This window comes from Perca fluviatilis, chromosome 3 (genome assembly GCF_010015445.1).
Source record: "Perca fluviatilis chromosome 3, GENO_Pfluv_1.0, whole genome shotgun sequence".
Classification (NCBI taxonomy): domain Eukaryota; kingdom Metazoa; phylum Chordata; class Actinopteri; order Perciformes; family Percidae; genus Perca; species Perca fluviatilis.
Window position 1 is genome coordinate 9,321,487 of NC_053114.1, and position 72,089 is coordinate 9,393,575.

At 41.8% G+C, this 72,089-nt stretch overlaps 3 protein-coding genes and 1 long non-coding RNA gene across 5 annotated transcripts in view; 2 read left to right on the plus strand and 2 right to left on the minus strand.

The window, feature by feature from the left end:
* Nucleotides 1–3,802, minus strand: part of fah (fumarylacetoacetate hydrolase (fumarylacetoacetase)) — a 16,692-nt gene extending 12,890 nt beyond the window's left edge. Inside the window, exons 1-4 of the mRNA XM_039795797.1 lie at nucleotides 3,652–3,802; nucleotides 2,832–2,942; nucleotides 2,024–2,145; nucleotides 889–938 (exon numbers count right to left, since the gene is read on the minus strand). Coding sequence (XP_039651731.1) covers nucleotides 889–938; nucleotides 2,024–2,145; nucleotides 2,832–2,942; nucleotides 3,652–3,732 — 364 coding nt within the window. The 5' untranslated portion in view covers nucleotides 3,733–3,802. The remainder of the gene's footprint in view (nucleotides 1–888; nucleotides 939–2,023; nucleotides 2,146–2,831; nucleotides 2,943–3,651) is intronic.
* Nucleotides 3,803–11,742: 7,940 nt separating this feature from the next.
* cers3a (ceramide synthase 3a) lies at nucleotides 11,743–57,125 on the plus strand. Of its 2 annotated transcripts, XM_039795961.1 has the most exons (11): nucleotides 11,743–11,967; nucleotides 12,665–12,846; nucleotides 16,356–16,473; nucleotides 23,966–24,084; nucleotides 24,167–24,224; nucleotides 24,411–24,461; nucleotides 27,665–27,757; nucleotides 41,370–41,498; nucleotides 42,963–43,069; nucleotides 45,015–45,168; nucleotides 56,196–57,125. In XM_039795961.1, the coding sequence occupies exons 2-11, from the start codon at nucleotides 12,674–12,676 to the stop codon at nucleotides 56,382–56,384; spliced, it is 1,191 nt and encodes a 396-aa protein (XP_039651895.1). In that variant the 5' UTR covers nucleotides 11,743–11,967; nucleotides 12,665–12,673; the 3' UTR covers nucleotides 56,385–57,125. The 2 variants fall into 2 exon arrangements, with proteins under 2 accessions (XP_039651895.1, XP_039651896.1); XM_039795962.1 differs by lacking the exon at nucleotides 41,370–41,498.
* LOC120556388 lies at nucleotides 29,822–33,003 on the minus strand. The gene is made up of 3 exons (XR_005638849.1): nucleotides 32,744–33,003; nucleotides 31,752–31,793; nucleotides 29,822–30,676 (listed from the first exon to the last, which is right to left on the minus strand). It is a non-coding gene; the product is annotated as an uncharacterized LOC120556388 (long non-coding RNA).
* Nucleotides 57,126–69,621: 12,496 nt separating the features above from the next.
* Nucleotides 69,622–72,089, plus strand: part of adamts17 (ADAM metallopeptidase with thrombospondin type 1 motif, 17) — a 213,355-nt gene continuing 210,887 nt past the window's right edge. Inside the window, exons 1-2 of the mRNA XM_039795147.1 lie at nucleotides 69,622–69,847; nucleotides 70,224–70,588. Of these exons, the coding sequence (XP_039651081.1) occupies nucleotides 69,790–69,847; nucleotides 70,224–70,588 (423 nt within the window). The 5' untranslated portion in view covers nucleotides 69,622–69,789. The remainder of the gene's footprint in view (nucleotides 69,848–70,223; nucleotides 70,589–72,089) is intronic.

Consider the following 72,089-nt stretch of genomic DNA (forward strand, 5'->3'; position numbering starts at 1 on the left):
TGAATGCTATTTCCTGCATTTACAGTATACTGTATCTACTTAGCAAGTAAGCAAATTATCATAAAACGTTGTGCCTTCCATTATGACTATTATTGACATAACCCTTATAAAAAATTGCAATTGTTTAAAAAATAAAACACTCGAAATATCCACCATTCACCACCCACGCCGTTCGACGAAACTTCAAGCTTTTTTCCATAACTTTTCAGCGTTAAGGTCTTAAGATTCTACAGAATTGTTTTACGTCAGTCGGGTTAAATCTGTAACAGGGACTTGTATGACGCCTGGAAATGGCGAAACATGCACTGAAATTGCACAGTAAACTCAAAATGGCTGACTTCCTGTTAGTTTTTTTGTATATGTCTCCACATGATAGATATGCAAACCAAGTTTTGTTTTTAGCCGAAGACTAATATAAGATATTTATTGTCAGCATTTATGACAAGTGTTAAATTTTTCATGAGTTTAAGAATCCCAAGCACTTCAAAAATACATTTAAAAGGCCAAATAAAAATTATAATTCTTCAGTTTCAATAGGGTCCTTACACCCGTTGTTCAGGCCCTAACTTTTAAAGTGAGGATTGAAGTGGGAGTTTGAAAAACTAGAGGGGATTGTCCCCTGTCTCAGTTTAAAATAACGCCCTTGACTGTTGACATAAACAAAGACTGACATGTAAAACAGCCACACTAAACATCTTGGGATGTTAAAAAGTCTTTACAAAGAAAGGTCACACTGACTCGAACAACTACATTATTAAGAATGTGTGATGTGACATCAATTTTTGGAGAAGATTCCAAGGAGGTAGTCACATCTCTCAGTGGATGCAACTCTGTGGTCTGCTGGCCTTTTTATCAAACACCTCTGATATCCCTAAAGGAGAGGCTCACCAATGTCTGCAGGAAGGTGCATGATGGCTGTACTCTGGTGGACAAATGCTCTGCAGAGACGAGACAAAAAGACAAAGGACATGTCTCAACAAAGGACCAAGAATCAGCCAGCAAATAGAAAAGGACCCTTTGGAGATTTACAATATAAGGCTGGGTTCCCACTCTACAAGAAATTATTTTCATGAACATTTCAAAAGCATTTCTAATGACTTTGTCGAAAATATTATTTACTTTGTGTCGTTCAGAGGACATTATAAAATACAAAACTGCCTTTAAAAATAACGGACAGGAAATGAATAGAAACAGAGACATTTTCATAGATCAGTCAAGCATGGAAGAAATGTTTTTTGCACAACCATGTTTTTAAAATACAGTCTCTAAAATCCATTTGTATTTCAGTAACCTTGGCTATACTACTGCATGTAGTCCTTGGCACACTGTGTTAGCCTGCAGTAATTCTTAAATTTAACATTTTAGCCAGATAGACCGTGGAATTCTTTTTTCATTTATTCTTTCACACAGTTAGACTATCTGCAGTATTCCTGCAGCAGAAACAGCCTTTACTTTGAATGTTTTAAAGTGTTTGTTTGTTTATCATGAGACAAAAAGACGCAACCTCTTTATTCAATTCTATTATTTTCTATAGACTATACTAGAAAATATGATGGCAGGAATACTTATATTCTTATACTTATATATATATATAAATAATATAAATATAAAAGACCAAAGGGTCCCAAAGTGTTTGAATAGCAATCCCAAACCCTTTATGTTAACCACTTATCCTTTACGCAGGGGGGTGCAGCTGATACCAGCTGATATTGGGCGAGAAGCGGATTAAATTTTGAGCAGATATTAAGCATCTTTACACCAGAATATTTACAAACCAAAATATAATTAAACATACCCTGAATTATTAAACACACTTTATTCTTGTCAGAATTGGCAATGTTTCTGAAAAAACATTTAGACGACAGAAGTGAAACCTTCCATTGTAGCCTAGTATTACGATTTTAATATTTTTTGGATTGTATTTTCACAACATAACATAATCACACAAAGCAGTAGCCTGATGAGGACCATGTAAGCCTGTGTACCACGTTGAATTCTGCATCGACAGACTACACAGACTGACCTGCTCCGAAGGCTGACATCATCTCTCAGTGTGCTCTCATTGGCTGACAGCAAGCCCTGCAAGGTCCTCCTGGCCTCCCTCCAGGCCTCATAACCAAGAGCCATGAAATCATTCAACGTGGGCTTGTAGGGAGACACAAATAACAATTCAAATATGACTCATAAAGCACCCCTTCCTATAATCAGTTGGAATACAGTATTATATATATATATATATATATATATATATATATATATATATATATATTTATTTATATTATAATGTAAACACACAACATAAGTAAAAGGCTATACCACAAGCCATGTGTTGATAATATACAAACTAAATGACACTAGATGAAGTGTCCAAATATGGAAAAAAAATTCCTTACAATGAAAGCTGCTCACCCAGCATATGTATACTGAAAACGTTTCAATGACCTTGGGAGTTTTTAGGTTCAATCGGACTGACCTGCCCACATGAATAACACCAAGATAATTACGGTTCAAAAAACTAAACAAATTTTTTGTTATAGTGAGGATCCTCACACTAATGTTGTGTAAGTGCTTCTGAAGAAATATTAGGGTTAGGGTTATTTCTTCCATTTACCAGATTTTGAATTGGTATAGAACTGTTAACTTTAGGCCCCCCCCCCCCTTAAATGTAGTTAAAGTGGCAGGAACATAAAGATCACAAAAATTCCACTCACTGTTCCAATACTACTAGTTTGCTAATTTAATTTTGCATAGTATTTGTGATACCTTTCAGGTAAAACAGAAAATGTACTTAAGTTGCCTCTTCTCTGAATACCATTAGTGCTTACACTTACCTGGTCAAACACATCTTGATGTTTGGAAATCACAGGCCCTCGAAACAAAGACTTTATCACGCTGAGGTCCAGTATCTGGTCTCCAATGGCAACACCAATGCGACATTTGGGCTGGGGAAATCAAACACACTCTGACATAACTACAGATGATCCACAGTACAATTCAACTACGTATGTTTGTTCAAGTGTTCAATGTTTCATCCAACAAGCCACAAGCTAACCTGAATAATTTCAAGTAGAGCAGTTTCCCCTTTAACAACAGCTAATACTTTGACATTTTTTTAAAAATCGCATTTTTGCATTTGCAGTTATGCAATGTTATATTGGGGGTGCGGTCACGAAAGGCTTGTATCATGTGGACGCGCCGACAGTTTTGTTGTCATTACTTAGAATTCCTCATGGGGGCAGCAGAAACTACGTTTCTTAAATGCCCCAGAAAATAAAAAAAATAAGCATTCTAAGGTCTGGCTCCAGTGAGGGTTTAAAAATATTGGAGAAAATGCTGAATATTTTGGTCCAGAGACTTTCAATTTTGGGGCAAAGTGCAAAACTGGGTAAAGTCTGGCTGTGGTATTTCAGATGAGAGTAAAAAGGCTCTGGATCCTCTCACAGCTGCCAAACACACTTCAACATACTTCCTAGCCCTCAGTACACTTCAGCAAGCTATGATTTTGACTAGAGATCATCTTCTTACTCATAGGTCCCACATTTAGGTAAATATTTTATTTTGAAAAACCATGACAGGAAGTCCTCAATGTGTCTGACCTGACAACACTTTATCTGTTTGCAAACCCAGAAGAAATAACCAAACTGCACTTACATTATCAGGCGTGGAGAATATTCCATAAGGGAGGTTGTGGAAGGAGAAATCAGACAATGCATCTACTTTTATGAAGGACATCTTCTCTTTGGCAGTGTTATTCCACTCAACCTAACTGAGAGACTGAGTGACTGAGCAGCAGCAAGCACTTCCAGATGTGAAACTTTGGACAGGCCCGCCTCCCACTGTAGGGCCAATCACATGCTGCTTAGAGTATCCACCCTCATCCAGACCTCTGAAAGTTAATGCAAACCAGCCTGCTAAATGACTAAGCAAAAATTGTAGCCAAGGTACTGAGCCTCATCTGTTGTTGAAAGGAGTAGATTTTTTTTTTTTGTCAATTTATTGAAAATGTAAAAAAAAAGAAAAAGAAAACGCCAAGTAAAACTTATAAGCAATAAAAAAAAAAAAACGGGATATAAGCAACATATAAGCAACTCAAATATTTTCTTCCATGTTCAAAAGGGGTAGGAAGAAGTTTTTGTCTTACCTCCTATTCATTTTTAAACAGTGTTCATAGTTAATAGAAATGAAGGTCTCAGATTCTAAAATGTTTAATGAGCAGAAAAAAACATAATTAAAAACATTCCAACACAAACGGAAGATGGAGCCTAGCAATGGTTTAATGAAAACAGGAAGATAAGTATAATATGGTATAACAGGTATAATATTAAAGAAAATTAAGTATTGTAAAATGTTTTTAAATGAAATAAGAAGGGTTAAACATTAAATGTTTAGTTTAAGACATAAAATGATAAAAAAGAAATATATAAACCAGGCTCTGTTGAAAATAAATAGGAGTGAAAGCATTAAATGTGGCTTAATTAACCTAAATTAATTCAAAATGACATGTAGTTAATATCAACAGTACTCCATCTTAAGGCTGTATGATAGCTTGTGTAAGGAGTGACATGACATATTTAACAAAATATTTTTTGGGGAGGTCTAAGCATCAATATGTTTTTCCAAAGAGTATCTATTTCAATAGGGCAGTATTAGAATAACGGCATATATACAGTACAGGCCAAAAGTTTGGACACACCTTCTCATTCAATGTGTTTCTTTATTTTCATGACTATTTACATTGTAGATTCTCACTGAAGGCATCAAAACTATGAATGAACACATATGGAATTATGTACTTAACAAAAAAGTGTGAAATAACTGAAAACATGTCTTATATTTTAGATTCTTCAAAGTAGCCACCCTTTGCTTTTTTTGATAACTCTGCAAACCCTTGGTGTTCTCTCAATGAGCTTCATGAGGTAGTCACCTGAAATGGTTTTCACTTCACAGGTGTGCCTTGTCAGGGTTAATTAGTGGAATTTTTTTCCTTTATTAATAAAAAAGCAAAGGGTTGCAAGCTTTAAAAAAACTTTTCACATATGTGCATTTCATTTTATAGTTTTGTTGCCTTCAGTGAGAATCTATTATAAATAGTCATGAGGGTAAGAAATCTAATGTAGTGTCCAAACTTTTGGCCTGTATATATGTGCTGTATAATATATATATATATATATATATATATATATATATATAGTACAGGCCAAAAGTTTGGACACACCTTCTCATTCAATGCGTTTCCTTTTTATTTTCATGACTATTTACATTGGTTTAGTGAAATTGAACGTTTTCTTCTCATTCACCATTCATTTTTATAAACATGCTCTACTTTGATGCTTTTAAAAGGGCAAATCCAGCACAAAATGAACGTAGGAGTTAATAACACATGTGTTCACCGTTCTCTAGGATTTGTTTTCATGCTAATCGAATGTGACCAGTTTTATCGCAAACCGCTAATTACCTTATAACGCTAGTCGTCCGGGCATGGATAAAGTACAAAGAAATCGAAAAAAAAGATAGTTAATAAAGACAGTACCTTTCACGTATACAACCAGTCGAACGACGTGCAACGTGCATTCAGTTGCACGTCGTTCGACTGGTCGTATACGTGAAAGGTATTGTCTTTCTTAACTATCTTTTTAATAAACTGTGGTTTACATGTAGGGACCCTCATTATGCTACCATGGAAGTGTGGTGCTATTTTGAGCCTTGTTAGTGGTATAGAAATAACGATTTCTTTGAGGTGTTTGGGCATCTGGTAAGGATGCCCCCTGGGCGCCTCCCTAGGGAGGTGTTCCAGGCACGTCCAGCTGGGAGAAGGGCTCGGGGGAGACCCAGGACTAGGTGCAGGGATTATATCTCCAACCTTGCCTGGGAACGCGTCGGGATCGCCTCAGGAAAAAATTGACAAAGAATATTAGAAAATACCTGAAACTAAATTATATTTTCACCTTACCACAGGGTGTCAGCAAAGCACAGTTTACATTTATACTGTGTTCATTACCTTTCATGTTTGATTCATGTCTTTGTCTCTCGCCTGTTTTCAAAATTTTAACAAATATTGACGTTACAAATTTTTGCGTAGGGTAGAATGGAGTAGTTTTACACACTATGGTGTTTTAGTTTTTAATACAGGGAGACAGAGGCCGAGGACGAGGAAGAGGAGTGTATGATGTGAGAAGCAGAGGGAGTTAGAAGGCTCACGACCAGCCACATCCACCTCCACAGCACTTTATTTCCATGTAAACTTTTATAAAGACGACATGCCTTTATTACAGTTTTTCACAATCGCTATGACAATTTTTTCAATACTTTTAACAACTTTCCTAAACTCTTAAAGCACCAACACACCTACAACACACGATTGTCAAAACAGTTAATTTCATGCTCAAAATCACACATTGTAAACTAAACTCCAACACTGATTTTCAAAATACAATAATATACTAACACAATACACTATGTCCGCCAAAACAATGCAAACATGTCTCAAAATCAAATAATTCTTACAAAACACTAACAATTGTTTTCTCCCAACAGGAACATTTAGTCAATCACTGCACAATGTCATACAAAACACTAACATCACATGAAATTACAGAAACTGCATTATTTCATATGTGTCAGGTCTGCCCTTATACAACAGACAATAGTGATTGTATTGATCATGGATTGTGTTTTGCACTGCAGTTTCTCTTGAAGCCTCTCTACATTTTTGTTTTGTTTAGTAAATGCATGCATATTTTTTTTCAAGATTATTTTTTTTGGGCTTCTCCGCCTTTATTTGACAGGACAGCTAGTTGAGAAAGGGGAGAGAGAGAGAGAGGGAAGACATGCAGGAAATTGCCACAAGTCGGATTTGAACCCTGGACCTCAGCGTCAAGGCATAAACCTCCCAGTATGTTGGCACCTGCTCTACCCACTGATCCAACCCGACCACGTGGCCCCATAGATCAGTCTGCAGGGTTAGGCCATGTGGCCCCATAGATCAGTCTGCAGGGTTAGACCATGTGGCCCCATAGATCAGTGTGCAGGGTTAGGCCATGTGGCCCCATAGATCAGTCTGCAGGGTTAGATCATGTGGCCCCATAGATCAGTGTGCAGGGTTAGACCATGTGGCCCCATTGATCAGTGTGCAGGGTTAGGCCATGTGGCCCCATAGATCGGTCTGCAGGGTTAGACCATGTGGCCCCATCACCAAGACACAAGAGACAGAGTATCAATAGTGGCTATTTCTTATACTCTACAGTAATAGATGTTTATACTTTACTATAATAGATTTTATTTTTATTTTCTTAATTTCTTATACTCATTTACATGTATTATGTGTAATATTTACAGTATTTCAGTTTTCCGCCACAGTTTGAAAATAAGAATCAATGGAATCAATACATTTTGCATCAAAGGATTTCTGATTGTGGATCCAATTCTTTGCAAGAAGGCAAATTTGACAAAAAATTGCACTGGCATGAAAGCTACTTAAAGTAATAAGCTACAATGGCAAGCAATGGTGCACTGATTTGCACTGAGTGCTTTATTTTGTGTTTTGTTTACTGTGTAATGGTTGGTTGGAAGAGCTCATACACTTGTTTGCAAGATGTGTTCTTTGAAGGCAAAATTACCTTTTGTTGCATATTTTAAATGTTTTGGCACGGTTAGAGCCTTTTGCAATCAAAATGTGTCATTTAGACCATGAGTGCCACTGTTTCGGCCTGTGTGTTAACTGTTTTGAAAATGTGGAGTTTGAGTTGACTGCTGCATCAAAGCAATCAAGAAAAACTGTAATTGTATAGCCTTCACAGACAGATGTTGTGCTAAATGTGTTAAGAGTTTAGGAAAGTTGTTAAAAGTATTGAAAAAAGTGTCATAGCAAATATAAAAAACTGTAATCCCATAAGGGGAAATTACATTTTTTCACAATGTTGTTACAGTTACACACAGTCCTAAAATACACTCACATGACCTAAACAGGCACCTCTAGCAATCGGGGGGTTCAGTGCCTTGCTCAAGGGTACAAACCAAGAAATGAACTGGCACCTCTCCAGCTACCAGTCCACACACTGTACTTTGGGTAGAGGGACTTGAACCCGCACCCCTCCAGTTCCCAAGCCAAGTCCCTATAGACTGAGCTACTGCCACACTCAATGTGTCTTTATTTTAAAATATAGTTGACACACAAAGGAAACAACCTCCTCCTGTGCCCTACTTTATGTCATGAGATAGATATTTTGTCAGTATCAAGTATATATGATCATGTATCTTCAATTTACAAATGGTTTTATGTTTATCCTTTTATCTAAATTAAAATGTAAAATGCTATTGATGCATGTTTTTGTCTCAACGTGTAATCACGTAACCATTTAAAAAGCAGAAAGTGGGACACTTGCATGTAAAGAACAAAAAATACCAGATGGCAAAATTCCTCATTAGTTTTGCTCCCAGTTTAAAACTAATTTACAATTGTTATATCTTAAAAATCAAAGAAATGTTTACGTACAGTATGTATTTCTATTGGCATATAAAGCCAGCGCATCACAGGGGGTCTGCTTTTGTTGTTATGTTGTTGTAATGCAGTGTAGACAGGCCCAATGAAGCTGTATTACCTCAATTATATCATAAATAGAAATAAAAACAGACATAATGTTCTCTATGCCTAAGATATTAATTGATTACTCAACATGCACAAACAGGTATTTTAATTTGACACAGATATAAAATAACATTGCAGAAAGTTTTCTGAATAGAAATGTGTGGATGGCTCTTAAATGGTATATTCAGGTTTTTTCAACCTGGACTCTATTTTCCTATGTTTTTGTGTCTGTGACTGATGGGAACAACAATCTTTGAAATTGGGAAGCAAGAATGCAGCAGTCGGCAAAAGCAAAACAAGCTGCAATGTAAGTTATTGGGCAATTGTGCACCTTTAATTTACATTTGTTGCTCTATAAGCGTCTAACAACATTATGGTAAGGATCCCTACAGAGTTCGACCTTTTTGTTAAAGAGTAAAATCCTTTTTGTTTAACATGAAACAGCTCACACACTTCATTTAAAGTCGACAGAAACACAATAAAATCAAAAGCTAGTTTGTTTTTCTACTGTCAACAATCACCACTCAGGTTTGGTTGAAATAAACCTTTAATTTACCTATGTACATTTGAAAATATGCTGACTTTATACACACTGAAAGTATTGTATATTTTAAAATCCAATGCAATGCCGATTTCAAAGCTGTTTCTGGTTAAACAAAAAGGATTTTACAAAAAGGTCAACCTTTGTAGGGATCCTTTCCATAATGTTATGTGTGCTCAATGTTGCTTGTGTACTACACAGTGTATTGCCATGGGACGGTTCCCTCTGCACAGACGAAAGGAGTGAAGGTCTCCCTAACCCTGATGGCCTCTCTTGCTGAGTTGTTGGCAGCAAATCTTCCCAGACCTGGCAGTGGCTTCACTTCACCAACCCGGATGCTACCTCGTACTGCTGTCCTCCGCAGGAGGTTATGGAGAACATAGGTAGCCTTCACGCACTTCTCTGCAACTTCTGGATGGACCTCAATGGCACGCCTGTACATTAGAGCTGTCAATCTTCCTCTATAATACTATTCAAATTCCATTTGAGATTTTTTTTAATATTCAAATAATATTTGAATATTTAATGCTCAAAATGCAGCCTGTTAAATATGTTCTACACTACTCAGGCTTATGCATTGTCAATGCCACTACAAGCATGTGGTTGTTGTTACACGTTCCGTCCACTAGAGGGGCATCCAACATTAGCCTTGCCTTGAGGCGACCTGCACGCAACTTTGTTTACATTCATTTTCCACCATGAGCACACAGCGACAAACACAAATCAACAGAGTAATGAAACATGATCTAACAAGTGAAGCGGCTCTGTTGTAAAGGCTAACCATTGGTCATAAACTAGGTAAGTAACAAACGATGCTAACTGCATTAATAACCAAGCCAAACGGTGCTGCCGTTACTTAATTGTGTCATCTTACTCTGGGCCAAGGTGATGAATGGAGATATTAATTGAGAGACTGATTTAGCAACACCACCATCATAGAACCTACTGCAAGTGATGATAAAAACAAAGGTTTTTGGTGGAACAACATCATACTAATTCACTTTATGCTGGACTTTCCTTTTTTTTGTCACACGTCTGTATAGGTATATCCGGAATGTATTGAAGTATATTTGAGTATCAAATTAATAATAAATACAACAAAATGAAAGAGAACAATTGTAATTTTTTAACCCAAACTTTATGGCTGGAAGTGTTTTGTTTCATCCTGATAGGAACACTCCAGGTACTTTTCCATGATGCTGTCATGTTAATCATTAGTAAGGAGTGTCATCAAAGGCCTCTATTGGTTTAGCTTGACTTATAGTACCAGTACATTGTTTGCTCTGGTAGTGCACACACCCACTGTTTGAAACTGATGTCAGTCTATAAGAGCCTTCTGGAAATTACACGATCCTAAATCACATATTATAATCTACAAAAGCCAAATCTTCTAATGAAAACATGTTTGCCAAAGAAAAATATTGTATTTCATTGTTGGAGCTTTTGAAATGTCTCTGTATTGCAGTGAAAGCTGAATGTATTAAGGGAAGTTAAGTTGTACCTAGTCTTGGATTGCCAGACCTATCTCCACAGCACTGTGAAGTAAGGTCTGGCTACACAACATATACATTCCGGGATAGGAGAAAAAAACGATCTGTTTGCATTTATTTAAATTCTATGTAAATCTTTTCAATCATTTCCTGAAAGAACAAAGCACATTTGCCATTTTCAACGTGTAGCTTGCAAGCTCAAAGTTTGTTGTTGTTTTCCGAAGCGAATGGCATTTAAGAACGGCAACACAAAGAGAGCGGAAGGTGAGGAACATCCGGCGCAGGCAATAATCCTGGAAATGTTTACTTCTGTTGATCCAAACTAAAATTGTACCTAAAGTTGAAGCAAAGAAAAAAGATGGTGGTGGCTTATAGCTCACCTGGTAGAGCACGCATCCCACGTAGTGTCAGTCCTTGCCAGCAGCCTGGGGTTCAAATCTGTCCTGCGGCCATTTGCTGCATGTCATCCCCTCTTTCTCTCTCTCCCCTGTTTTGTGTCTTTCTTCAGCTGTTCTAAATAAATAAAAAAGAAGAAAAAAAGATGAAGTAAGAGTTAAAATGGAAGTGCTGACACAATTTGTCATTTTAGTTTAAATGTAAGGTCTGGATGAAGTTGAAGTGCCAGTTCAACTGTAAAAACTGTACAAAGATTATTTGAAGTGTAAGCAGTAACAGGAGTTGTAGTGTCAGCTAAAGTGGAAACGATGAAAGCAGAAGCATCACATGGTGAGTAAGTGATAAAAGAGTTTGGAAATGTCAAATGGACTGTAACAGCTAGGGAGTAAATATGAGTGTCAAATGTTGAGTCAGATGGTGTTAAAAGCAGTTGAACTGGTTTAAGGATCTGAATGGTCAGTTCATGTGTAAGTGCAGAAAACAGTCGAAATGTGATAAAAAGTATCATTAATTATAAATAAAACATGCTGTTTATAGGAGCCAAGCTAATCAATTGGCATTTTGTAAAAATCAGTACAATTTCCCAGTTGCCTCCTCTGTCCCTTGAAGGTTTGTTTTGTGGGAGAACCTGCTTTTGTTCTTTATCAGGAGCACAGTACAAACAAGGTTATTAGATCCCTTGAGGGCGTGGAAAAAAAGCTGTGTGTGTTGTGGCAATCTGTGAGCCTACCTCTGCTTTCCGGAGGGGAGAAAAAAAACCTTCCCAGGTGATTGTGGCTGGGCTGGGTGTGACCCTTAAGAATGTCAAACAAAGAGAGAGTGGCTGGCTGCTTGTCCTAACGGGGGAATAGAGGATTTTACCATCCGTGTTAATTTCCCACAGCAAGCACAGCAGTCAGCCGGCGTGGAAACAACGGCCCTCACCTGCTCTCTCTGACAGCACTGACAGTGGAACGGTAAGCTCCTGTTTTCCTGTGACCTTGGAGTGTAATTATTGTGTGAAAGTACCTTTCTATTCTGATGTAAATTTATTAGAGGTTTGTAAGAGGTTCAAGGCTGCCTGCGGGTACAGAGGGAGGGGGGGGCTCTGTGAGTTTTTTCATGGTTGAGTTGGGATGAATGTAATCCCTGTTCTCGGAAAGATCAACACAATTACCCTGTAAGATTCAAATTGTGTAGTCTGCCCATTTGAATTCAAAAGGTTTGGGTTAAGATTAGCTGTGGGAGGTAAAGATGTTAGAGAAACGCTTCCTTTCTCAGTTTGACAGTTTCACGGACCTGCATTGCTGGGTAACCTTTGTAAGGTTGAATGACAAGCAGTTTGACTAGAATCTCCTTTAATGTCACTTGAAGCACTAAACAAACAACAGCTAACGGACATGCCGGAGGTTATGAAACACCAGTTTTTTTTTAAGAGGGGATTCAGAGATTTTATTCTTCTTGGTACTTTACTGGAATATCTTCACTAGCACTAGTGTTAAACGGCTGATTCCTTGGATTTTGTATCAGTTAATCACCTCTATGTTTCTGGGCAATTTCTTGTGAATTGTCAATCATAACATGTCCTAGATATTAGCTGCAGACAGAGCTGCATGTATATTGGTAGTTACCACTAACATAACTTCTTGTGTTTGTGTGACCTGGCTCTGTTAGGGTGGAGGGATGTTTGACACACTGTATGAGTGGTTCTGGTGGGAAAGAATATGGCTGCCTGTGAACCTGACATGGGCTGACCTGGAGGACAGGGAGGGCTGGGTCTATGCCAAAGCCTCACACCTCTACGTCACTGTCCCCTACACCTTTGCTTTCTTACTCATCAGATACCTGTTTGAAAGGTTAGAGCCACACTCTCCCATATGGTTATACTGTACCAACAGCACATCACTCTCTGTTTAAGGATTAGACAGTATATTACAGTTTAAAGGTTCCATATGTATTTTTCAGAAAGTCAGCATGCTGTGGGGCACCTGGGCAGCTCACCTGGTTGAGCGTGCACCCCATGAACAGAGGCCTAGTCGCACCAGCCGCGGTTTCAGTTCCGACCTGTGGCCCTTCGCTGCATGTCACCTCCCTCTCAATCCTACTTAACTGCCAAAAAAAAATCAGAAAGTCAGCATGCTGTTGCTCGTGCACAAGCTTGTACTCTGTAGGCGCGAGTATCCTGGGCATCGACCAAAACAGTGGAACTTAACGTGACTATTTTTTTAATTTTAATTGATTTGGACCATTGGCTCACTGCTGTTTGCAAATTATTTTATCAGCTAACATAACAAAGCAACCAACGGCAGATCAATGGTAGCTAATGGTGCATTCTTTTTGTCCACCGATGTCGATCTACGAGTCGTTTTCCAGAGTTACGAACCGGAAGTTGCAAAAAGAACGCCACCAAGGTCGTATATACGACTCGTCAAGTCGTCTGAACACAGAGGACCCCGAGTTCACTTTCAAAGATGGCTACGTCGTGCATCACACGTAGTAAACATTGTGGTTTTCTACAATTTTAAGCACTTTTGTCGTTGTTGTAACCAAATGAAGAAGTCGTACACATAGCACTGTATACTGCTACCTATAGGCATGTTGCTACAGTCTTATTATGAGTTAAATACCGCCAAATTAGTTATTTTGTAGCTTGTGCAGCTGAAATTGGCTAGAGACGCTCGGTTGCTATATGACAACAATGGCTTTAAGACGAGTCTTGAGTAGAAAGCAGAGCAGTAGCCTAACGTCAACGTTAATCAAAACGTAATTTTGATGTATCAAACTGTCTAATATATTTGTGTAATATGTCAATAACTGGGTGAATAGAATCCTAAATGTTACTAAAAATGTTACAAAAATCCATCTTTTCTCCGACTTGTAGTATTGTGTGACAAAAAGAACGCTACAACTCACGGTTATTTGTTTTTCGACATGGATGTGACGTCACACTCAAGCTACTAGTCGTGATTACAAGACAAAAAGAACGCACCATAAGTTACAGCTAGCTGGTTAACCTTAGCTTAGGTTACAGTTAACTGTAGGGTGACCATACGTCCCGGTTTGACCTATGGGTTTGACCGGGACAGTCCCGATTTTGAATTGCTTGTCCCAAGTCCCGACAAAAGCCTGTCGGGACGCTAAAATGTCCCGGTTTACAGCAGGAGCGGCGACAGCCGGTTTTGCCGTGTCTTCAGCCCCGAATGTTTTGAGCGTAGCCCCGAATGTAACTTTGTCCAGTTTATTTTTCCGAGGCGAATCATGTGTCTTTTTAAAACAAGAATTTAATTTATACACAAAAAAATAATAATAAAGGAAACCAAAAAAATGAGGCAAGCTCTCACCTTTGACATTTCTTTTGAGACAATTATGTAGTTGAGATGCGAGTATAGGATTTATCCTGTTAATAACATGTAAAGTTCCCGGGGTCCGACCATGCTGTATTTGTTGCTATCACCTAGCAACTGTCTCTCCGTGAGAAAAGCTGTGAAAGGGTGAAGTTTTTGGAGGAATCATAGCCAAATCAGTCTAATACATTGATGCCATCAACACAAAGTTTAGGAGCACAATACTAATTGTCATATGCACATTAAGGAGGTTACTTCCCCAACAAAAGAAACATGAGTAAGAGTAAATTATGCCTATAGGCTACATGTGTGCTGTCTCAGATATAATTAGAAAAGTCCATCCAAAGGAGAATAAATAGTTGAAAGCAATACAGAATTCCTGACAGCCTTACTGCAATATATTCCATTATGTTTTTATATTTGGATTGTAGTCTGTTTCTCTTTAACTAAAGATATTTGCAGCATACATTGATTCAGAAAAAGGTGGAAGTAGGTGCATAAAAATTCACCAGAAAAGCAGAAAATTAAGTGTTTAATGCTCAAAATTTTCAATAAATCATTTTAATTACTTTGCTGTTATTGGAAGAAATAACACTTCAAAAAATCTTTTTTAGAAAAAAATCTCAACATAAATCTCACACTAAACTGAAAAAGGCTGTTACTGCAATTTTGTTAATTTCACAGGAAAAAACACTTATTATTAGACGAGGAGCCTAGGATCAAAATAATGAAGTTGCTGTCTGTGTCTGTGTCTGAGGTTGGGACATGTTTACGTTAAAAAGCGTGTGAGTGCACAAGCACTACGGTCACGCGCAAAGTGTCCCGGTTTTAGTTCCGGGAAATCTGGTCACCCTAAGTTAACTAGTTGACTGCCCCTGCCTTGCATCGCTCTTGGCTAGTAGAAAGCAATCATACACCTTTGCTTTGTATCATTACCTCATTTATTGTTGACTAAAATCAACACCATTTGTCATAATGCATAAGTTATTATCATGGATCAAGTTAACTGGTGAAGTAATTTGGCAAGCTAGCCAACTAACAAATCCACTCAGATAGAATTTTGCTAGCGATAACGTTAGCGAGTAAGCAACCTAAGGTTAGCCAGCTATGGATATAGCATTGGTTGCTTTGTTATCTGATTAAGTAATTTGCAAATGGCAAGCTAGCCAATTTACCAGCCAGATCAGTCCCAGGAGTCTGGATGAATTTGCTGACGTTATCTACTCAAGACAGTATTTTGCTATGTTAGCTAGCTAGCAATTCATCTGTGTTAGCAAGCAAGCTAAAGTTTGCCAACTTAGCCAGTTAAAACCACAATATCACAATATATGTCACACCAGTGTTTCCTTTAGGATTTTTTTCTAGAATGAGGGGGAAAGGATTTTGTTTTACCTAGAGACCACACATGCTGCGTTTCCGTTATACATTTGACATTTTGCAGCGGCAGCGGCAGCCCAGAGACGGAGCTTCAGTTATTGGCCGTAGCAATTCAAATTAAGCCAGTGGCGCCAGGGGTCCCCACCAGAACTTTCTGACCCAGCGCTGCTGCTGTCCACCAGCCCTCTAGGACCCCCCAGGTCTGGGGTTTCCATTGGCTGAATTTGAGTTGCTACAGTTGTTGCAATGAAACACTCCAGGATTCGGTTAGAACGACCAAACTGCTCAGGAGTGAAAGCAACCTTAACATTGAATTAAAAGTGTTCACTGGCTTACCTCACAATACTCCCATGGCTTCCTGGAAAAATATTTTAGATTTCTAAAACTCATTATGGTTTGCAGAATCGTTAGTTGTGATGTAAAGTACGAGGAATTGGGATAAACAAAAACCACTGTAATGGTCTGGTCTGGTCAATGTAAAACCAAGTATGCTTAGCAGTACTACTATTAATATTAATACTAGTAATAATGATAATATTTGTAAATAATAAAAGCTGTTTTTGCTACATCTTATCCATCATGCACTGTATGTCCTCTACTAACATTGTTAGAAATGAACCCCATGTGTGTTAACTGTGTTCCAGGTGGATAGCAACACCAATTGCTGTCTCTGCTGGGATCAAGCAAAGAGTCCATCTGAAAGCAGAAGACAACCCCATCTTGGAACATTACTACATTACTCAGTGTAGAAATCCTGCTCAGGTAAACAAATTAAGTTAATTGTAGAAATCCTGCTTAGATAAACGAATTAAGTTAATTAGTTAACACACCTTAACCAAACCTCCAATCACCTGTCAAGCTACTTATACCTGGTCAACCCATCCTGCTGTGTTTGTCTCAGATTTCTCAATGAAAGACAGACCGTGCTTGGTGCCTAAAGGCATGATAGCATCATCTCAAACTTGAACAAACACTAAAACATTTTTAAAGTGAACAAAAACAGGGAACACACCAGAGACGGAACCCCCACACTCTTTAGTACGTCCTCCCAGACCAGCCTAACGCCGCCTTCACACTGGCAGTTGAAATCAGCTCGGATACGGCATTGAAACAGCCTGAAGTCATTAATTTCCTATGGAGATTCGCAGACCGCATGCGAATGGGTACGAACCGGGTCCGAACGAATGCGGTGCGGAAAAAATCGTGTCAGTTGGTCATCCGGATGCGTTAAAAAAATGTAACTCTTGCGAAAGGCTACGGACGGTTCCTATCCGACGGAAGGGTTAGGGTACTGATAAACAAACCTGCTAATGCTAATTGGTTAGCTAGCAACATACACCGAACTATTGACATTATACCGCTATATCACATTTAACTGACCTGACATGTCAAAGTCCTGGGCAACTTCTCTCCACGCAGCAGCCTTTCTATTTATAGCTGTATAAGAGAGGTCAGAGAGAATCGTACATTCAGACACTTATCACTCGTTCTAGTCTCTCTGCCATTTTTGTGAGTCGCTTCCGAACCTTTTCAACGGTGTAGTATGACCTCCGCTGGGGGCTTATTGCGTATTACGGAGCTGATTTCAACTGCCAGTGTGAAGGCGGCGTAACAGTGGGTTTTCACAGGCAGCTTCAATAACGGAAGAGCGGAGTGGTTCAGTTCATTCCGTGACCCTTGACCCCTCCCCTTTACATCTATATACCTTTACCTTTACATCCATTTATACCTCTTCTGTCCTCACACATCCAATACCTCCTGAATTTTCATTAAACATTTAAATGACATAATGTTGTCCATCCATCCATCCATCTTCGTCCGCTTATTCGGTGTCGGGTCGCGGGGGGAGCAGCTCCAGCAGGGGACCCCAAACTTCCCTTTCCCCGAGCCACATTAACCAGCTCCGACTGGGGGATCCCGAGGCATTCCCAGGCCAGGTTGGAGATATAATCCCTCCACCTAGTCTTGGGTCTTCCCCGAGGCCTCCTCCCAGCTGGACATGCCTGGAACACCTCCCTAGGGAGGCGACCAGGGGGCATCCTTACCAGATGCCCGAACCACCTCAACTGGCTCCTTTCGACGCAAAGGAGCAGCGGCTCTACTCCGCGCTCCTCACGGATGACTGAGCTTCTCACCCTATCTCTAAGGGCGATGCCAGCCACCCTCCTGAGGAAACACATTTTGGCCACTTGTACCCTGGATCTCGTTCTTTCGATCACGACCCAGCCTTCATGACCATAGGTGAGGGTAGGAACGAAAACTGACCGGTAGATCGAGAGCTTTGCCTTCTGGCTCAACTCTCTTTTCGTCACAACGGTGCGATAAATTGAATGTAATACCGCACCCGCTGCGCCGATTCTCCGACCAATCTCCCGCTCCATTGTCCCCTCACTTGCGAACAAAACCCCAAGGTACTTGAACTCCTTGACTTGGGGTAAGGACTCATTCCCTACCTGGAGTAGGCACTCCATCGGTTTCCTGCTGAGAACCATGGCCTCAGATTTAGAGGTGCTGATCCTCATCCCAGCCACTTCACACTCGGCTGCGAACCGATCCATTGAGTGCTGAAGGTCACAGGCTGATGATGCCATCAGGACCACATCATCTGCAAAGAGCAGCGATGAAATCCCCAGCCCACCGAACTGCAACCCCTCCCCACCCCAACTACGCCTTGATATCCTGTCCATAAATATTACAAACAGGATTGGTGACAGAGCGCAGCCCTGGCAGAGGCCAACCCTCACCTGAAACGAGCCCGACTTACTGCCGAGAACCCAGACACAGCTCTCACTTTGGTCGTACAGAGATTGGATGGCCCTGAGAAGAGACCCCCTCACCCCATACTCCCGCAGCACCTCCCACAGTATCTCCCGGGGGACCCGGTCATACGCCTTTTCCAGATCCACAAAACACATGTAGACCGTTTGGACATACTCCCAGGCTCCCTCCAGGATCCTTGCAAGAGTGAAGAGCTGGTCCGTTGTTCCACGACCAGGATGGAATCCGCGCATTGTTACTCTTCAACCCAAGGTTCGACTATCGGCCGAACCCTCCTTTCCAGCACCTTGGAGTAGACTTTACCAGGGAGGCTGAGAAGTGTGATACCCCTGTAATTAGCACACACACACTCTGGTCCCCCTTTTTAAAAAGGGGAACCACCACCCTTCTGTCCCGTCTCCCACTCCTTTGGCACTGTCCCAGACTTCCACGCAATGTTGAAGAGGCGTGTCAACCAGGACAGCCCCTTCACACCCAGAGCCTTGAGCATTTCTGGACGGATCTCATCAATCCCAGGGGCTTTGCCACTGTGGAGTTGTTTGACTACATCAGTGACTTCCACCTGGGAAATTGACAATGATCCCCCATCATCCTGCAGCTGTGCCTCTAACATAGAGGGTGTATTAGTCGGATTCAGGAGTTCCTCAAAGTGCTCCTTCCACTGCCCTATTACCTCCTCAGTTGAGGTCAACAGTGTCCCATCGTTACTGTACACAGCTTGGATGGTTCCCCGCTTCCCCCTCCTGAGGTGGCGAACAGTTTTCCAGAAGCACCTTGGTGCCGACCGAAAGTCCTTCTCCAAACTTCTCCCACACCCGCTGCTTTGCCTCTTTCACGGCAGAGGCTGCAGCCCTTTGGGCCCTTCGGTACCCTGCAACTGTCTCTGGGATAACATATCCCGGAACGACTCCTTCTTCAGTCGGACGGCTTCCCTGTCCACCACTCCACCTCCCGCACCAGTTCCGGCTCCTTCCCCCACAGAGAGGTGACGTTCCACGTCCCCAGAGCCAGCATCTGCTGCCCGGGTCTGGTCCGTCGAGGCCCCTGACCTTCACTGCCACCCATGTGGCAGCGCACCTGACCCCAGCGGTTCCTCCCACAGGTGGTGGGCCCATGGGCTGGAGAGATGGGAGCCACGTAGCTTTTTCGGGTTGTGCCCGGCCGGGCTCCGTGGCAAACCCGGGCACCAGACGCTCACTGACTAGCCCGCCATCTGGGCCTCGCTCCAGACGGGGTCCCCGGTCTTCCTCCGGGCAGGGTCACTCCATCTCTACCTCGTTCACCCATAGGGTTTTTGAACCATTCTTTGTCTGGCCCCTCACCTGAGACCACTTTGCCTTGGGAGACCCTACCAGGAGCACAGAGCTCCAGACAACACAGCCCTCAGGTTCATAGTGTCACAAACTGGCTCATGGCCTGTGGCAAAGAATGAGGGGACACCAACAACAAGTATAGGCCAATCAAGAAGATACTTTATTGTGAACCAAAATTATTAACTTTAAACAAAGAAAAAGGAATGAGATGTGAGAATGTCATAATGTAAGGTGTCTGTAAAGTGCATGGATGAGTGAGTCTGTGTGTGTGAAAATGACTGAGTGGAAACTAAGTAAAACTATAAAGGAACAAACAAAACAGGATCATACCTGGAGGAGCAGAGAGAGAGAAGAGTGGTTAGAAGCAGCTTAAATACCCTGAGCCCAGGTGGCTCCAATCACTAACGACCCTCCTCTGCCTGCAGGAGGAACCTCCCCTGCACTGCAGAGGCGGGGTCGTAACAATAGAGACACACAAACCTCTCCACCACGATAAGGTGATGGTTCCCGGAGACATACAGTACATAATGTTGTGGTGTAGTGAACTATTGTAATTAGTTAACTTTTTAAGGTTTGTGAGCAGGGCCTAATCAACCTATTCTAGTTTGTCTTTCTTGACCCACCCACCCTTTCTCTTAATTCTTTTTCCATCCTAACTCATCCATACCCACATCTCTTCATCCTCCCATCTCCTCTTATCTTTTTCTATTCAATCTGGTGCATACCTCTCCCCTGTCTCATTCTATGTAACGTTTGGGGGGCTTGTAATCAGCTTGTGTGGGAACACATCTGAGACGAAGCTTCGCCCCCACACTGAGTCTCCCTTCGCCCAGTCGTCAGTACGTCCTACCAGAACAGCCAAACATACAACATCCTTGCTCATCCTTGACACCTTGCCTTTGCATCCATTCATCTGTCCTCAATAGCCAATACCTCCTGAATTTTCACTACACCTTAACAGTTTTTTTCTATTGCTAAACGATAGTGGGCACAACTGAAGCTACATGTGCAAAACTCTAACTACAGTCTCCACAGCAGCAGTTCATGTGTACCAAACTCTAGTTCGTTTTTAATTGCTTGAACACAGTTTTCAAAACTCTACACACTTATCCCATGACTTTAACCACAACGTGCACAACACTGTGGATTTACAGCACTTTGTTCAAATGCTAACACACTGCTGTCAAAACTTTTAACCACACATTCAAAACAGAATACATTTCTGGTGCCTATCAAACACTGCTGAAAGCCTAAGCAGGTGTCTTGTTTTAGACTAGTTAGTGAACATACAGTATCTCACAAAAGTGAGTACACCCCTCACATTTTAGTAAATATTTCTTTAAATCTTTTAATGGGACAACACTGAAGAAATTACACTTTGCTACAATGTAAAGTATTAAGTGTACAGCTTGTATAATAGTGTAAATGTGCTGTCCCTTCAAAATAACTCAACACACAGCCATTAATGTCTAAACCGCTGAGTACACCCCTATGTTAAAGGTTCCATGGCATGACAATTTCACTTTATGAGTTTTTTTACAGTTTTTTTCGATTGCTAAACGACAGTGGGCACAACTGGAGTCACATGTGCAAAACTCAAACTAGTCTAGTCTGCACTACCAACAGTCACCTGAGCTAAACAGTTCACATCTCCTGCAAAACTCATTCAAAGCAACACAACTCTTAACACACGTCTCAAAACAGGCTCAGTGCAGCCAAACACTATGCACAAGCCTCACTGAGATAACACACACTGTCACTCAGAACACACTGAGGGTAAAAACACTAGCGTCAAACACCAATACAGAAATTACAAACTTTTTCATCTTTACAGTTTGAACAATTTGAGTGACTTGACACTACTCAACAGTTTATTTAAGGAAAAAATATAGATTGTATAGCATAACAATTTTTACATAAGGTAAACAAGAAGGAATGAAAATCAGCAGTTTTCTTCAATAAAGTATTTTATCTCTAGTAATTTATGGAATTACTGGGGGAAAAAAACTAAAGGTACATACGTAACAGTACCAAAGAATAGTGTGACTAATCCTGCCTCTCTCCAGCATCATGTGGCAAGTTTTCTTCATCACATTGGATGTCTGCATCATCTCTAAATACAAATGAATGTGGTGTTTCCATTGCTTTCACCTCCATTACTTTCTGAAAAACAGTAAGAACGCAGTTTTACTATTGTAAAGATATAGTGTTTTTCACTTTTTTTATAGCTGTGTATATCACCTCAGACATCTTACCTGGACATATTGGTATCTTTGCTCTTTTACCTGTTTCTCTCAAACGGTACAGTGTATGATTGTTTCATTCTTATTTGGTGTTTGTATACAAAAAAAGGCTTTCTGAGCTTTCTCTGTATAAATACCATATATGTTCACTAACTAGTCTAAAACAAGACACCTGCTTAGGCTTTCAGCTAAAATTGCAATCAGCAGTGTTTGATAGGCACCAGACTGGAATCTATTCTGTTTTGAATGTGTGGTTAACAGTTTTGACAGCAGTGTGTTAGCATTTGAACAAAGTGCTGTAAATCTACAGTGTTGTGGACATTCTGGTTAAAGTTATGGGATAAGTGTGTAGAGTTTTGAAAACTGTTTTCAAGCAATGAAAAACGAACTAGAGTTTGGTCTACATGAACTGCTGCTGTGCAGACTGTAGTTAGCGTTTTGCACATGTGACTCCAGTTGTGCCTACTGTCGTTTAGCAATCGAAAAAAACTGTAATAAAACTTGCCACATGATGCTGGAGAGAGGCATGATTAGTCACACTATTTTTTGTTACTGTTATGTACCTTTAGTTTTTTTTCCCAGTAATTCCATAAATTACTAGAGACAAAATACTATATTGAGGCAAACTGCTGATTTCCATTCCTTCTTGTTTACCTTCTTTGTTTACCTTTCTTTAAAGAAACTATTGAGTAGTGTGAAGTCACTCAAATTGTTCAAACTGTAAAGATGAGAAAGTTTGTAATTTCTGTATTGGTTTTGACGCTAGTGTTTTTACTCTGTGTGTGTGTTCTCTCTCTGTGTTATCTCAGTGAGGATTGTTCATAGTGTTTTGCTGCACTGAGTCTGTTTTGAGACGTGTGTTACAGTTTTTTACGATTGCTAAACGACAGTGGGCACAACTGGAGTCACATGTGCAAAACTCAAACTACAGTCTACACTACCTACAGTCACCTGAGCTAAACAGTTCACATTTCCTGCAAAACTCATTCAAAGTAACACAACTCTTAACACACGTCTCAAAACAGGCTCAGTACAGCCAAACAGTATGCACAGGCCTCACTGAGATAACACACACTGTCTCTCTTTTTTATAGCTGTGTATATAACCTCAGACATCTTACCTGGACATATTGGTATCTTTGCTCTTTTACCTGTTTCTCTCAAACGGTACAGTGTATAATTGTGTCATTCTTATTTGGTGTTTGTATACAAAAAAAGGCTTTCTGAGCTTTCTCTACTGTATATAAATACCATATATGTTCACTAACTAGTCTAAAACAAGACACCTGCTTAGGCTTTCAGCTGAAATTGCAATCAGCAGTGTATGATAGGCACCAGACTGAAATCTATTCTGTTTTGAATGTGTGGTTAACAGTTTTGACAGCAGTGTGTTAGCATTTGAACAAAGTGCTGTAAATCTACAGTGTTGTGCACATTGTGGTTAAAGTCATGGGATAAGTGTGTAGAGTTTTGAAAACTGTGTTCAAGCAATGAAAAACGAACTAGAGTTTGGTCCACATGAACTGCTGCTGTGCAGACTGTAGTTAGCGTTTTGCACATGTGACTCCAGTTGTGCCCACTGTCGTTTAGCAATTGAGCAACAAATTGTGGTTCTTGCTAAGCCCCACTCAAATATTAGCCCTGTACAGTGGCTTCTGAGAGCACTGTATGTTAGGAAAATGCATGCAAGTTAGGAAAACACATGCAAATAGACAAAACATATTCACCAATTTGAACATGTGCACAGTATTTACAAAAAATGCTGCAAATACAGAAAACACAATCCAATACAAAAATGTGCAGCAAATAGAAAAAACACAACTAAATACTGTACATCTAAATTACAGACATTTTAATCCCTCTGCTTGTATGTGTGTGTGTGTGTGTGTGTGTGTGTGTGTGTGTGTTCACTCACTTTCAGGCAGACATTGATGGGCTGTCTAAGAAAAGCAGTTTGTCAGTGAGACAAGTTGAACGCTGGTTCAGAAGAAGACGCAGTCAGGACCTTCCCGGAGTCCTAAAGAAGTTCAGAGAGGCCAGGTCAATAATGTGTGTGTGTGTGTGTGTGTGTGTATGTATGTGTGTGGGTGATAATAATAGGTCTCCCTTCCTTTTCCTACAGCTGGAGGTTTGTCTTCTACCTGTTGGCGTTCATAGGAGGAATAGTAGCACTGTACGATGTGAGTAGCTTGGAACATGAGTCCATCACAGCCAGAAAAGATTGTACTGAGAAAAGCAACTTGTGTTATCTGTGGTTAAATGTTAAAGTTACTACTAGCAGCCTTGTTGGTGTTTAATATATAAATATATTTAATTTATACCCCTCTATATTTCAAATAAAACTTTTCTCCCCATGTTTTTTGTAGAAAGAATGGTTTTATGACACTCGGGAAGTGTGGACAGGTTTTCCAAAGCAGGTTTGTACAATTTTATACACCATAATCATCATATTAACATCAGAATATATAATTAAATGTATATCTATAAAAACTTTTGAATTAATACATTTTACTTAATCCTTCAGGCATTGATGTGGACAACTTGTACTTCTGGTCAATTTTCACTTTTATACTAGATACTAGAACAAACTCCATGGGCCCCATTTGTCTATATGTGAATATGTTTATTACAAAATCTCACATCATACAGAATCAGTATTAAACTACAGTTTATACCTGACACAGTTTTTCAGCCTCACATGTGACTTAATAGAAATGAGGACAGACAATTAAAATGTGCTTTACGCTGAAAGGCAACAGTTTCTCCTTAATATAATATTATCTATGATAGGCTACAGGTTAAAGGGGAAATAACAGCTCATAACGAGAGTAGAACTTTGCAGCAGCATATTATCCACCATTACCTCAAGCATTGCTGTTGCCGGTCTGCAGAGGACTGAGTCTAGTACATCAAAATACGTCCCTTAGGTCTTTTGGTCCCTGTACCCCATTTTCAGTTGATTTAGTTTGCTGTTGATTTGCTTGACAGTTCTGTTGAACCCTGCTGCAGCCATCTCACGCTGTAATTGTTTAAACACCAGTTCTGCTTTTGAAGATCCCTCTGGGTTATTTTAAGCTGCTGTCGAGGACCATAATGCAAGGTGGCTGTTTGTCTCCTACACAGACCACTCCTGTGGTTTCATGTCCTTACTGTTTTTTTAAAATGGCGCTCATAAAGTAGCCTGGAAATCCAGACACAAATCCGAAGGATTAAGGGTCTGGCATTGAGTAATGAAAATGGCCCAACTCAAGGGGAAGCATCAAGCATGCATTTGAAAATCTCACTGCAAACAATTGGATAACACAACGACCAATCACAACAATACACGGGGTGGCGTATCCAGAGCCCCATCCGCTTAGCTACCTGCGGAGCTAACTGGTAGATTAAATTGTCGTCATGTTTAGCTCGCCTCTGGCCCGCCTATATCAGATACACCGATGATTGGTGCAGCTCGGCTACAAGTGCATAGTTAATGAACATCATTACTCAATGCCAGAGTGACTCGCTGAGCAAATTCAAATTGTGCTCTTGCAAGAACTCTGTATTTGGTCACAATAATTCGACCCCCAACCCATGACATCAGTGGTTCTTGGTTCTAAACGAGCAAAGTGTTTGTGCCACTCTGGAACCAGTTTTCCTGACCAAGAAGAGATTATTTGGCTGTCGAAATGCAAAGAACTGGTTTAAGAGTAGGCATTGGCTCCAAAACGGCCCTCAAACTGCCTCAGTGGAAAAGGGGTATGCGACACCTTGTCTGCTGCTAGTTTGTTAGCCTCAAAGCAGGCATAGAAGACATTGATCCTTTCGGCCAGAGAGGTGTCAGCAGTCTCCCACCTGGAGGAGATTGTTTTGTAATCTGTTATGCTCTGTGGTACCTGCCACAAGCGTTTGGAATCAGTTCTAGGTTAAACATTTCTGCTCATTCATTCTCAATACATAATATAACCAGTCACTAGGGCTGGACGATTTGGAGAAAATCAAATATCACGATATTTTTTACCAAATATTTTTACCGCAACGATATTGTAGGGTTGACTATTGGTGCTTTCACAAAATATTTACACAATGAGATTTTTGATAAATAATAAGTAATGTGGATATAATGACTAAGTGGGTAAAGGCCCAGCCCAGCTCTACCAGCCACTCAGCCTCTCTGTCCCACTACACAACATTTTAAACATGTTAAGCTTAATGAGGCTCTGCAGTCACAACTGTGGCAGGGATTACTGTCACAAACAGCAGAAAGTCCTCAGACACCTCACTGAAGGTAAAAGTTAAGTCACCACTGAAGGATCCACCATGAGCATATTAGCAGTTAGCATTTTAGCTAGACCCAGCATGCACCTGTTACATTGGCCACGTAACATTGTGGGTGTTTGTTTTTGGTCACTTAACATGCTCACAGGGTGGTCAGTAGTCAGTGATAAAACACTTTTAGTTTTTATTTTATTTTACCTACGTCGATACAAAATAATCTTAATTATAACCTGTAATGACATCATTCTTTATTTTAATATATTGTGCATTTTTTGTACTGATGACAAACTGCTAGGCCCAGCCTGATCCCTGAAACTCAGCCTGTAAACATACATCTTGAACATGTATCTTCTCCAGAATGTCAGTTGAATGCTGAGAAACACCTCTCTGGACATAAAGCTCTCTGGGGCTCTGCCCTCATGTGGCGCAGACACACCAGCAGCTGGTGATTTCTTCATGTGACTTATTGTTTTTACTCTGTAACTTATGCGACTTGAAATGTAGCAATGTACAATACTTGAAATAAAAAATATTCCAGTACAAGTATCAAATTATTGATTTCTCACAAAAAAAAAAACTTTGTTACAGCAACCAGAGAAAATTTAATTACTGACTTCCATCCCTGCTATTTTTGATCATTTGGTTGTCTGACAATAGAAAAATAATTAAATGAGAGCAGATAAACATTGCATGCATTTAAACACAGTATAGATGAAGATGGAGGGCAGGAGAAGACTTAGCGAAGGCTTAAGATTTAGAGAGACACTTTTATTGATTGGGGGAAATTACATTTGTACACTCTATAGATATGTCATATATTATACACTGTCATCAGATTCACACACATGCACAAACAGGACCGATACATTCCCCAAAGGAGAGCAGTTGGAGGTTTGGTAAACTGGCACCTCTCCAGCTACCAGTCCACAGATCGTACTTGGTCCGCACGGTGACTTGAACCGACGACCCTCCGATTCCCAAGCCAAGTCCCTACAGACTGAGATTCTGGCTAAAACATGTTGGCTGTCTTCAACAGTTTTTTTATTTGTTTGCTGGACATAGAAGACCAAAAAAGATGAAAATCTTTACCAAAATGACACAATCCAGTTTAACATACTGTGATGGGAGTATATGATCCCATAGCTTCATTATCAGCCTACACTTACCTTGAAAAATGGAGATGAGCGAACAATAGATTCTTCTACAGTTCCTTCCTTCCAGCTAAAGGGGTCAGAACAAAGAGCACAGCCCTGAGGGACAAACATTTTGTCTGTGACTGAGATTCACTGCAGCTTCATGTTACATGCTGTCCATCCTCTTTTTAAATCTGTCTCTGTGTCTGTGTCTCTCTCTATGTCTACAGTCCATGCTGGAGTCTCAGTACTGGTATTATATCTTGGAGATGAGCTTCTATGGCTCTCTTCTCTTAAGCGTTGCCTTTGATGTCAAGAGAAAGGTGAGTAGTGGTTGACTTTGTTGAATCTCCTGCACTCCTAATGTTTAAATCCCCTGCTTGTATTCCCATAATAGAAGTAACATAAAGCTTTAACACAGTATGTTCTAGGGATCGACCGATGTGAATTTTTTAGTGCCGATACAGATTTTTTTTCCATCAGCCTTAGCCGATGACCAATACGGGCGGCCGATTTTCTCGAGCTGATATTTGGAGCCGATACTGCTTTTGCTCCATCAATTTACATCATAAAAATGTAAACCCTGCTACACTGAATTTGTTTTTGTAATCTGCTCTGCCATTTCTGAAAAAAAAATAAAATAAAAAATGATTAGTGTCACTTCTGCAATCATCTTACATTCATATCACCCAAATTATGTGTGCGATGTGCATCATATTAATGGGTGCACTGCATATGGTTAACTGTGCAAGGGTGAAAGGCTTTCATCAACATCTACAACATAGCCTTGATGATGCATTGCTTGCTGACATATTATAAGGCAGATATAATCAGGTCATCACAAAATATCCTTTGTCAACGCATTTAAATAATTTAAGAAAACAATAAACCTGAAAAGTAGCCATTGAAATAAAGCGCTTGATTTGTAATTTAAGACTGCCATGGTTTAAATTTTTCTACATAAAATAAAATGAGCATGTCTAAAGCTAATATGCCGCCTAATAAGCAAAGACAAAACACTAGTAGGTCTAAACGAAAATGTAAAAGAAGCTGCCAGATTAGTCAACCACAGAACAAAAGTCAGCAGAGGAAAATAACGTGATGTCAGATGCACATTAAGCAACAAATTGTTCAAGTTTCTGTTCTAAACTGCATCAACGTTAAAAGGTATTAATATTCAACCACGTATAAAACATGTCTCTCAAAGTTTTAAAAGCTCTCCTTCAGTTGACGCAGCACTCTCATATATCGCTGTGATGCGTGACGTGTGCCAGCTCCGAGTACGGAGAGAGGGAGAGAGACACACACACACCGAGAGACACACACATCACACATGCGATGGCAACTCCACCCAGCTCCAAGTATGGAGAGAGCCAGGTGGTCGCTGAATAAAACTCCCACAAATACCACGGAACAACGTCTGCATTACTTAATCCTATGACCATTGTTAGTAACAGCTACCGTATGCATACGGCTAGCCTACAACTTCCCCTAAATACAATGGCAAGCAGTTTTACCCAGGTGAAAAAAAATTCTATTAAAAATATACTTTAATAAAGTGTACTAAGTATATTTTCTAAATTTTGTACTATTTTCGTCAAATCCAAGTATAGTTAAGTGTATTCAATTATGTATTAACTTCAACTTAACATCTATTTGACTACACTTCAAGTGTAAATAGTATACTAAAATGGAACAACTTTTTTTAAACTTCAAGTGCACTAAAATACACTAATGAAAATCAAGATTCATGAGCAATTAAGCACACTTACAGTAAAATTGCATTGCCATTCTTATTGAAATACACTTAAAAAGGCATTGCAGCGCAACTTACAGTTGCGTTTAAGTATATTTTGTTCATACTGCTATCATACTTATAATTACTATAAACTATGTTAATTTAGTATGCCTCTGTGATATTTCAAGTGATCTACAAATGCACTTCATAACTATATTTAGTGCTTTTAAAGTGTCCCACTATGACAAGAATAATGTGTTTGAAGTGAAGTTCAATTACAACCTAAACATCATAAACACGTACTTTCAGTGCAATGTTATTATAGTGTAAGGTAGAAACAAATTGTTTGAAGTATATTTCATCTGTACTTTTATCCCCATTTTGTTATACTTAAGCATGAATGTTGCTATTACACTACAAGTGTATTATATTACAATTCAGTTCAAGTGCATTACATCAACAGATTATAAATTGCATTTCAGAAAAGGATCTTTATTATTGACACAAAAGTAAAACACAAAAGCAGATATTGGCAAAAGCAGGACCCTTGAACAGTAAAGGCAGCTTCAAGAGAAAAAAAAAAAAAGAAAGAATATGAGCGATATCCGTGCTCCCGGACATGCGCCGCTGTGGGACGATGTCTTCCAGTTCTAGTGTTAAAAATTCCTTAGAAATAAAAGTTTATTGATCTTTGAAAAAGTGTACCTGCATTATTATGCAATTATCATTATATTAGATGAAAATGGTCTCAGGACGACAAGATTATGGTTTATCACAATAATTTCTGGGACAATTTATCGTCCAGCAAAACTTGTTATCGTGACAGGCCTACTCGCTTTATACTGGACCAATGTCGAAGATCGTTGTTCCCAACAGTAACAACAGAGGAACATAGGGTCCAAGTTGAAAAACCCGAAGTTACCCTTTAAATTGTGCACTCAGTTTTCAAAATAGTTGTGTAAAAAAATAAATAAATTCCATCTGGTATAGCAGTACCAAAGATGCCTGTTGGTCTTTAATGTAGTCTGTTTTCTAGAGAGAAAACTTTTGCTTGGTTTGCAAAAGGTTATTTCCATGCAGCTCCATGTAAATCCTGTCCAGTTAATTCAAACAAAAAAAACTAGTCCAAAGAGTACAGCCATACCAACGATGCCTTTAGGGACAACTACGCTGTTTGGTTGATGGCGCAGTCTCTCTGGCCCTTTCACTGGAAGAGCCTGTTTTTTAGAGCAAGTGCTTTGTTGGTAAGTTTCCCTCCTCAAGTTCCATGCAAATCTTTTGGATCAAAGGCAAGCAGGGTAGCTGAAGTTCAGGGCATACTGTACATTAGTCCAAACAGCGTAGCAACAGGTAATGCTACATTATAAAGATCTTGCAACATCTTGATGCCTTCAAGGACAATACCAATGTCCCCTGGTTCATCACTTGAAGCATGTTCTTTAAGAACATAAATCCCAACGCTGGTTTCTTCAGTGGCCTCGTTGATGGCGTCTTCATCCATGCCCTATTAAAAAAGGAAAAAAAAAAAAAAAAGGCAGTCAATAAGACCAATCGAGAAACAAATACACAAGTATTAAATCCAAAAGGGAGTAGTAAGTAGGGCTAACGATTTTTAGAAAATAATCTAATTGTGATTTTTTTCCACAAATATTGTGATTGCAATTTAATATGCAATAATTTTTTAAGCTCTTTGTCTTCTGTATTATTCAACAAAGACAAGTAATACATCCTTGTATAGTATGAACAACACAAGATTAGATAGATTAAGATTATTTCCTGGAGGCCAGGTCTGGATGTGATGATGAAATTAGGTGATGCATGAATTTATATGAATGACATCTTTTATTTAACTACTTCAATCACAGTAGTATATTGAGCACTGACCAAGCCTGGTGTAAACATTCATATAGAAAGTCAGAAACAAATCACACAAACTAAAGTGCAGATTGCAAAACTATGTGGCTTTACCACACTTAGTAGTACTTAGATTATTTAATTATTATTAACTGTAATAAACATGTGAATTGCATTGTTTTTTGTACACACTACACTTTGGAAGTCAACTGGTGTACACTGTCATATGGGTACATATTTCTCTAAGAATATTACAACATGGTTAGTACAAAGGTACTTGGCGTGCTGTCAACTCAAACACGTAGGAAAGAGATTGACAGTAAAGACAAAGAAAGATACAAATATGAAGATAAGTAAGAAAATAAATAGAGGAAAGGTTAAAACTGAGACAAAAAGATGAATATAGTAGGAGAAAGATGAAAAATAAGTAGACGTTGGGCCTTGCCGTTCTTGCCAATAAATTGTGGTATGTAAAATATAACCTATAACATTACATAACCTTTCCACAATTCTAAAATCGTAATGTTTTTCAAAAGGAAAATAACACTAAACAACCAGTTGGTGTTTTAATGTTTCTGATACTGTTAAAGTTTAAATTGGCAATATATGTGAGAGTAGGTCCATTTTCATTTGTAAACAATTGAGAAACAAATAAATGTTTCCATCTGTAACTTTCAATTATTTTAGGAAATATACAAAGAAAAAACAAATATGACAGCACTTACCACTATAAAGCATTTGATTGTGTATGCTGTTCAAATAGGATCCTATGAAAGAAAAAATTTAGAATCAGTGAGGTGAACCAAGCACATTGACTCAATAATTAAAAGACCACACAAAATAAAGCACACAACAAAGACACAAAGGTGGGCTAAAAATCCAGTTTGAGTCAGACCTTAAAAACGCTGCTTCATTTATATGAAAACTTAATGATTTATGGAGGGCTTCTTTAGTGTGCAGGAGTGGAGAGAGATTTAGGAAAATGACATGGTAAAAAAAAGAAAAAGAAAAAAAAAAAGAGTTCCCATACACTGTGCTAACGTCAGTTGCCCCGATACATTTTCATGTCAGCAGCACCCTCCCGCATATAATCGACACACACCCACACACACACACACACACACACACACACACACACACACACACACACACACACACACACACACACACACACACACACACACACACACAGTCTGTAACTGAATAACCGACAGCTTTAGCTACAACACTCGTTCGTTCTTACCCGACGTTACATTGAACTTGTAGCTAAGCCTGTGGTCTTAGCTAGCTAGCTAACCTTAGCTATTAGCAAACCAACATATAACGTTATGCCCAAACAACTCGACGGACCTTTTTTTTTGTTACATAAAGTAACGTTACATCAGCATCAATGTAATCTAAATGTTGCGAACTAAACCCGACCACTTAACACTCATTCTTATGAGGCTGACTGGCTCCTCTTCACCGGCTGCCATTAACATTACGTTAGCTACATTTAAATACCGTTGTTAGGAGCAGGACCGTCAGGGGGAGAAACACAATTATTAATGCTAAACTAAGTAGTTACTAGTTAGTGATGGTATTAGCTAACTTAGTTACAAGAAAACCGATATATTTGTAGAATGCACAAACAAGTGAACGGACTTTTGTAACCGTTACATGCAGTACAAAAACATTATGAACATGAAAAAAATAATTTTGATTGATGCTAACTTACTTTTTTGTGAAGAAGACAACACATGGCTGCTGTAGAATTAATCCTGCACGCAGCCAACACATACTCAACATTCTTCTTGTTTTGGCGATGTCCTTGTTGAAACAGTTTGGCTGTGTTGGCAGCATAGATAGACAGTATATAAACGGTTGGTGTCAGTGCCCGGGAAGTGCCACCTACACTTCCTGGCGCCATTTGATTCAAATATACCATTTCCGGTAGTGACCAAACTTAATTCGATCATTTAAAATGTTCAATTCAATCAATTTCAATCAACGCAAAAGGAATCTATACAAAAACACCTGAAGTCTACAAGATTGAACCATGTTCTTGAAAGGAATATAAATGAATTGCGTAGCATATTCTAAATTCATTTTTGTAAATTCAAAGACCTGCTATTTATTTTTTCAGTGTACTTTGATATGCTAATAAAAGTACACTTATATTTAGTGCACTTTGTTTACAGTGTACTAAGATTACACTACTGATGAAGTGAAATTAGTGTACACTTTCAAAAATTATACTAACTCTGTATTAAAAATAAGTGTACTTACTATAAGTGTACACTAAGTTACCACTATACATTTTTGTATTTTAACATATTTTATGAAAGTACTCTGATATGCCACTAAAAATACACTTATTTTAGAGTGTACTGTATAAAGTGTACAGAAGTCACACTTCTAATGAAGTGAGATCATAGTACACTTTAAAAAAGTATACTAACAATTAATTTCCAAAAAATATACTTCCCATAAGTACACTGAATTGCCACTCTAAGTATGTCAAATTTAATACACTTAAAAAAGATAAACTTCTATACTATTTAAAATACATTAACAAAAAGTACACTTTCAAAAGAGTACATTTAAAAATAATTTGATTACTGGTAAAATAGTTACTTACTGCTTTCTTGGACTCTGAAGTTGAACTTAATTACATCTATTTTGAAGTATACTTTTAAAAAGTACATATTAAATACTCTTTAAATAAAGCACAACAAGTAGAAGCATACTTGTTTTATACTTCATGTACTTCATTCATATTTCTAATACACTAAAGTATACTACTTTTTTACCTGGGTATAGACGAGGCATTCACATCAAACTTGCTTAGCTATAGTTGCAAGCACATATAGAGCAACGTGTTTCCACTTTCAAAGTGTATGGCAATATTTCAGCTTAGTCGAACAGTTAAAAGATGCTTTGAACATTTAAAACTTACCGTTGTCTTGAGCAGCCTTCTAGCACTCTGCTAGTGGGGGGAGGGGCAGTGCACGGTCTGCATGTGAACTGCAGCGTCTATAGCAACACAGAGCTGCCTGTGTGGACGCCTGTCTGTAAATAATGCCGGGAAAATCAGCGAACGCAGCAGCCGTGTATCGGCATGCTGCGTATATCAGCCCGATATATCAACCCGGTCTCACGGCAGTTCGTGTAAATGTACACGTTATTCTTAATCTATTGATACGTGTTCACGGAGACGTTTTTCTCGTTTTTTACGTGTAACTGTAACGTTATTTTTTACGTGTAACTGTCACGTTATTTTATACGTGTAAATGTCACATTATTTTTCTCGGGGAAAGGACGCCGGGAGGCGCCGAAAAGGTCGCTCCATAAGCCGGGAGGCGCCCGCGAGGCGGCCTGCTGGGGACCCGCTGGGGACCCGCCGGGAGGTGGCCGAAAGGACGCCTCCATAACGCCGAGAGGCGGCGCCAGCGGACGGCCGGCGGGCGGCCCGCTGGGAGGCCACAATACGGGGATGGCGGAGGTTGGGTTTAGGAAAAAACTTTACGGGGAAAGGGCCGACGCCGGAGAAAGGCCTTAAAACGCTGCCAAGGGACGCACAATCGCAGGATAAGCGGGAGGTTGGGTTTAGGAAAAAAAAACTTACGGGGATAGGGCAACTTAAACGCCGGAGAAAAGCGTCTAAAACGCCGGGGAAAAGGGCCATACAACGCCGGAGAAAGGGCATAACGCGGGAGAAAGGTATACGCGGAAAAGCGCGCCTTAAACGCGGGAAAGGGTCATGTACACGGCCGGGGAAAGGGGTACGCTTACCGCAGAGGCGTGCCGCAGTAACACGCGGGACAAAACGCACACGCAGGGACGCCATCCGCAGGGAACAAAAGCGCCGCCAAACGGACGCGCGATCCCCGCTTCGCCGGTGAAAGTCCTGTGTTGTTTGACCCATCCACCACCCGACCAACCTACCTACGCGGATTTTCGGCTTTTTATATTACTCCCTACAATTTCGTGCTGTGGCCACGAAATATGCTTCCCATTGAAATACATTAGTTCACATTTTCGTGTTGTCCACCACGTAAAAAACGACAAAAACGTCACACGTATCAATAGATTCAAATAACGTCACATTTACACGAACTTCCATGAGACCGGGCTGGATATATCGGCCGGCCGATAAATCGGTCGATCCCTAGTATGTTCACATATGTGTCAAGTAATACACAGTATTCAATATAGGGTAATTAAAACTCAAAACATTTAAGGCTGTATGGTCCCACACAAACAAGTACTACGGTGGCCCTGAGAGGCCACAGCACGCAACAATAAGACAACACGTGCAAATAAGACAACACGTGCAAATAAGACAACACGCACTAATAAGACAACACATGCAAATAAGACAACACGCACTAATAAGACAACACGTGCAAATAAGACAACACGTGCAAATAAGACAACACGCACTAATAAGACAACACGCACTAATAAGACAACACGCGCAAATAAGACAACACGCACTCAAATAAGACAACACGCACTAATAAGACAACACGCGCAAATAAGACAACTCCTGGAACGCAAATAAGACAAAACAACATATTTCACAGTGGAATAGATTAAACTCCATATTACCGCACATGAACATTTAACAAATCAAACACACAATACCTTGTTCCCGTTCCAGCTAGGTGCTTAATTATCCCGTTTATAGAGCCTTTTAATTTCAGAGCTAAGTGTGTTTTCCTCCTTACTTCCGTGCGTGTGTCTCACAAAACTAGTCCCCCCCCCCTCCCCCTTTAGATGCACACTCCCACCAATCATGAGTGAATAATATAATGGTACACAGTCTGTATTAGGCACGAATGATTTTAACTGAAAATTACCTTCCCTAAGCCTGTATAAGAGCACAAACAACTTATGCCAAAGTTAAAAACGTTTATGACTATGTAATATGCGCTATGGGGAAGGAGCAGATTAGCTAGTCTCCAGCAACAGGACAAGCTTCTGGACGGGGCGCTCAACTTCTGACACCTTGTGGAGACGCTCCCCTTTCTTGCCAAGCTTTCTGTCACCAAGTCGGATCTTAATTCTCCGTACAAGTCCGTCTTTGTCGGTAGTGGCTTCTGCAACTCTACCCAATCTCCACTCGTTCCTATGCACGTCATCTCCTTTCATGATTACAATATCTCCAACTTGTAGGTTTCTTCTTGGAGTGTGCCAGCGTTGTCTGAGAGCAATGTTGGCAAGGTATTCCTTTCGCCAGCGACTCCAAAACTGTTCTGCGAGGTATTGAACATGTCTCCACCTTTTCTTACCATACACATCTTCTCTGACGAATTCACCTGGGGGAGGTAAGGCCTGGACAGATTTCATTGTCAGAAGATGATTAGGGGTGAGTGGTTCAAGGCTATGAGGGTCACTGAGGTTGTCAACAGTCAGAGGACGACTGTTGACTATAGCCATAGCTTCATAGAAGAAGGCCCGTAGCGAAGCATCATTTAGTTTACCAGAAGAAAGGGCAAGCGTAGACCTTAGAATGCTTCTCACTGTCCTAATTTGTCTTTCCCACACCCCTCCTGCGTGGCTGGAATGGGGTGCGTTCATGCTGAAGTCGCACTGCTTCTCGGCAAGAAATACAGCCAGACGGTCTGCATCCACTTCCTTTAGAGCTTCTCTGAGTTTGTTTTTAGCTCCGACAAAATTGCTTCCTTGATCAGACTTGATCTGACGAACGGCACCACGTATGGCGATGAAACATCGAAGGCCATTGATGAGGGCATTTGTCGACATGTCTTCAAGCATCTCAATATGAATGGCACGGGAGCTAAGACAAGTGAAAAGAAGGCCGTATCTCTTGTTCTCCTTTCTTCCTTGTTTTGTAAGGAATGGCCCGAAGCAGTCCATGCCGCAGAAGGTGAAGGGGGGTGAAGGTTCCAATCGTTCAGGGGGTAGGTCGGCCATCTTTTGCTCTTCCATAGATTTGCGTTGCCGTCTACAGGTGACGCATTGATGAATGTAGGATGCTACTGCCCGGTTAATTCCTGGGATCCAATAGCCGTTGCGCCGGATTTCATTAATGGTTCATTAAAGACCCTTACCTTGATGTTTTATCCTTTCGTGGTGATAAGCAATAATCATCCTTGTGATGTGATGATCTTTGGGGATGATTGCAGGGTGCTTGATGAAGTTGGGAAGAGAGGAGTTGCACAGCCTCCCTCCCACCCTGAGGACTCCGTCGTCGTGGAGAAAAGCATCAAGAGCGTGTAATGGATTCTGAGGTGGTAGGGGGATCCCTTTGCTCAGCAGCTTTAACTCTTCTTGATACACATTTTTCTGCAGATCTTTGATTAGGCAATGTTCTGCCTCTTCTCGTTCTGTTACAGTGGTGAGACTGTTTGATCTGTTCTTGCTTGTGCGCCTGAGAAGGCGTGCAACCGCTCGCGTAGCCAGTGACCAAGACGAGAACTTGGACAAGCGATCAACGAGGCTCACACGTTCTGTGGTTTTTGTACTGAGTGCTAGAACACTCCTGACCTCTGGATCTCCGACTGTTAACTCTGGTACTTCATCTGATGCCAGCCTTATTTCCTGGTCCCATAAGAACTTGGGCCCAGTGAGCCAGGTAGAAGACAAAAGCTCGCTGGCAGTCAAGCCCCGAGAAGCGTGGTCAGCAGGATTCTCATTGGTTGGGACATAGCGCCACTGTTGTGGGGCTGAGCTGAGCTGAATCTTCTGAACGCGGTTAGCCACAAACGTGTGGAATCGTCGTGCTTCGTTTCTTATATATCCCAAGACAACCTTAGAGTCGGTCCAGAAGAACTCCTCGGCGTCAATACATCCCAATTCCTCCTTGAGCATGTTGCTTATCTTTACAGAAATAACTGCAGCTGTCAGTTCTAATCTTGGGATGGTTGTCACCTTGGTTGGGGAGACACGTGATTTTCCTACAACTAAGGCACAGTGAATGTCTCCCTCCTCGTTTCGGAGTCGCAGGTATGAACACTGACCGTAACCCTTCATACTGGCATCAGAGAAGTGATGCAGCTCTGTCTTTGAGACCCTTCCAAATCCAGCAGGTGAGTAAGTACGGGATATAGTGACATTATCTAAATGGGCTAGATGCATAGGCCTGCTTCTTTTTATAATTTAAACTGACATAAACTAATACACTAGTCGGATCGTGTTCCACTCTTTTGAATAAGTTAGGGGTGTTAGAGCTAAACCATAAACAATAAAATTAAAGCAAATAATATATTAATTAATAATAAATAATTTAAACAATTCTCCTGAAGAGAACGTGTATCCCGCGCTATGGCTGTGTGTGTGTGTGTGTGTGTGTGTGTGTGTGAGGCGCCGATTTATGTTTTCCCCGTGGGTGCTCAGCGCTGCGGCGCCTTTCAAAAAAAAAAAAGGTTTGCATTTCAGAATTTAAATAGGCTTTCAATTCAGGACAACGCCACTTCTCACAAATACAGATAGGATTGGAGATGAGAAGTTTAACTGACAACCGATCAGCTTCGTGGGAAATTAAGAATCAATGCCACCAACGCTCCACTCAGCGCCAACTGCAATGTTTAACTTTAAATGAATGTAGCCTACTGGCAGTCTGGCACAAGTAGGGTGCTCAGTATTTTATTATTATGTATCTGTGTGTGTGTGTGTGTGTGTGTGTGTGTGTGTGTGTGTGTGTGTGTGTGTGTGTGTGTGTGTGTGAGACGGCCGGCCAGCGAGGTTGTTAAGCCTGCAAGCGCTTGTGGAGTTTAACTCCGAAAATGCAGCTAACCACAGGTTACTCTTAAAATGGACATGTGTTGTGATACTTAAACAAATAATCCATCAACGGCGAAATAAAAGCCTCTTATTTACGAGAGCGGTCTGAGAGACCTCCATCTTAGAGCGGGGTCTCTGAGCAGGACTGTCTGAGCGACGAGCTAGCGCCCCGGCAGGCGCTAGCTGGCTGTCGCGTCACTTTATGGAGCTCCGCAAGACTGCCTATATTCGAAATCTAAATAGTTCATTTCTCGCCTAAAACGTATTCAGAAGTGAATTTAGTGATGAATAAAATGGCGAAAATTGTTAAAATTGTCCTGTTGTTGTTTGTTCAAAGGGGGGGGTATGCGTGTTGTCTTATTAGTTGCGGGTGTTGTCTTATTTGCAGTGTGTCTTATTTGTCTTATTAGTGCGTGTTGTCTTATTTCGCGTGTTGTCTTATTTGGCGCGTGTTGTCTTATTTGCACATGTTGTCTTATTAGTGCGTGTTGTCTTATTTGCACATATTTGTTGTCTTATTTACGCGTGTTGTCTTATTAGTGCGTGTTGTCTTATTTGCGCATGTTGTCTTATTAGTGCGTGTTGTCTTATTAGTGCGTGTTGTCTTATTTGCACGCTTGTTTACTGTATTATTCGTGTTATTATTGTTATTAGTGCGTGTTGTCTTATTTGCACGTATTGTCTTATTAGTGCGTGTTGTCTTATTTGCGCGTGTTGTCTTATTTGTGCGTGTTGTCTTATTAGTGCGTGTTGTCTTATTTGCACGTGTTGTCTTTTTAGTGCGTGTTGTCTTATTAGTGCGTGTTGTCTTATTTGCACGTGTTGTCTTATTAGTGCGTGCTGTGGTTTATTTGCACGTGTTGTCTTATTGTTGCGTGCTGTGGCCTCTCAGGGCCACCGTAAAGTACTGCTGAAATGTAAATGTCCAAAGTGTCAATATCAACATTGTGTCACAATCTGGCATAGCCATTTACTTGTATCAACATCTGAATTAGTTATGGTTGGAGAGGATGGACCCCAAGGGCCTCAGAATGGTTTCAGGCCATGGGACATTTCCTACATGGCCACAAAATAATGTATGTGATAGGCAATAAAAGCTGAATTTTAACTCTTTGACTATTACAAGCTATTTTTGCAGTAGTTATCTGAACATGGTGCAGTCTGTGCTATAGTTTACCTCATCGAGTCCTCAATACTGTTAATATAAAAATGCTGCACTGTGCAAAAAATGTTGGGAACCCATTTTCCAGAGGACCCTGTATCCTATCTTACAGTTGACTAAATTAACCGGACCATGTTGCTAGTGGGTGTAAGGTTGGCTGAGGCGGAGGCACAAAAACTGAGAGGAATATCCAGTTTGCAGTCCAGATGTATTTATTCACAGGATGGTAACATCAATCTCATGCAGCCATATTTACAGTGCAAGCCTGACCGCAAAAATAAATTAACTGAAGAAAAGAAAATGAAAAAACATGGACAACTAAATACAAAACTGTAAACAACAAAATGTAAACCCCTGCACAGGCTAGGCCCCTTTGACTATGGGCCCTGGGAGATCTCCACACTTGCTTTATTTAGTTTCCATGCTGGTCCAACCAATCCCCCATGGACTCCAGCCACCTCTTTTATCAGCTAGGTTCCTTTGATGTGTTTTTGTTACACCATGACACACATTAGTGGTACCACAAACATGCAGCTGTCTCCACAAGTACTGGATATTCATGGTCTCCAAAGGGAGATTTTGGTGAATCCCGACCTGTATTGTGCCATACTTAAAGACCTCATATTATGCAAATTTTCAGGTTCATAATTGTATTTTGAGGTTGTACCAGAATAGGTTTATATGGTTTAAATAGATTAAATAACGTGACCATGTCACGTACTGCCATGAGACTGGGTTGTAAATACACAAGGTAACGAGGGTGATACAAGGGACAGGTGACACGAGGGCTCAGGAACAGGTGAAACACATCAGGGTGGGGCAGACAATCACAAAGGCGGGAAAACACAAGACAGGAAGTAAAACAAGGCAGGACATGGGAGAAAACAGACTACAAAATAAAACAGGAAACTGAAGCATAAAACATACATAACCATGACAGTGGTAAGTTATTTAAATGTTAAAAAATCTTTCATACGCAATGTTTTAATTCTGCACTGTCTCCTGGACATGTTCTAGCAGCTAGGCGAGCATTATAAGGTGTGTTACAAAGTGACACTAAATGACGCGCATTTGTCACGGAAGTAAAGGCTGGACTACAACAGAGCTGTTTGGAGCAGTTTGTTAACAGTGTTTTCTGTGGGAGATGGTAACTACCTTTCGGGTGTACATTGGGCTTTTTCACTTTGTAAACCTATAACATGCGCAAAAAGATATATATCACAATAATGGAAAGGGAAAAAGCCAAAAAGCATAATATGAGTACTTTAAAGACAAAAAGGTCCTTCAACCAATACTTCTGTCTATGACAAAACATTTTATAATTTATTAATAAAAAAAGATGTTAACATTTTAGCCTCATGACGGTGCTGGTGGGACTCTAGTTAGGTAGTCTGGTAAAGACTTTACCATGGTTAATTGACTGATTGATTTAATTTTTTTCTTCCAATAGGACTTTAAGGAGCAAATCATCCACCACTTGGCCACACTGGTTCTCTTATCATTTTCCTGGTGTGCCAACTACATTCGTATTGGAACACTGGTCATGATCGTCCATGATGCCTCTGATGTTTTATTGGAGGTCAGTCACAGCCACACAACGATTAAACAGTCCTATCGCAACAGCAAGTCCTCCAAACCATATGACGATATGTTTTTTTTTTCTACCCTCTAATACGACCCACCGGACCGTTTTCCGTCTATCATCTAAACCAGAGAACGTTGGTCGCGGTTTTGAACATAAATGTTGCGATTTTAAAGACATCTTTAACGTGGTTAAATTGTCGCAGTTTGGATATGTTTAGGCACAACATTACTTGGTTAAGTTTAGAAAAACACTGTGGTTTGGGTTAAAATCAGACGGGGCTTCCCTTCCGCTAACGTACGTGGCACTGAAAGTGAGGTTCGTAAAGTAAAAACAAAAACTTGCCATTTACTTTTATTTTCAAACGGGACTTGAACCTTGGTCTCCAGGGTGCATGTCAGGTGTTACTGGATGACCCTGCAAAACTTTGATTATATTCTGTGTTAACATACATTTTCTTCTCAAAATATCAGTGCATGAAAACTATGCTTAAGGTTATATTATGGTAATGGCAAATAAACCAACCAGGTGTTTGACATGTTAAACAGTGAAATATTGCGTTTACAGTTAAAAAACAAAACTATTAATAGCCATGTCCAGGAGTTTCTCTGGTGATCTTATTTTCATGGCTGTAGTAGAGCAATATGTGGTCTGAAACAGATGTCCATTGGGCTAAATTTGGACCAAATCAGAGGGACTCAACACAGCCCAATTTTCTGATGGTCTGCTTATTGTGCTAAATAAAGGATCTGACGAGCCGACCAGATTAAGCCCAAAAAGCAACGTCCATGGACGTCTGGTGTTTGGTGGGTAATTCAGTTTGACCTGGCTCTGTGTTTTAAGTCCTCCAACCAATATGACTACATAAGTTGTTTGTTCCCACCCTCTTATACAATCCATAGTAGTGTTTCCTAAATAAGCGCCCCCTACTGGTGGCAGCAAATTAACACGTCCTCATACCTAAACACAATGGTCGCAGTTTAAACGTGATTAACTCTGAGAAAGTTTGATTAGGTTTAGACAATAAAAATACTTGGTTAGGTTTAGGAAAAGATCATGGTTTGGGTTTAAATAAGAACGTTCAATACGTAACTTAACTTACCTAGTTATGTACGTGACGTTAGAACGTGATGTAACTAGGTTAACTTAGACGTAAACTTACATATGTTGGTTAAAATAAGTCAATGTTGACTTTTGGTTTCACACAGGACACGAACAGCGGTCTCCTGGTTGAAAGTCCTGTATTTCCTTGACCCATCCACCACCCGGACCTCTTCCCTACACAGTCTTTGGTGCTATTTTATACAACATCACCTGAATTCCTTCTTTACTCCCATCACCATTACTATGGCCACTAGAGGTCACCGCTTCTATGAACATAAATATGGGTCATAACAAGCTGCTTGTACAGTCTTATTTTGAAATGTGGTTAATTAACAATACAACTCATTTTTCTTTTAGTCTGCCAAATTATTCAACTATGCCAAATGGGAGAAAACCTGCCAAAGTCTTTTTGTTCTGTTTGCCATGGTGTTTATGGTAACACGACTGATCATCTTCCCATTCTGGTAAGCTCATAAATAAGGTGTATGTGTGTCTGTGTAAGAGAGGTGTATTAATCTGTATGTATGAGTATGCTTAATAACAGTAAGCTCTTAAGTATGATATTTCATACTTATTTCATAAAGTCAAGTCAACTTTATTTGTCAATTCTGTAATGTGTGCCAGACATACAGAGCTTGAAAATACGTTTCTCTCCGGCTCACGGTGCAATAAGGACACGTACAACATGTATAATATAAAAGATAAGAAATATTTACAAATAAAGATAAAAAAGATAAGTAATATGTACAAATAAGATAAAAAAAGTAATGTAAACAATTTAAAAAAAGAGAAGCAATATGTACAATACAGTAATACATTCTAAATAGTGCAAATGTAACGCAAAATCAAACAGCACAGAAAACTAAAGATGAAGATAGTGAAATGTGCAATATAAAGGAAGAGTTCCTGAGTGTCTTCTTTAATATAAAGTGGCCAATGCAGATCCTGATGGGGGGGCAGCATTCTTGGGGCAAAGGGGAGGGGAGGGAGAGAGGGGAGGGTGTTGAGCTTCCTGACAGCCTGGGGAATGAAGCTGTTCGCCAGTCTGGTGGAAAAGGCTTGGATGCTCCGTTACCGTCTCCCAGATGGCAGGAGGTTGAAGAGAAGCTGTGTGAGGGGGGCTGAGGTCACTTACAATGCTGGTTGCTTTGCAGGTGAGGTGGGTTTGGTAAATGTCCAGGAGTGAGGGGAGTGAGACACCAACAGAGATGGCAAAAGTACTTACTTCCCATACTCAAGTAGAAGTACAGATACTTGTGTTAAAAAAGTACTGATTTAACTTATTTACTCAAGTAAAAGTAACAAAGTACAGGCTTGGAAATTTACTTAGTATAAAAGTAAAAGTAGCTTGCGAATGACAACCATTTTTTATGCAAAGCTACCTGGACCACACAAATGTTAGTAGAGTGCAAGCTGAGAAACTTCAGTGGAAATGGAAAAATTGCTCTTTATATGCCATTGCCTACATAAATGGATGTCTGCCAATAGGCCTAAAACATCACATATATGATTATTGTGACAGAGACTGGAACTCCAGGTTAATGTCAAGTTGTCATAACACAAACATTTCAAACAATGTTAACTTTTAATTAAAACTGTCATAATTTACAATAATGACACTTAATTATCATAAACGTTCATAGATTTTTTTGAAAAAGTTGAAAAATACCCAAATTACGATCCGGCAATTTTCCGCAGGGTAGTCCGGCGGTGTGGGAGTGTCATAAATGGCCCATTTATGTGATGTCCTGTTGTGTTCTTAAACAATGTAGCATAAGTAGACTTTATATTTCACAATTACTGTTTTCAATCAGATCCTTCTCGATGTTTATGACTTGCAGATAAAGGCAGCTTCATTTTACAAGAGAGAGAGAGAGAGAGAGAGAGAGAGAAAAAGAAAAGAGACGAGCGAGACATAGTGGGTGCTTTGTTGTTGCACATTCACATTCACCCAACAGTTCCCTCCCAAGGCAGACCCTGACTCTTGGTGGGCGACCATCTGCCTTGAATAAAATTGAATCAACACCTCTCTTAAACTGTTTCAAAACAAACTGACATTAGACATTCAAAAACAAGCAAGGTAGATGAAGGCCTCCAGGCCTGTTGCATAGGCGTGCATTAATTTTAAATAGGTGGATCTAATAAACTGAGTGCATATAAGAGCTGATGGTATTTGCTGAAGACGTTATTAGTGTAAAACAAATGATAAAACTAAGACCATAGGTCTAAATTTGGTTTGTCTTTTATCCAGGACCAACTTTTGGCTCAACACCAAGCCCATCCCATCCCCCATCTGCTCACATAAATGTTTTACGGTGTTTCATTTGTACTGATGAAACACACATCATGATCTAATTACACAGGACACAGGTAGAGATTTTGACTTGTTTCTTTTCTGCTGTGTTTCAGGCTGATCCACTGTACCTGGGTCTACCCTGTTCAACACTACCCTGCCTTCTTTGGCTACTACTTCTTCAATGTGATGCTGGTGGTCCTTCTCTGTCTGCACATATTCTGGGCCTACCTCATTCTCTGCATGATCAGAAAATTCATGTTTGGCACTGTAAGTCTGCTCTATAAGAACTGTCTATCATCTATCAATTTTTCCAAATCTGTTTTAATGGGAAGAAAATATTTCCTTGGCAACGCTGTACCACAAATACCTTTTTAGTATTATACTGTAGATCGAATAGTCTCAGACATTGCCACCATTTAGCTTTATTGGTCGGGAAAGTTTGTGTTTTACCGAGTGCGGAGCTTCACTCTACACGGAGCAAAGCCGAGACAGGTGAAGTGGGGTTGTTGGTAGCCTACTGGTTACAAACAGGCTCGTTAGTGAATAACATGCTAATGTGTTGATGGATTCTGTGTTTTTAGCTGACCTGGACAGAAAATATTTGGTTTAAACAGATCGTTGATGCTGTTTTGCCCTCATTGTTCTCCATGAAGTTTGCTTGAAGTGATTTAATGTAGTAGTTTTATGTGGTGTGAGCACTGCCATGCTCTGTTTGAAAATAGCCTTTTAAATGCTACATTGTCAGCAACAGGTAATACGGTAACTAAGGAGGCAATTTGGCCTTGTGTGCTCTGATGTGCAAATGAGCTTTAAAAGTGACATATTTTTCTAAATAAGTGCTGTACTGTGGATCACGTGGCGAGTGGTTCACGTGGATTTCAAAAAGGAACGTAAAAGTAGTAAAGTTTATTTAAAGATTAGGGAAATTAGTTTGGGTGTACTGTTCAGTAACTTGCCTTAATAACCTAACCCTTAACCCCAAATTCCACCACCAGCAGAAACTTAAAAACAGCAGACGTAGCATCAGTAAGGTCACCCTTTGGTTTGTGGACTGCCGTTTTGAAGTTGTACGTTTATTTGATTAGGACAATGCACATTAATCAACATTTCTGTAAATGCGCCAGTGTTAGCCAGTCAGATAATCTTCAACTGTAGTCCTAGTTACCTAGCATGCATGTCTTTATGTTGGGAAGAAACCGGAGCACCCGGAGGAAACCCACGCAAACACGGGGAGAACATGCAAACTCTACACAGAAAGGCCCAGAACGACCTGGATTCGAACCCAGAACCTTCTTGCTGTGAGGAAGAAGTGCTAACCACTGAGCCACCGTGCTCGAGTTCGCCATCTTGTTTTTTTTGCAACCGGATGTGACAATTTTTGACAAGAGGGTAGGCTGTGGAGGATAACGCAGCCAAGCCAGTGTTGTTCTTTGCAGATTTTCAACTAATCTGAAGCGAGTCATCCATTGGACATTTACCGGCTGGTCAACAATGACCTCCGGGTACTGCCGCTATTCATCTGCATGTATTGCAGAACAGAAAATCTGCAAACCTTCCCTCAAGTTTCCAGCTCACGCTATCAGTTGCTAGCTAGGACATTTTTAGGTGACCAAATGTCCTGTAATGTTTCTGTGTTGCATTCATGATGAAACAGACAACCAACCTGTAGCTTCAACAAAAAAGTGTTTTATTCACGGAGACTTGTACAGGCATAACATCTTTCGTGTACTGACTGACGTTTACTTATATAACAGTTATCCTGCAATGCCAGCAGATGGCACATTCGGACTGTGAACATCACATGTCCCAATTAACTTTGATGAAGTGAAAACACACAGTGAGGGGGTAAAAGTTTTAGATGAAGAGGGAGGTCACGTGACCGTCAACTGCAATGGTTGCTCCTCAGTGCTAGAGCTCCTCACCTACCTCCGTATTTTCATTGAAAAACCAGGTCTATTCCTTCTTCTTTTTATTTGTTACCACAGTGACTCAGTGAAATGCCTGCAGGCACAAGAAAGCAGGTCTCGTTGTCGTCTGAGTCATTTACCCAGACACGGAAATCTGCCAACATGGCGGCGGCTAACAGGGCTAATGATGCTAGCGCGGACCTAAACGTGGAGAACATTGTAGCCAAGGTCTTGAAGGGGCAACAAAGTGTGCTTGAATTGGTGGTCCCCAATGTAGTAAGGGGAGTGATAGCAGAAATGAATACCTCGCTGCAACACATTAGGACAGAGCTTGAGAGACAGGGAGCTACGGTACGTGAGCTGATGCAACGAATGGACAAGACACAGGGGGATAACACGCAGATGAGAAACATGGTGAGTGCCTGTGTTAACGACCAGAAGAAATTTGAGCATCAGCTAGCCGAAATGGAAGACAGATCCCGACGCATGATTGGACTAAAAGAGGGCAGCGAAAAGAATGACCCAGTTGGGTTCCTGCAAGATCAGTCTGGATCGCCTCCTTACAGAACAGGGCTATCATCGAAATTGACAGAGCACACAGAATCTACGGCAAGGGTACAACGACATGTACTCTGATTTTCAGGTGTTTGGGATCGCCAAGCAATCCTCCAGAGGGCGAGACAAGTACAGATTTGTGATTCCAAAGCAACACTATGCTTTAAGCCTGATTACAGCGCATTCACTGTTTGGCGGACCCAAGAGTTTATAGGAGCACAACGTAAGCTACATGCTAAAGCCATCCCAATCTTCTTTATCTACCCGGCCACCCTGAGAGTGACTCACGGAGGGAGAGTGCTCACCTTCACTACAGCCAAGGATGCAGACCTTTTCTGTCGGGAGTTGGATATGGAGGATGACGTGACATCCATATGGGCCGCTCCACGGCTGGACCTGATGCTGATGACGGAGCCGGAGGATAGTGGGACGCCCGCGCAGGGTACTTCTTGTCGGGTGACGGAGCCGGCGGCAGGGTCGGAGCAGCTATGGACTAGCGGTATCTGGATCACTGTGCTAAGTTTGACTCGAGGGCACTGTATGTAAGTTTTGGAACCAAGCTTAAAAGGAACATTTAATTAGACTGAAAGATCATGATGAATTTGGACGTATAATCGATGTTTGATGATATCACACGTGCTGCTAATGCCGCTAATGGGTATCGTAGCTTCCCGGCCCCTGGCAAGTTTGAAGAAGGAAACATGGAGGACCACATGTATTCTAAATCCAAATTTCAGGAACAGGAGTCTTCTTCGCCCAGAAAAAGAAAAAGGATATTGAAAAGAGCAAGAGACCCTCTCTTTGAAGCGTGAAGGCTACTGTAGTTGTAATACATACTTTGAACTGCGTGGTGCGAGAGTTAATTGCGGTATATGATCTCAACGCTAGATGGGATAAATTCCTACACATTGGACCTTTAAATCAGCATTAAAAACAGTTAAAAAAGGGAAAACGCCGGGGATCAGAACTTCTTCTACAGTACTTTGACATATTAGGACCTATCATTTTACAAGCTTTAACCTTGGCCATAGAGATGGGAACTTTTCATCAAGTTTTTATACCATCAGGTTTTATACTAAAGCATCACGTTACAGACAATGTACGCAGATTATTTCATGTAATAGAAGAAGCCAGAAACCTTCCAAGTTCCAGTTTTATCAGTGGACGCGGAAAAGGCTTTTGACCGCCTAGAGTGGAACTAATTGTGGCAAGAAATGGAGAGGCTTGGTTTGGGGGAGAAATTCATTGACACGGTGCGTACTTTATATACGAATCCCACGGCCATAGTCTCAACCAATGGCTTGCATTCTCAGCCATTTCTCAATGAGCCGGGCTCTCAACAGGGATGCCCGCTCTCCCCCATGCTATTTGCGATCTCTCTTGAACCGTTAGCCCAAGCCATAAGGCAAAATAAAATATGTAATGTCCAGATTAAATACAATAACAGCTCAATATCATTATTTACAGATGATATTTTGTTGTACATCTCTGATCTTGAGGACTCTATTCCAAAAATTCTAAAGATCTTCAACGAATTTGGCTCAATCTCCGGCTATAAAATTAATTGGTTAAATCTAATCTTCTTCTATTGAACAACAGGCATGTGACATCAGCTATTAGTGGTACAATACCAACCCAAAGCAAAATTACATATTTGGGCATCATCATACATGCATCACTATATTTAGTGGTCCAGGACAACTGTGAAACTACGTTAAGTAATGTTCAAAGGGATCTGGCCAGGTGGACCGCGCTGCCCTGCGGTCCAGGATTGCTGTTGAACATAGCTCCCCGTGTGAATTTCTTAAGTTCAATGATCCCCTTACCCCCACCAACACATTTCTGGAAGTAACTTGATACTTTAATTTGGCAGTATATTTGGAACAATAAACAACCTAGGCTAAAATACCACAAACACTGGAGGCCTGGCCCTCACCAACTTTAAAATGTATCACAAGGCCTTTCAGCTACAGGCCCTTAGAGTGTGGATGGACCCCTCATCTACAGTTCCATGGAGAGGAATAGTGCAAAACCTCATTGGAAGGCTAAGACTTCCAGACCTGGCCTTTGCAGGTGTTTGTCCAAAAAAGTGTATGCTAACCTATGGCCCTATTATCACCAACACATTGGCCAACTTTAAACAGGTGGAGGAGTACCTGCGCTACACCAATAAGTGGCACGTGAATACCCCAATATGGCACAATACACACTTAATGTCTGGTAACAAACCTTTTGCTTATAAGCAGTGGAGGGACATCCAGTCAGCTAAAAAAAGGGCCAAATTGGCGCCACGGTCATCGCACACAGCGCCAGATGTTGAAATAATGGACACTAGTGACGATGAACATTATGGATGTAAAGAGAGAATCCCAATATTAAAGCCAGGCCATTTTGATGGAACAGGCTCCTGGAAAGACTTTATTCACCGGTTTGAAAGCTGTGCAAGGGCGAACCATTGGTCAGAAGCGACAATGGCGGTTCAACTGAGATTCAGCCTGACTGGCACGGCTGGAGCTATCGTCCATAAAAACCCCAGATCTGACCGCTGGAGCTACCGGCGGATTGTGGCTGAAATAGAGACTGCTTATGGGCCGCGCTCCGAGCATGCAGCAGCCATTGGCATTGAACTGAGACAGAGAGTCAGGGGGCGGAATGAAGCTCTGCACCTATTAAGGGATGATATCTACGAAAAAGTGTCCATTGTGTATGCTTACCGTACAGAGCTGGAGCAGGACGGCATCAGTGTGGAGGTCTTCACCAATGCCTTGGCCGACGCCGAGGTGGTGCAAAAACTACTGGAGAAGCAGCCGTGCACCCTATCCAGATCATATGACATCGCACACAGCTACGAGACCACCAGGAGGGCCGCCAGAACAGTCACACAATTCATGCAGCCTGGCCAGCACAGTCTTATAAATCAGAGAGCCAGGGCCGCCACAGTACGTGAGGATAACAGTGGGCCAGCTTGTGTGGAGCCAGTGGGGGTAGCTGTTTGGTCTATTGATTCGCCAGAGAGGGCTCCAAGATTTAATCAGCAGTGGCGCCAGAAGGGCGACACAAATGTCAAAACACCTATAGGGGATGTTCAATGCCACTGCTCCGGTTTAGGGCATATGCGGAGGTACTGCCCTTCCCCCCATCGACCCAGACAGCAAGTCCGGACAGTCAATAAGAACACAGCACCCAACACAGGTATTGTGGTCACCTGTACTGCAAGTCAGGAAGATGACATGTGTGTTAAAATATTGATATATGGACTGGAAATGTCCATATATCAATATTTGCTCGATTCTGGTGCTAGGAGGAATGTACTGCCCCTCCACCTCTTCAACTCCATTCCCACAGAGTCCAGAACCCCAATAGAGCCATCTGTCGCACAGGTCCTGCAGGGCATTGGCCCCGGCAGTCTGGCAGTGCTGGGGGAAGTCAACCTACCAGTACAAGTTGGGAGTAGAGCTACCAATGTGAACTTTATTATGCCCAACACAGCAGAGAACACTGAGGTTATCCTGGGGCACCCTTTCCTCCATCAGACAAGTGCCCAGCTGGACTATGGTCGCCGTGAGATAACCCTCTTCGGAGAAAAGGTACCTCGTTTTAACCCAAGCCATCAGTCCCAGGTGCACATTGTCAGGGTGGCCCGCACAACAGTGTTGCAGTCGGGGTGTGAGTATGTTAGGTTTCATCGAAAAGCACCACGTTCTAGTGGCTCAAGTCATAGTACAGGCGCAGTGGTCCACCAACGTTCCCATCAGAGTCTTCAACCCTGGTGCCTTATCTGTCACTCTGAAGAGGGGCGCTGTGCAGGGATGCTACAGCCAGCCACGGTGTTGGGGAATGTGGAGACTCCGCCACCCCTGGCCCCACCGGCCCCTGAACCTATTAACTCTGTCTGTGCTTCTTTACCCAGCCACCTGCAGGTCCTGTATAACGAGAGCTGTGCTAGTCTGCCCAAGGGCGACCATGAGAGGTTGGCCCGCCTGCTACGGTCTTACAGTGACGTCTTCTCCATGGGTCCCACCGACCTTGGCCGTACTGGCCTCGTGGAGCATGACATCCTCACCACCCATGGTCCGCCAGTGAAACAGCAACCGCGCAGGATGGCTAGAGACAAACAAACTGCAGCAGACCGGCAGGTGCAGCAGAGCCTGGACACTGGTGTGGCCCAACCCAGCAACAGCAGCTGGGCTGCACCGATCGTTATGGTGAGAAAGAAGGACCAGACGTCGTGGCTATGTGTAGACTACAGGCCCTTAAATGAGAGAACCATAAAGGATGCTTATCCACTGCCCCGCATTCAGGACACCTTAGACACACTGTCCAACGCCAGGTACTTCAGCACGCTGGATTTAACATCAGGGTACTGGCAGGTGGAGATGACGCTCAGAGCCCGAAAAGCCGATGCTTTCTGCACCCGTAAGGGCCTGTTCGAATGGAATGTGATACCTTTCGGACCGTGCAATGCGCCAGCCACGTTCCAGAGGCTCATGGACCGTGTCCTGGCCGGGCTGCAGTAGGAGACCTGTTTGGTCTACCTCGATGACATCATTGTCCTGGGGCGGGACAGCACTGAAATGTTGGAGCGGCTCAGTCAAGTGTTTGACAGACTACTCGCAGCCAATCTGAAACTTAAAAGTGTGTCCTGTTCCGAGAGCAAGTGGCTTACCTGGGGCACATTGTCTCCTCCAAAGGTGTCGCCACCGACCCCCAAAAGATCCAAAAGGTGGCTGAGTGGCCCGCACCCCAAAACGTATCTGAAGTGCGTCAGTTTGTCGGCCAGGCTTCGTATTACCGACGCTTCGTCAAAGATTTTGCCTCCGTTGCCAAGCCCCTTCACAAACTCACTAAAAAGTATGCATGCTTTAACTGGACGGACGAATGCCAGGAGGCGTTTGAGCAGCTGAAAAGCCGGCTGACGTCAGCACCCGTGCTGGGCTATCCCCTAGACAGTGGCGAGTTGCTCCTTGACATGGACGCCAGTGACTGGGGAATTGGAGCAGTCCTCTCCCAAGTGCAAGAAGGTGAGGAGAGAGTACTCGCCTATGGGAGCAGGAGATTGTCAGCCGCTGAACAAAACTACTGCACCACCAGACGAGAACGTCTGGCAGCTGTTGATTTCACCTCTCATTTCTGGCAGTACCTGCTGGGGAGATCATTCATCATACGAACTGACCATAGCAGCCTGCGCTGGTTGACTCGGATGAGGGAGCCTAAGGGCCAGCTCACTCGCTGGATGGAAAAACTGGCAGTGTACGATTTCCAGGTGATCCATCGTCCAGGGAGACTCCACCAAAATGCGGACGCGCTCTCCAGAAGACCCTGCGGGACGTCGTGCCTATGCACAGTGCCAGAGCCTAGCCTCAGTAACCAGCTTCAGCACAAAGGGATTCAGTGCAACATCGCCAAGAGTCCAGCTGCAGAGGGTGCTGGGGAAACTCCTGCAGAGCAACCTCCAGTGGGGGTAGTGACACCCGAAGGTAGCTATGGAGGCAGCCCCGCAGTCGAGCCTAAGTATCTTCCAGTGGGGGTAGTGGACGCTTCCAGTGACAACCAAGGTGGCTCGTTATTCCGTCCAGGTGTCTACAGGGTGAGTGAGCCAGCCCAAACCAACCTGTTCGGTGGCTGGACCCAAGAGCAGTTAATCAGTGCCCAAGAAACTGACCCAGATATAGCACCAGTGAGGAAGTGGATGGACGAGGGGAGGGGCAGGCCCCCCTGGGCTGACATAGCACCCTACCGCCCTGCCACCAAAGCCTACTGGTCACAGTGAAAAAGGCTCTACCAGAAAGACGGAGTTTTGCTGAGGAAATTTTATTGCACAGATGGAAGGGTGTTCTATCCACAGATCCTGCTGCCTCAAGAGTACCGCACCTCAGTGACAGAACACTTGCATGATGGCCCAGTCGGTGGCCACTTTGGGGGAGAAAGGACCCTTGCACGTCTCAAAGCCCGGTACTACTGGTACAATATGAGAGATGACGTCACTCTGTGGTGCCGCACCTGCACCAGCTGTGCTGCGAAAGCCCGCCCCAAGAAAACACCCCAAGCCGCCATGGGCACAGTGCGAGTTGGTGCCCCCTTCGAACAGATTGCAGTTGATTTAATGGGACCATTAAACGAAACTGAAAGGCGCAACCGCTACATAATAGTGGTACAGGACTACTTCAGCAAATGGGTGGAAGCCCATCCTGTTCCCAACGAACAAGCAACAACAGTGGCTGAAAAGATTGTTTCCCGGTTGGCTGTGTAAGTACGGAGCTCCACAGTGCCTCCACAGCGACCAAGGTACCAATTTTGAGTCAGCTGTGATCCAGGGAATGTGTGAGCTGCTGGGAATTGACAAGACACGGACCACGCCGTTTCGCCCACAGTCAGACGGCCAAGTAGAGCGCTTCAATGCCACCCTGCAGAAAATCATAGCCACCACTGCAGAACGATGTCACTGGGACTGGGACATTATGACCCCATATGCGGTCATGGCTTACCGTGCAACCAAACACAGCTCCACGGGCCTGACGCCTAATATGATGCCGTTCAGATGGGAAATTACAGAGCCAGTGGATCTTGTTGCTGGGTTACCACCTGACCCAGACAACACTACTACAACTCCATCCTATGTTGTACAGCTTAGGGAACAGCTCGAGCTATCTCACCATTTGGCCCGGGAGGCACTGGGGAAATATGTTGAGCGTGCCAAACGACAGACAAAAATGTTTGCAGAGTCCAACACAAAGTCGGTGATGCAGTATGGTTCCTGGTCAAAGGCACAAAGAGAGCAAAGAATAAAGTGCGGAAGTTCTTGCCTTCCTACGAGGGTCCGTACTTTGTCGTGGGTGTACTGGACGACTTGGTCTACCAGATTAAAAGGGGCCCGAGGACGAAGATGAAAGTTGTTCATCACGACAAGCTCAAAGCCTGCCATTCTAGGACAATACTCGACAATGACTGGGTCTTTCAAGAGGCCGAAATGTGGGCACCAGTGGAGGCGCCAACCCTGTTGTTAGACCCCAGCTCTTCAGAAACTGACATCAGTACCCTTGACCTTTGGGGCACATCACCAGAGACGGAGGACCCTGTGGTGGGGTCCCTTCCAGGTCTCTTTTCTCCACCACCATCTTCGGCAGCTGCACCGAGCCACAGCCCACTCCCTTATCACCCCACTGAGCCTTCACTGGATGAGGCTGGGGACCAGCATAAGGCCAGGGGACAAGCTGCTCACCCCCTTTTGAACTCCACCCCTCGGCGTCAGCCCCAGAGGGTCCGCAGAGCCCCTGACATGTTTGGCGACTAGATTGGTCACTGAGCATATTTGCCTGAGGTTGGGTGTAGGCGGAACGCTGCCCTCCTTAGAGGAAAAGAGTTCCAGTATTAAAAAAAATAAAAGTTCCTGTGTTGTCAAAAACAAAAGAGTTCCGGTATTGTATCATAATAAAAGTCACTTCACTATGTTGAGGTTAAAATGTGAAGTTGGTATGGGCTTAATATAATGTATGGTATGTTTACTGCTAGGAACTTTGAGCATGGGTGTGAAAAACATGATGTAAAGTGGGAAACTTTAAATTTGTTTAACAGAATGTATTGCCCTATTTTTGCACTTAAAATCCTGCACCCTGGAGTAATTTTACACTAACGTTAAGTTGAGTGGTTAACGTAATAGTCAAATTTTTTCTCATTGAATGTATAAGTGTCATGTTTAGGACATTTGCTTACACGTACAAACGAAGGAGTATGCAATATGCTTTAATTGACGTTTTATGGACATTGCCTTTTCACCTTAACTTTCCACTGGAGGAAGACCCCTCCAAGGACTGTGGGAAACACGGGTTATGGTTGGGGATGTTTGTATAATGGGTGTCTAATTAATATTTCCTTGCGTACAGTGTAATGATGCTGGAGATATGTTAAAGGTTTAATCATCCTCCAGAGTGGGGGTAGTGTTGCAATCTCTGTCTCCCCCAAGGGGATTGTTGGAAAGAAAATGTCTCTGTGTGGCGTAGTGGGGCAGGTGCGTTCTGGGTAGTGTAAAACAAAGTATAGCGCAATATCCTCCATGGTATAGCGTGAGATCAGTCTGAGCCTACGGCGCGAAGGTGAATGTATAGAAACACAGTCCATGCTCCAGTCGAACGCTAGCAAGCAAAGTGCCTTTCATGCCCGTGAATGTGAACCACTGTGAGTAATAAAGCCTGAGTTCATTGCTGTAACCAACCGCCGCCTGACTGTTTTGTGCTTCGGCTCCGTTAACCCGGACCACTAGACGCAAGTTACCTGCCACGAGCCAAGTTAATAGTTGAAACCAACTCGCTCCCAACTACGGTTCGGAGCTGGGAAGCTGAAAAGGTAACAATCGTCTCTGACTTCTGAAAGGGCGACCGCCTTAATGAAAAGAAACACGATGCGATCTCGGGATTTATTACTTAATTATCGTATGTAACTAACGTAGCCGTAACTACACACACTGTAGCCTACACAGTCTCCGTAACGTGAGGAATTCACAACAGTAACGAGTAACGATGCAGCACATAAAAAATTTATTGGAGTAAAAGTATTAAACTCATCGAAAATATGTACTCAAGTAAAAGTGGAAGTAGGAGAAATAATAAAGCTTTATTGCAGACCCAGGTCAGAAAAAAATAATACTCCAGTAGAGTAAAGATACAGCTTTTTAGTACTTAAGTACAGTAGTGAAGTAGTTCTACTTCGTTACTATCCAGCTCTGATTTTCAGATCTCTTTGCTGCTTGTTGTATTTGCTGAACATCGACTCCCTATCCCTCCATTTTCTTCTCTTTTCAACCCTTACCCTCATATCTGCTTTCTGTCTCTATATCAGCTGACCAGAGATGAGAGAAGTGACATTGAAGAGGAAGAAGAGGAAGAGAGCAGCCTGACAGAGGATGAATGTAAGGACGAGCACAAGCTTGGCAATGGATTGACAGTTGGTGAGAAGAAGGACAAGAGAAACGGCTTTCAGTGCTCGTCTCCACCAGAGAACATCTGCCGGTCAAAGACTGTGTACTGACTTGTGCTCAGTATGATCACTAGAGCCAGAGAGATGTGAGAAATAGAACAATGGCAAATTTTTTCAAAACATTTCATACAATATGGACCAAAAAATAAGTTTCTTCAGATGCTGGAACACAAAGCCCAGAAAATTGCTTGCTGTTTTCACAGTGCTTTGAACTGCACACACGTACAACGAGAGACTTTAGCTGTATTCGCACAGGACTAGTATTACCAGGGGACCTCATGTGATTTACAAATAACTCCCCCACATCTTTGCTTCGTGTAGCACATTCGAGGTACCCCCCAGGTTTCCACAAGTTAAATTTAAGACTTTTTAAGAACATTTAGAATCAAATTTAATACCTTAACTTCATGGCCATACTAGCAAAAGTATATAGGATATTACGGAATATCAGAAAGGATTTGACGCTATAAAAAGAGTTATTTACCAAGTACTTAAATTTAACATTTTATTGTAGTACTCATAGCAAGTATGCATACATGCTTTGTGACGAAACAATGGAGTTATTCAATCGTATGAAAGGACAATACATATTTTAGACCTTTGTGAACTAAATTTAAGACTTTCTAAAGAAATTTAAGACTTTTAAGGCCTTATTTTTGGAATATTTATTTTTTAGAGTTTTAAGACCCCGCAGGTACCCTGGCGAAATATGGTGGGTAATTAGTGGTGGACAGTGTTGGGGAGTAACGGAATACATGTAACGGCGTTACGTATTCAGAATACAAATTATGAGTAACTGTATTCCGTTACAGTTACAATTTAAATCGTTGGTATTTAGAATACAGTTACATTGTTGAAATCAATGGATTACATGACGATACTTCTCTGTTTCACGAGTTTATTCACTCTGACTAAATTAAGGCAACTCTATGCATTTTCCAGAAGCCCCGATATGAAATCGAAAAAAATAGCTATTTGCGTGATCAGTCACAATGGAGTCGGAACCGGCACGAAAGAGCCAGGGCAGGAATAAGTTTCTATCTTGGAAATTCAAACAGCATTTCACATTAAAGAACGAACAGGGAGAATGAAATATAACTGTACAGTGCAACCAGTGCTTGCCAGCAACCAACCTCCTTTCAGCGTCCAAATTACTCCACCTCCAACCTGAAGAAGCATCTTAAAGTAAGTTATTTTTTAATTAGCCAAGAGTAGTCGTCTGCTGTAGTTTTACTGGTCACCTTGCTATTTCATTCTCCTACGTGCTGATTTACTAGCTCCAGAGCCGTTTAAAGACTGACTAGCCCCGTTTGACATGCTAGCTAACGTTAGCTAAAATTAGCTCGTGGTAGCAAGACTGCGGTTAGATTTCTGTAGTATGCAGTTCGGGACTACCAATACAATAATCTATCTGCTTGTTCAGGTACACATTCAGCTAGTTGGAATAAAAAGAACACACCATTATAGGCCTGTTTAGTAAGCTGGATGTGATAGCTGCATTCCTACACTTATAAAACGCAATTCAATGTGGAAGTAATCCTGAAGTAATCCAAGTATTCAGAATACGTTACTCAGATTGAGTAACGTAACGGAATACGTTACAAATTACATTTGTGGGCATGTATTCTGTATTCTGTAACGAAATACGTTTTGAAAGTATCCTTCCCAACACTGGTGGTGGAATTCTTACGCGACAATTTACATACATGGCAGATTCGCACAGTATTAAGATCACAGACGACCTCTGTAATTATTGTAGCGGTCCTCAGGTATTACTAGTCTAGTGTTAATAGGGCTTTTAAGATGTTTTTGGCTCTCCCTCTGTTCCTCCCTACAGTGTTGTCAGTGGCAGCACTTGCAGACCAGCTAAAATAACAAAACACAATCCCCACTGTGTGCTCATCACCACATCTATTTTTGTTTTGAATTGTTAGAAAATGTGGCAAGTGCCACCATGAGTTCCCCCAGCACAATTCAATTTCAATTCAATTCAATTTTATTTATAGTGTCAAATCACAACAGGAGTTATCTCAGGACACTTTACAGATATAGTAGGTCTAGACCACACTCTATAATTTACAAAGACCCAACAATTTCCCATGAGCAAGCATTTGGTGGGACAGTGGTGAGGAAAAACTTCCTTTTAGGCAGAAACTTCGGACAGACCCAGGCTCTTGGTGGGCGGCTATCTGCCGCTGCCGGTTGGGATACAGATATACAGAAATATGATTCATAATATTTATAGCAGTTGGTATGATGCACTGTGGGACTTACAGTAACAATAAAGATAATAGAACTATGACTAGAAATAATAGTTGTAGCAGTGCAGGGCGTCGAGCAGGACCACGGCAGCAGCTGCCAAAAACGATCTACCTGAACCCCAAATCTGTGAAAAACACAGACACGACAGTCCGCTCACAGATTATGTCCTTTTATATACTCGACTGCTCACACACTTTTAACATTAGGGCTGGGACTGGGTATTGTTTTTTTTATACTGATACTGGTGGTGATACTGCAAATCAATACAGGTTCCTGATTGATACATTTTTCAATACCAATTTTATCAAACTCCATTATTAAAGAAAGATTTACAACATTACGGTACAATTTTTTTTCAGCTCTTTTACACCTATGTGACACAAACTGTAGTCCAGCCTCTCAAAATACAACACACACACGTGAGCACCATCTCTGTGCGTAGCGAAATGTTTTTCCTGGATGCCTCTATGACGTTTAACATTAGACAGCCAATCAACAGCATTATTAGATCTTGATACAACCATGCTGCATGCTTATTGGCTCACTGCCACTGATGAGATTCACTCCTTTAGGTATCGAAAGTTGGTACTGAATGACGAGGCATTTTTCGATACTCGATAATATGGAGGCAATTTGGTACCTAAAACTGTTTCACCTTCCCCCTTTGCTTGCCTGGCTTTTTTGGTGCACGTGGTCCAGTCGGTAAAACATTCCCCAGTACAGTTCAGTAAATAATGTTTGATGGGCCAGCGTGGCCGTCTGGCCTTGGTGTGGCAGTCATCAAGGTCCAGCTGCATTAAAAGGGAGATCATTATTCATCAACAAGCCCCAGCTGTGTCAACTCACCTGGTACTGTGCGCACACACACACACACACACACAGTCGGGAGGTTTTACAGCACAAACTGTAAATAAATATTTAGGGAGTTTTCTCTTGCCTAACATCACTCATGCTGTGCCAAAGAATTATATGAAGTAGGGCTGCACCATATGAGGAAAATATGCAATATGCGATAATGTTATTGAATATCGTGATAATGATATTACTTGCAATAAATAAACAGATAGATAAAGTGCACTCACTTCTGCCTTTCTGCTGCTTTCAGTATTCTGCTAAAATACAACAAACTGCTTGTTGAATTTAAAACAAATTAAAGGAAATATTGTTTCCAACATTATGTTATTGAACAAATTGAACATTGAATTAAATCTAAAAGGCACCACTAAAAAAAGAATGTTAAAGTGCAGTTTTCTACTGATATTTTTTTCTTCTTCTCCGAGTGCCTTCGCGATGTACAAGTGTTACTACTTTCCACTAAACTGAAGAAAACAAGGATGGAAAACTGGTTGTAGTCTTATTTATTAAATGGAATTACTGAGTGTTGATGATATGATTGATAGTCAGGGTGGTTGGCGGAGTCCCTGGGAGGCATGGGCAAACATTTCAGCAACATAAAAAAAAGAATGAAGGTAAAGTGAGTATAATGGAGCAATATGAAGTAGATGTGTTATGGGAAATGCATTTATCCTTTGTTTGTTTTATCTCACATCCCTACATTTGCTGTGGGTTGTGTCCATGAAGTGTATAGTTTTGACATTTAGCAAGTAGTCTTAAACACTGAACTTTGTGTTACTTATTATGCAACAGCAATAAAATTGTGATGAAAATAAGTCTTCTTGTGACGTAATTTCACCGTTTCCCACAAGATGGTGGTCATCACCCTGCTCTTTTCTGTCAAATCATGAAGCAGGATCAGAATGCTGACCACACGTGCAACAGAAAAAAGGAAACAATTTCTGGCTGGATTGAATGTTTACGACTAAATGAGTGGGATCAGGAATACATTCTGTGAATAGTGCTTTGATATTTATGTTAAGAAGGGCTGTAACTAACGATTATTTTCATTGTTGATTAATTCTCGATTATTTCCTTGATTAATAGAGGTGTTTGGTCAATGAAATGCTAGAAAATGTGGATCAGTGTTTCCCAAAACCCAAGATGTCTTGTTTTGTCCACAACTCAAAGATATTCAGTTTACTGTCACAGACTAGCACTGATCTAAACCAGAGTGGTTGTCTGTTGTTGGACTTCTGTGCTAGTCATGGATTGTCTATAACAAACACCATGTTCGAACATAGGGATGCTCGTAAGTGTACTTGGTACCAGAGCACCCTAGGCCGAAGGTCAATGATCGATTTTATAATAATTTCATATGATCTAAGGCCGTATGTTTTGGACACTCGGGTGAAGAGAGGGGCGGAGATGTCCACCGATCACCATCTGGTGGTGATTTGGGTCAGGGGGTGAGGGAAGACTATGGACAGAACTGGTAAGACTTTCAACTCACACCTCGGCTGAGCTTTTCGTGCATCCCTGTGGAGGCTGGGGGCATTGAACCTGAGTGGACAATGTTCAAAGTTTCCATTGCTGATGCTGCGGCGGGGAGCTATGGTCTTAGGGTCTTAGATGCCTCATCGCTGCTTTTTATAGATGATGTGGTCCTGATGGCATCATCGGCCTGTGACCTTCAGCACTCACTGGATCGGTTCGCAGCCGAGTGTGAAGCGACTGGGATGAGGATCAGCACCTCTAAATCTGAGGCCATGGTTCTTAGCAGGAAACCGATGGAGTGCCTTCTCCAGGTAGGAAATGAGTCCTTACCCGAAGTGAAGGAGTTTAAATACCTTGGGGTCTTCTTCGCGAATGAGGGGCCAATGGAGCGGGAGATTGGTCGGAGAATCGGCACAGCGGGTGCAGTATTACATTAAATTTATCACACCGTTGTGATGAAAAGAGAGCTGAGCCAGAAGGCAAAGCTCTCGATCCAACGGTCTGTTTTCGTTCCTACCCTCACCTATGGTCATGAAGACTGGGTCATGACCGAGAGAACGAGATCCAGGGAAGAAATGGGTTTCCCCACGAGGGTTAAAAGTCTTCCTACCTTAGAGATAGGGTGAGAAGCACAGTCCTCCATGAGGAGCTCGGAGTAGAGCCGCTGCTCCTTCGCATTGAAAGGAGCCAGTTGATGTGGTTCGGGCATCTGGTAAGGATGCCCCCTGGGCGCTTCCCTAGGGAGGTATTCCAGGCATGTCCAGCTGGGAGGAGGTCTCGGGGAAGACCCAAGACTAGATGGAAGGATTATGTCTCCAACCTGGCCTGGGAACGCCTCAGGATCCCCCAGTCGGAGCTGGTTAATGTGGCTAGGGAAAGGGAAGTTTGGGGTCCCCTGCTGGAGCTGCTCCCCCCGCTACCTGACACCGGATAAGTGGACGAAGATGGATGGATGGCACATTCAATATTTTAAAGCTTGAATCAGATAATTTTTCATTAAAAGATTACTTAAGCTGATTAATCGATTATCAAAATAGTTGGAGATTAATGTAATAGCTGACAACTAATAGTTTCATCTATGCAGTTCTAATGTTAAGTGGTACAATTACCAAAGTGTAAAAATTAAGACAGGTTAAACCTGCATCTGTAGACAGATGTAAACCACTAGAGAAAAGACCCCCCTCAATAACCACCCTAGATCTTATTATGATTATTTAAGGTAAACTTTGCATGTAATAATGGAATTTAATGAGCTATGTAACTGAATAACTTTCTTACAGTATGCTCCTCAGTCTGTTCTTACATTTGTAGCAGGTCTCGCTGCCACAGTGAGTGCCCCCAGCACAAATCACAGACATGACAGACTGCTCTATTTACTGCTTTATTTACTTGACTGCTCACACACTTTTAACATTAACACAACTCTTTCATTGTGCACCTCTGCTTGCCCAGCTTCTCTGGTGCATGTGGTCCAGTTGCTCAAAAAAGCACGCTACTGCATTTAAGGGAGAGTGTCGTTAACATGACTCACCTAGCACTGCTCTCAAGAGCCATCCCCACACTTCTCCTGAATCTGAATGCCAAACATCAATAAAATAAAAAATAGTATTGCACTTCTATTAAAGCTTTAGTGCGTAACTTCAGTGTGTAAAGATAATTACCTCTTCTGAAGAGTCTTTTTTTTATCCTCCGTGTCGTCTTTGGCTACTAGCAACTGTCTGGAGGAGGGGTGGGGCGGTGTGCGTGATCACGGAAGGCTGTATCATGTGGACGTACTGACAGGGCTGTTGTTGTTGTTACTTAGAATTCCTCATGGGGCGACAGAAACTACGCACTATAGCTTTAAGTGGGGTATTTATGAGAAAAAAAGCAGCAAAGGCTGAGATATCCTGACTGTTGGTCCCTAGTATTGACACTGGATTCTACATTTTCCATAATGTAGTCTCGCATTGCCAGACCTATCTCCACAGCGCTGCAGATGAAGGACGTGGTGACGTTGGCTCTGGAAAATAGTCTCAGGAAGGAACTTGCTTTGGTGGAACATTTGCACTCCGCAAAGGAAACGCCACATACTAAATATTACCAGAGAATTTCTAATAAGGGGAGAACTTTCACTATCAGGATACTTCCGGCTTCTGAACTGGTTGTAGTTCCACTCTGGTTCCATATGAGGGTGCTCACAGGCAAGTGCAGAATGAATGGAGGTCTATGGAGCTATACCCCTCAACATTTTCTCAGGATATAATTTTTTTTCTAGTAATTAGCCAGAGATACTGCTTTACGACAACCTCTGAGTCACTTTTTTTCTCTCAAGGGATCAACAATACAGCTGACAGGTTAGGCTCTCCCTGTCAATACAGGTGCTAGAACGAGGTTTGCTAATGTTTTAAAGACCACGCTGAAATATTCACTTTGACATTCTGGTTCCGCTTCAGATGCCATCAAGCAGGATCTCTGGTCGTAATCAGTCCTTCACTGACCAATCAGCATTCATTAGCAGAATGCTAGCGTGTTAAGGGCAACAACGACTCAACCTGTAAGAAATCGAAAGGACATAAGTACTCGTTCATTCAACTTTCGACCTATAATCCATGTTGAACTAAAGCAAAAACTACAATCAAATCTGCCTGCGATTACCCCCAGTGGAACTGCTACCAAAATCGGAACAATGGGGCTTAATAGGGCGTGAACAGGCTCTCCGTAGACGGGCTCTGATATTACACATATTAAATAAAGTTAACTGTTCACACAACACAGTAACGATTAAAAATTTGCTGGACACATGGTTAAACGTAATTTACTCCTACCAGTGTATCGCCGTGCGTGTTTTGTCAATAGTAAATCTTCGCCAATTGGTCCCAAAATGTCCCAGTTAAAGAGTAAATGCCTTGAACATATTCTTTTTCTCAATCTTAACAATCATTCCTCTAAAGAACCAAGAAGAACTGCCTTGTTGCACAATCCAAAATTTTCTTAAAACTTGCCATTTTCAGCATGTAACTTCGCTCAGAGGTTCCGGTTAATGTTGATCCAATGCGACTGGAGTTTAAAGTTACCTCAAAGAAAGCGGAAAGTGAGGGACATCCAATGGAACTTCCAGCGGCACCAGAACTATCCTGTAAATGAACCGTCATCCAGACAAACTATCCATAATGCAACCAACAGTATCTTTTGTTTAAAGGGGTGATAGAATGATTATATAGGGTATATTTTACTTAAAGTGATGGTTCGGAGTAATTCACCCTACGGTCCTTTGCACCATGACCTCGAGCCAAACACCCCCCCAGAAGCATTTTTCACCTGGGTCTAACATTGGGCGAGTTAGCGTAGAGTAGCGTTAGCCGCTGAATAGCTTAGCGCGGAAAGTTTGTAAGTACACCAGAAGTTTATGTAAATAACACTTGCCTGCTGGCTTCTGCTCTCTGCTGTTGTTGTTGCTGCTGTGAGACGAGTGCTTAGGGACATCTACAAATTACAACACCGAAAAGAGATGCAACAAAAATATTTTTTAATTTAACTTATTTTTTAAAGTAAGTGCTGTAATATAACTAGCAGGAGACAAGTAATAATTGAGGTAAGTTTGGAGACATTACCTTATTTAATCATTAAATTAATACATTTTTGTTGTATCTCTTTTCGGTGTAGTAATTATATAACGGCCCTAAGCACTCGTCTAACTGCAGGTAGCAGCAGCAGCAGCAGCAACAGCAACAGAGAGCAGAAGAGAGCAGGCAAGTGTTCATAAACTTCTGGTGTACTTACAAACTTTCCAATCCATCGTTTTATGAGAGCATAACCTATATATACTAGTGTAGACCTTTGGTATCATTTCGGGCATTATTAGTGGGGTCATTTAAGAGATAAAAACGTGGGTCCATTAGCCCCGCGCTAAGCTACTCAGCGGCTAACGCTACTCTACGCTAACTCGCCCAGTGTTAGACCCAGGTGAAAAAAGCTTCTGGGGGGGTGTTTGGCTCGAGGTCATGGTGCAAAGGACCCTAGGGTAAATTACTCCAAATCATCACTTTAAGGTCTCCTAATGGGGTATGTAACATTGGTTGGGCTGAAAATTGCTATTGCTATGCTATTTTATTAGGCCCTTAACTACCCTGTGAATATGGCTTTATTTGGAACAAGAGCTTTTCTTCCAAATATGGTATGCTCATGAATATTTAGAATGAGCTGCGCGCTGATTGGTTTGAGCAAACTACATAGAAACACATGGGAGACTCGACAGCAGGTCTCATATTTCAGACACTGCAAAGTTATACATTGTTTGTCAGGCTATTTCGTTATTAAATTCACTTCTGAGACTTTTTTAAGTGAGAAATCAACTATATAAAGCTCAAACATGGGCCGTTTTACGAAAATTGATGGCTAATTGCAAATTTGGTAAGACTGTGTCGGATTTCAGCGGCCGGAGCTGCCTGTGTTGCTGTCTCGCCGCCCAGCATGCCTTCCTTCACAGACCCCGGCTTCCTGTGAGGTACTTTGAGCTCTGTCACGGCTGGCAGCCCACAGCACTCCATACCTGCGCAAAGTCACCGTTTTTTTGGCTAATTCAGAGGAATTCTAAGAGGAGGCTAGCTAGCTCTCACTGATAGAGCTCCATCCAGCTGCAGGCTCTATCAATGAGACTCGCAGACAAGCGGCATTTATTTCCCCAATCGTTCATTTAAATAACTCAACACATTATAAGTACACACATTAAAAGATTAACTGGAACCTGTGGTAAGAGATTGCTGGCGTAACAAGCTCGCTGACCACGCTCTCACTCACATACACTGGGAATTTAGCTAGCAGGAAGAGGGGAGTTGCAGGCTCTGGAGCTCTGTCAGAGCAGCAGCGTTTGGTAGTCCATTAGCCCAAAAAAGGGTGACTTTGTATGGAGTGCCGTGGGCTGCCAGCCTTGACGGAGCTCAATCGAGCTCACAGCAGGCCGGGGTATGTGAAGGAAGGCAGGAGGCGGCGAGGCAACAACACAGGCAGCACCGGCCGCTGAACTCTGAGACACAGTCAGACAAAATTTGCAATTAACCATCCATTTTCGTAAAGCAGCCCATATTTGAGCTTTGCATAGTTGATTTCTCGCATAAAACAGTTTCAGAAGTGAATTTTGTAATGGAATAGCAGAGATCTGCGCGACCTAGATTCAGAAGACTACCTGATCTCAGGTCAGGTGTGTAAATGTTGGGGCGTGACCGTTCTCTTAATACACCCATTGGCGTGACAAAGGTACAGGTCTTGAGATTCTTATGTAAGCAACTAGCTTTGTTGAGATTCGCCCGTTTTCAGCAGCAGTTTCAAAATTTGAGATTTTCATAGTAAAGTTGTGTCAATGGGATTTTGAGCTTCTATGTATGTCCTATTTACCCACCGAACTGTCGTTACTCAACTATGACAGGGTAAAATCGTTTTTGCATTCTATCACCCCTTTAAAGGTCCCATGACATGGTGCTCTTTGGATGCTTTTATATAGACCTTAGTGGTCCCCTAATACTGTATCTGAAGTCTCTTTCCCGAAATTCAGCCTTGGTGCTGTTATGGGTTTGGTGTGTATTGTCTTATTTTGGTAATCTGTTTTGTCTTTTTGCTCTGTTTCCTGTTTTATTTTGACGGTCTTGTTTTCTGTCTTGTCTTGTTTTGTTTTACTTCCTATGTTTTCCCACCCTTGTGATTACCCTAATGTGTTTCACCTGTTTCCCTGCCTTGTGCCACTTGTCTTGTGTTTCCTCATTACCCTGTGTATTTAGTCTTTGTCTTCCCCCTGTCCAGTGTCAGATCATTGTACTGTTTTCTGTTTGGATTGCATGTTAGTTTGTCGTCTCTGTGTTCCTGGTTGGTTTTTGGACTTCTTCTGCCTGCTTTTTCCAGGTCTCCTTTTGTTTGCATGTTTTACCTGGTTTGTAATTATACTCATTTTTATTTACTCCGCTGCCTACCATCTCTGCTTTTGGGTCCGCCATTCTCCGGAACCTAACAGGTGCAGAATTACATCCACTAGAGCCAGTCCCACAATGAGTTTTCCTTAGTATGTGCCATTTCTGTGTCTGTAGCTATTGAGGAGAGAGGGGGGTAAGGTGGAGGGTGGGGGTGTGGCCTTGACCAACTGCCATTTTGCTTTTTTGAAAGCCATGATGTTTCTCTCTCATGAGTGGGCCAAATTCTTTGGGCGGGCAAAGCGGAGAAAGGAGAGGATTGGCCCATCTGAGCTTTCATTTTCTCAAAGGCGAAGCAGGATACCCAGGGTTCGGTTTACACCTATCGCCATTTCAAGCCACTGGGGGACCATAGGCAGGCTGGGGGAACTCATATTAATGTTAAAAAACCTCATGAAGTGAAATTTTCATGCCATGGGACCTTTAAGCCTTCCTGATTGGTTAAGAACCTTATCTGGCAAACTCCGCATTTCCAGTTTGTAACACAGCTGTTATAAACATAGTCTCAAAGTATAAGCAGGTTTATACAATGCACCGCACTCCCTTGGGTCCTCAGCAATAAACGTGCCTAGTGTGAAGGTGATTGGTGACCGTACTTCAGAGATACTCACAAGTCTCTGAGCTAGTTATTTTATTCTAGAGTCCACATACTTTGCATTCAGTGCTTCTTTTGTTTTGTTACAGGTTTGTTGTCCCCTCTTACGTGTGGCCGTGCGCAGCAGATGCGTATTAAGTGTTGCGTAGGTAGGTTATAGGTTACTGTCAGCTCATCAGACGTTTCCTAAAAATAAAGATTTTTCACGAGTCCCGCATCTCGAGTCAGAGTCGAGTCTGAAGTCTTTTGAAGACGAGTCTCAAGTCAAGTTTTACAAACGGCTAATGCTAACCGGGCTCTTTAAAGTTTCCTAAAACTTCAAAGTTTCTATCCACTACACAGCACTTACAGAACTCATGTTTAAGACCTAGTTCACCTGTTACTCTTGTTATTCCCTTGTTGCAAAACAGTGGTGAAAAAAAAATCAGGAGCAGTTGAGTTTTCATTAAAACTAGTTTAAAAAAAAACAACTATCAGTCCGCTGGCTGGTCTTAATTTGCAAGTTTACTCGAACATTCCCTCAGACGTTGGGCCAACTAAAGAAGGCAGCGCAAGCCAACAGTTCACTGTACCAACAGATGATCTTGTGATAACGTAACTCACGTAAGGAATAATTTAAATGGGGTTGTCCTTTTTGCAAATATACAAAATGAAATACATGAAATAAAAAATAACAGTGCAAAATAACCTAAAATCTTCTATGTGCCACACAACCAATCAGGATGAGGATCAGTGTTCAATACGCACCCCTTCCGTTTCAGTCTCACCAAAGAATTTCTAATAAGGGAAGAAGTTTCACTCTCTTGTTACTTCCGGCTTCTGAACTGTTTGCAGTTCCACCAGAGTTCCATATAGGGGGCACTCACAGGCCAGTGCAGAATGAATGGGACTCTATGGAGCTATACCCCTCAAAATCCACTTTTCTCAGGACATAAGTTTTTGTCTAGTAATTTGAATGTTGCAGTCGAAAGGGGAGGCTAAGGAAATACACACTGCTGGGTGTTAGATTTTTTTAAAGTGGCTTTTTTGTTCTAAAAAGCCGTTTAAAATGACAATGACGTCATACACATATACAGCCAGAGATGCTGCTTTACGGCAAGCTCTGAGTTGCTTCCTTTTTTTTCTCGAGGCATCGACAACACAGCTGACAGGTTAGGCTCTCCCTGTCAATACATGTGCTAGAAAGAGGTTTGCTAATGCTTTAAAGACCACGCCGAAATATTCACTTCGGATGCCGTCAAGCGGGATCTCCGATCGTAATCAGTCCTTCACTGACCAATCAGCATTCATTAACAGAACGCTAGCAACAACAACTCAACCTGTAAGAAATCGAAAGGACATAAGTACTCGTTCATTCAACTTTTGACCTATAATCCATGTTGAACTTACAAAAACTACAATCAAATCTGAGATTTCTCAACGACAATCAGGCGAAAGAGACAAATTTAGCCGTCTAGCTCCATAGAGTCCCATTCATTTTGCACTGGACCGCGATCACCCCCAGTGGAACTCTGGTGGAACTGCAACAAAATTTGGTACAATGGGGCTGAATAGGGAGTGGAAAGGCTTTCCGTAGACCGGCTTTGGTCTCACTAATGCTGTCGTATTGTGGCGATTTGCGGTCGTGTTGTGTCGATTTGCTGTTGTGTTGTGTGAATCGCTGTCGTGTTGTGATGATTTGCTGTCCTGTTTTGGTGATTTGCTGTCGTGTTGTGGGAATAGCTGTCATGTCTCTTTGTGACAAAGGCCCGTGTTTACATTTTATTCATAGCTGAGAACCTCCTGTGTATGGAATAGTTTCCCTTCTCTTATGTTTTCATTGTGGACTGGGTCTTCCACTAATCTGTGCTGTACACTATTATTTATTCAATTTTTCTAATTTGTAGGCTACACCATGTTTTTTTTACCCTGAAATTATATTATTATACTTGCAGCCATGTCAAAGTTTTACACACACACACACACACACACACACACACACACACACACACACACACACACACACACACACACTCTTTCTCCACTTGAAACCACGTGTAGGGTTTCAACCTCCGACAGTAACAGACAGCTTCCCTGACCAATGAGAATGTAGGGATTTCTCAGTTTTTCTCTGGTCATGGTCTAATGGTACCAATGTGACATGAGTAGAGGCCGACCCGGGCTGTGTAGGCGTACCCTGCGCTAGAAGTCACTCCAGCCTGAATTACTGCAACTTCTCCAAGTTTTGGAAAAACTGCGCCGTCTGCTCAGTGCTTTGCAAAGCGCTTCAGTCCCCTCACAATAAAATCACTCACCTCTTCCAGTTTATTCTATCCTGCTTTGCCTTATCATGCATAACAGCCATGTCACCCATGTGCTCTTCTCTCTTCTCTGCATCGCATTGAGTGGTAAGTACTGACTTCGAACTCTTAAGTGTGAGCTCTCGGCTGTGCCGTGTAACGTTACGCCTATTTCTCTTAGATATAGGTCAACTAAAGCTATCGGTTTCCTCGGTTAAACAACTCAGTGTGCTACTAAAGATCAGTTCTAGGATGTAGACTGTAGTTTCCTCCTGTATGGTTGGAAGATTCCCCCTACAACGACTTCAGTAAGTAGCCTAATCACTGCAGTAGGCTAATTACTGCACATTTTGGTAAAGGACACATTGAGCTCCGAGTCCCGGAGCATGAGAGCACACAGTTCAGTCAGTTCACAGAGTCAGGACAGGAAGCTATTTATGCTAACGTGGCCACTGTTTGATGTGAACTGTACCTCCCTACACAGCCCAGTCTGAGCCAGAGATAGACGAAGTGGTTCCCAGGCTGCTGTCCGGGCAGGAGGCGCACCTGTCCCCGGACCACACTGCCCGCACACTGCGGCGCCGCGGCCAGCGCTCCCTGGACGCCCCGGGTGGAGGACATTCTGACCCGGATAACATAATTCTGTCACTGCCGGCTTTCGGAAGGAGTCTGTATTTAAATCTGACGCGGGACAGCGCGTTTCTGTCAGGGGACTTCGTGGTCGAGGAGAGGCTTGGGGAGCAGAGCGCAGCGGTGAGCCGCTTATCCACGAAGCAGCTGTGCTTTTACTCCGGCTCCATTATCAACCACACTGACTCCCTGGCATCACTGAGCACCTGTGGCGGCCTGGTAAATCCATTTAAATTTTTTTGGGACTTTTTGATAGCTTTCATGTCATTCAATCCAAGCAGTTGAGCTCCAGACCTTTCCATGTTATGCACTGTAAAGGCAGGTTGGATTACAGCATCCTGGCTGGGGGACATTCTCCATGTTAGAGGGCCCTGAACACCCACACAGGAGTTTTCAGTTAAGATTGCTGATTAGACCTCTTCCCAGGACTGTGTTTAGACTGAGTGATTGACATCTTCCTGAGTCTCTTGTTAGCCTTGTTGTCCCTGTTAGGGCAGGACAAATGACAGCTTTATCATTCTTATTGGTGGGGCTGGGCGATATGGAGAATATCAAACAATATTTGTGACCAAATACCTCTATCGATATTGCGACGATACTGTAGGGTTGACTATTGGTGCTTTCAAAAATATTTACACAATGAGATTTTTGATTAATAATCATCAGGAATGTGGATATAATGACTAAATTGGTAAAGGCAAATAATAGGAGTGGGGGAAAAAATCGATACAGCATGGTATCGCAATATTTTCTGTGGCAGTACTTAATCGATATACAGACACCAGGTATCGATCTTTTATGTGTTTGTCTGCTTGACACTCCCATTTTGCAGCAATAAAATTGAAGTGAGATGAACAACAGAGAAATGTATCCTTTTAGATAAAACAGATGTTGACAAAGTTTCCTTTTGGGAACCTCATTTGAAATTGGGAAAAATTTGAAGTTGTAAAAAAAAGGTAATAAATTGCAGTATATTGCAGAATATTGCAATATGTTTAAAATTGCAATACAATTGTATTGTGACATAAGTATCATGATAATATTGTATCGTGAGGCCTCTGGTGAGTCCCACCCCTAGAAAATAATAGAATAGGAAATTACATCACTTTACAGTAAAACCAGGAAAAGACAACACTTATTTCATATCACGATATTAGGATATCCGAAATCTAAGACAATATTTAGTCTTATATCACGATATCGATTTATATTGATAAATTGCCCAGCCCTGCATATTGGTAGAAAAAGATTTGTGACCATATAAATTCCCATCTAAGCTGTGGGCCACCTTCAACCTGAGCAGTAGGTATTATCAGCCAGAAGAACTGAAAGTGTGTGTGTGTGTGTGTGTGTGTGTGTGTGTGTGTGTGTGTGTGTGTGTGTGTGTGTGTGTGTGTGTGTGTGTGTGTGTGTGTGTGTGTGTGTGTGTGTGTGTGTGTGTGTGTGTGGGCTTTTTAACAGCAGCCACTCTGCTGATATGTCTCTGAGCATGATTTTCTGCTCCTGTCTCATCAGTCATTGTAATCTCTTAAACCCCCTGACCTGCCAGTGGGTCACTCAGTTCAAAGTCACACGGTGCAGCCAATCACAACTTCACTTTATTTTAAATGCTTGGGGAGATCCTAGTTTCTAACGGTATATATCTGTCTGGCTGAAATTTGGGTAAATGTGTCTAAAATGATGCAGAAGACGTGTAGGCTACAGTATTTCAATTTGATGG

What these genes read in the sequence shown, in the direction of transcription:
- cers3a (XM_039795961.1), top strand. Translation starts at nt 12,674, where the DNA reads ATGTTTGACACACTGTATGAGTGGTTCTGGTGGGAAAGAATATGGCTG. An exon ending in ATCAGATACCTGTTTGAAAG is followed by an intron (nt 12,847 to 16,355) that starts GTTAGAGCCACA and finishes ACTGTGTTCCAG; the next exon opens with GTGGATAGCAACACCAATTG. An exon ending in GAATAGTAGCACTGTACGAT is followed by an intron (nt 24,225 to 24,410) that starts GTGAGTAGCTTG and finishes TGTTTTTTGTAG; the next exon opens with AAAGAATGGTTTTATGACAC.